Consider the following 72,089-nt stretch of genomic DNA (forward strand, 5'->3'; position numbering starts at 1 on the left):
CAGTATTGCTTCAAAATATATAAGTTAACTGGGAAAAAATGATACCTGGTCCCAAGGAAGTCATTGTACTACAAAATAATGGCTTAATTCTTCAATAGTAATTCAGGCATATTGTGTTGATTTTTATATAGGTTCCATTGATGAAGAAACCGAAGTTAAGAGAAAAATACCCAGATCTTTTGTTCAGACAATCAATGACAAGACTGAGCATGGTTTGAATCTTAGAGTTAGTTTTGCAGAAAGTGATTTGAACAGTACTGAAAACAAAACACAGAACAGCAATCAAGCAATCCTATATCTTAGGAATACCACGAATCAATCTATCAATTTTGAATGCACAACGAAGAAAACTGAGGACAATGATAATTTTGCAGAGAACGCGTTGATCAGTCATGATAACGAATCACAGGACAGCGATCTACCATACTCGCCAATTCTTATAAAAAGCAAGTCTGAATCTTACAAAGATGAAAGCTTGGTAAAGAAACCTGAGGACGAGGAACGGCACATAGAAGAAGATCATACAACAGCTACCAGTCACGACGGACAAACATTATTAAAAGTAGGGGAACGAGAACTCGAGGCAATTGATGCAGCTGATGCAAACAGCCTAGAAGAAAGAGATAAAACAAGATTTTCAGTAGTTAAAGATGCAGAGAAAGAAAATGAAGAGGAGGAGTTTGGAATTAACACGGATGTTTCAGATGAAAACAGTGAAGAAAATTTTGGGATATCAATACCGGTTGTCGAGGAGAAAGTAGTAGAACAGAAGCCTGACGAATACGTATATAGAATTCTTCGATTTGACGAAACCTATCACAATGGACTGAGACCTAAAAACATTTTCTCGAGAATAAGTATTCAACAGCATGTAGAAAGGGGAAGTAAAGGTCAGGAATCGAGGTTTATTTCTTGCTGCAAATCGCTTTCTGGAATACGGAGGCTAGGAGGTCTGACGAATGAGTATCAGAGAGTTAGAGAGGTAGTAAGGATAAATATCACGAAGCTAGATAATACAGCCGAAGTCATAGATTTGACGAGAGAGGAAATTAGAGAACGTCATATTACGCGTGGATCCAATGCATGGGATTATGCAGAAAAATTTGAGGAAGTGATCATAGACCCCACGTCACATGTTCCTTCAGAATGTGTAGAAAAAATTGGTATAGTTCATCGAAGAAGTTTTAGTCACACATAAGCTGTTGCTCGAGCCCTACTTATGTATCAAAGAGACAATGTTTATACTTTACACGGTAATCACCGGAACCGAACACAAATTTATGCTGATGATCTTTTATATGAACATTTATCTTACTATAGTCGGAATTGTCCCATTTTTTTAAATTCACGCTTAGAAAAAAAGAGAAAGAGAATTATTAATTAGCATATCCATCATTTTAGTGTGTGTATTTCAGATTTTATGTAAATGTAACGTTTTTGAAGAACCCGAAAATAGAGGTGTAAATAAAATTAAATTGTAAACGTAACAATAGAGAAGAAAAAAATGTTGTATATATTGTGTATGCACCCCTTTATATGCAGCATGTTTTGAGTTTTTAATAAGAAGAAATTATTCAAAAAAATCTACGTGAAAAGGTTGTCTTTTTTTCGTGTAGGCAGTTTATAGCAAAGTTATCAAAGTTGTACATAGGAATGTTGAAAAAGATCTTCTCATGAGAACAAAGCCATGGTTATTTATATTTGAATGTAGATTTATAGATTCAAGTTTGATTAATTCATGACCCAGGGAGGGAGAATTTATACATAGGAATATACAGGAAAAATTATTATAAACAGTCTTCTCAAGAACAGCAAAACCTAGATTAAGCACATTAATCCAAAAACATCCTCAGGTAATGAAGATTGAAGTGTGTTCAAATCATATCTCTCTCCACTTTTATATCTAAAACTGATTTCTGCTACAATGCTCAATTAAGCAATGGGCCTCTTGTCTTTCAATTCGATGTGTATGTATAAACAGTGCAGAAATATGTATATCACATATGTAGACAAATTCTATATAAAATGTAAAAGGTGAAGATAACGAACAGTGATCGATTAAAAAATACCAATATATGAAGAGGGCATAAAACGCGGACCCCCGGGAATTCCAGAGGTGGGAGCAGGTGCCTAAGGAGTAAGTATCCCCTGTTAACATAACAAATATCAATACAATTATTTGTGTGTTTATTATTTTTTAATGCAAGCATTTGTATTTTCACTTCGAACTTGTATGCCCAAGTTCAATTCTCAGACATTGCTGTCATTAAACCTCAGTATATTTGACGTGTTGCTTCCTGAGCTTTTATTTAGGAAGAATGTTTTGTAGTATAAAAAACCGCATATGTTATAAATCCAACGTTCGTTCAAACAAATCAAAAGCAGCATTACCCTTACAGAGTGTAGTGTCTCAAAGTGCTGTTATATTTAAAACTCACAGTTCCAATATACCGTTCACGGTAGCTCAGTCGGTAGAGCGCTCACTCTGTGATCGGGAGGTCGTGAGCTCGAATCTCGGCCGTGACTAACCTAAGTCGACAAAAAATGGGTAGCAACTGTTCCTTCGCCATGCGCTCGGCACTTTGAAGTGAAAGTTGCGGGTCCTTCGGATGAGACCTTAAAAACCGAGACCCCGCGTCACGGCAGGCGTTGGCACGATAAAGATCCCTCGCTGCTCAATGGCGTGCCGAGTAAAGGTCAAAATTTGAAGCCCTTCACCGGTATATGGTGACGTCTCTATATAAAACAACATACAATCAATCAATCCAATATTCGTGGGTGAAATGCAGACAATTATATACATACATAAAGCATCCATTTATAGGACCTTTAAATCTAGCTAAAGATGTGGTATATAACTTCTTATCAGGTAGGTATATAACTTCTTATCATGTTTACAGAACTCTCCTTTCACATTTAGTTCTTGGAAATTTTTTTAGCGATTAAAAATAAAAATAAACTTTTTTTCAATCAATTCAATCACAACTGAAATAAAATTCAAGAAAACGAAAGGGAGAATATATCAGTATTTTAACTAAAGACTCCCATGGGTTCTACTTTTATTGGGATTGAGCTAAGATCATTACAATTAGTAGGTCGATCTTAAGAAAGTTATTTGGTATATTTTTTGGCTTGTTTGATTATTAAAATACAAAGAATGAACAATGATTAATTGTGACATAAATGCCGATGTCATAATTTGAATATTTTTCGAAATGGTCTTAACTTATCAGTATCTAAATAGTAAAGCGTTTTTTCAATACATGTCGCCAATATACTCAATCAGAAGTTGATTCAGAAGTTGATGAAGGAAATATTTTTAAAGAATGGAAGCTTTCTAGGATGTTTATCAGAGGGCTAATAACAAGGTAAAAAGACAGGGACGGGCAATATGCGATAAATGACACAATACTCCGGAAAGCCTTCGACTTCAAGAACCGAAGATTTAATTGGTGAAGTGGAGACTCTTAGATAGTTTAGCTAACGCCTGAGAAAAGTGTCAGATGGATTTTTTTTTTCTTTTTTAGAAATTTATGCTGGCAATATCAGCATTTCTAGCATATATTGAAATTTGAAATATGATATGAAGTTATCAGCATACAAATTTTCAATAATGCAATACCCCAAGGAAAGGTTTTGACCTCTGCATTCACCAATTTCAATCTTTAGGCCTTTTTCTGTAGGGGTTCTTTGGGAACAGGGTCTACAATCCTAGACAACAGTTTACTGAATGAACTCAAAAAAACATAAACCTTCAAATGAGGAGTTTCTAAGCAATAATGTGTGACAAGGTCAAACAAATTTCAGGAAGCAACTTTCATTTGTAGTGGAGATCATTTAGAACATGAAATATAGGTTTTTGACTGTGAAATTCAACGTAACAAAAATGACGTAATTTAGTTTCGTGAATTTTCATTAATGTTTGAGATTTTGTCCAGTGTTTAATATTTTAGTTGGTAATTGTACATAATGAATCTTATGGATACATGCAACAAATTGATAGAAACCCTTGTCTGTATCTTTTTTTTTGTGTTTGTCAAATTGAAGATTCAAAATGTAACATATATTATGAAACACCCTGTACATGCATGTAAATAAAATAAAAGGCATAACAAAACATTTATTGTCTGTGTTCTCGGGCAAAATTCGTTATGTCGACCCTCGAACCAAACTGTTTGCCTTCGGCCTAACGGCCTCAGGCAACAGTTTGGTTCTTGGGTCCGACAAAACGCATGTTGCCCTCGAACCCAGTCAATAAATGCATATTATTCCATTAAAGCTATATATGCCGTATCTTAGCTAAAACGATTAATTGATTGATTTATTGTGTGTTGTTATACGTCCTTTTCGAGAATTTTTCACTAATATAGAGACGTCACCATATAAAGGTGAAGGGCTTCAAATTTTAACCTTTACTCGGCACTCAGGGCCATTGAGCAGTGAGGGATCTTTATCGTGCCAACGCCTGCCGTGACATGGGGCCTCGATTTTTGAGGTTTCATCCGAAGACCCCGGAACTTTCACTTCAAAGTGCCGAGCGCATGGCGAAGGAACAGTTGTTCCCCATTTTTAATCGACTTAGGTCAGTCGCGGCCGAGATTCGAACTCACGACCTCCCGATCACGGAGCGAGCGCTCTACCGCCTGAGCTACCGTGATCGATCGGTGAGCTAAAAATGTAAATGAAATATATGGAGATAACGAACAGTATTCAAGCTCAAAAGTCCATTATACAATACAAAATAAGAGCAGAGCAAACATGGACCTCCAAACATCAGAGGTGGGATCAGGCGCCATGGAGGAGTGAGCATCCCCTGCCGACCGGTCACACCCGCCGTGTGCTCCTTGTCATGATCGGGAAATAACGGAAAAATCCGTCGACAATTCAGTGTGTAAATAATGGCCTAACAATTATTATGTAAAACGTCAGTCAGCATTTGACTCAATGATAAATTGTATTTGCTGACAAGGTCATTGTATCGACCATAGAACTTACGAAATGATGACTTTAAACGAGACAGCTGATATTCTTGTTTCATCAACTTATTTGTCAATAATTTACCTCGTTTTAGAAATTGTACATACGTAGAGCATGCTCTTGCGTATCGAATCAACTGAGAGATATAAACTCCGTATGCAGGTGATGAAGGTATATTGTTGCATAAGTAAGGGAAGTTGACGATTGAAAAGTTAAAGTCATCACGTTTATCATAAAGCTTGGTTGTTAGATTACCATTAACGTCTTTTTCAAGTAAAATATCCAAATATGAAACAGATGTGTCAGACTCTGTGGTATCTTTTATCTCAAGTTCACCAGGATATATCGTATCGACATAAGAATGAAAATAGCCATTGTTAATTGATTATACGTCGTCGATATATCCAAATGTCGAGTTGAACGCCATAGCAAGTGTTTTCTTCTTTTCACGTACAAGATTTTGGACAAATTCTGCTTCATATGAATACAAAAAAGGTCTGCTAATAACGGGGCGCAATTGGTACCCATAGAAATTCCAATAGATTGTTGGAAGACCTGGTCTCCAAAAACCACATAGATATTGTCAATCAGAAACTCAAGCATCTTTTTAATGTCAACTTCAGAGTATATGAGATTGAGTGTAGATGAACATGATATTTGTTAACGCGAATTACGTTCAAGTTAAAATTTTCACCGATTTTGAACTTGAAATATATAGTTAAATTAACTTTTAACTGTGTGTGATATATAAAATCAGTTATTGCTTTAAATTTCTAATGTCAATGATATGCGATTGATTTAAATTGTGTAATTTACAGGATAGTCCTATCTGTGTATAAAGTAAAAAAACAAATAGAAAGGTCTTTTTAATTTTAGTTATTCTGAAAAAATACGCCATATATGACTTTAAAAGTTATAATTATTTATGGGTCATGCTATTCACGCATAGGTACACGTTATAAACTAATCTGCATGTTAGCAATGATCAAGCCTGTTACGTATTTGAAAGAGTCGGTCAAGAAAAGACTGAAAACTGAAAAGAAAGCTTGAACAAGCTAACTTCTTGACCAGAATATATGAGTGATCATTGGATAAGGAAGAAAAGAGAGCTCAGCAAGACTCATGGAGGGCTCATAATTAGCTTTGTCATTGTACTTGAATAAATATATATCATGAGAATCTTTGGAGTATCTGTCCTTAAGTATAATCTTATATTCTTGTCACCGTCAAGAGTTTGAAAATTGTCAAAAATAAAGTAATTCAATGAATAAAGGGTATATTGAAATTAGAATGAAGGAAACCTATGCAAATGACTGATATTGATATACATGTATTTTATTTCATGTATGTTTCCCAATGTTTTAATTTAAGCATATTGCACTTTTTTCAAGCGACTATTGACATTTTAAACATCATGTAACACTGTTTTTCAAAAATCAATTGTTTACAATGCACATGGGATTTGCACAACGCATCGAGCATTTAAATGATTGCATTCATTTTCTGACATAAGCTCTGTTTAATCAACTGCTTTGGATAAATATTTCTGAAAATATCCTATTCTTTATAAAAAGGATTTTTTCTTTCCAATTTGTTTCTTGGAATCTCGACATATAAATAAGCTGTTTAGTCAATACAATTCCTAATCTTATGAAATGAAAAAGAACAAAAAAGTATATATATGTGTTTATCGCTTGTGTGTCTTACGGCGGTTACTGGGATTGAGGTAAGTCTAGGACTATCGTGTAGGCCGTTTATAACACGTACCATTTTTTCCCTTATCTGTCTCGTCCTTAAGAAAGTACGTGTTTCGTGTTGTTTAAGCTCAATGAGTCTAATACTAAAATAATTTTATTCTAATCAAATTGTGTGACTTTCGTTGTCATTGTTGTCGTTATAAAGTTTACAACTTTTACATGTTTTCAATATCTATTTGGCGAATAAAAATTGCATAAGAATACATTGGAATAAATCCTTTAAAACAGAACCTTCTTCTCAATAACACTAGAGTCCTGATTAGTTTTATTTATATGGAAATATCCTCAGATAGTCGAGACTCAAATGTGTTAAAAAATCATTACCCCAGGGTAGGCTTTGATCACATAGATGTATTACAAAATATTTTTTCTTCTCATGAGCAGCGGAGCAATGATAAGTCATTTTAATTCTAACACTCAGGTACTGTACATTGAAGCTTGTTCAAATCCTCAACCTCATGTGTAAGGGGGGGGGGGGGCACCAGAGGTGAATTTTTGTCTTTGGAATATATTAGAATATATCTTTTAACATATTAAAAACGGAAGATTTTATGAACGGCAAATTCATGATGTCTTATTTATGTGGAAGCATTCTCAGATAGTGTAGATGTACGTTTGTTGTAATCATAACATCCAGGGGTAATTTGGGCTACTACAGTAGATTAAAGTTTTAGAGAAGATAATACTGAAATCGTTTGAGTAATACAGTATCTAAATTTCTTTTAAAGCAATATGAGCTACAACGTTGATGTCAGAATTTGTTTGTTGCTGTTAAATTGTTATTAACTATTTCAATGAAAGAAAAAATATAACGTTTACAAACTTCTGTTGTTCATATTTGCGATGGAAGAACTATTTATAAGCTTTGATTGAAGCAAAAGTACATTATTGCCGTCCTGTACAATATTACTTTCTTATATAACACTATATATTTGATTGTACAGAATCATTGATTCTGAAACAATTTTCATACTTTATTTCTGTCTAATTGATTGAAAAGGTTTAAATTACAAAAAAATTTATCATGATAAAACATTTTTACATCAAAATAAAATTCTCAAAAATGAAGCTCATATAACTTTAAAACATGAATAAAAAAAACATAATTCAAATTTGAAAGAAACAAATTATCGAAGATAAATTGAATAAAATTGTGTGAAAATGGCAATTATTAATTAAATGAATATAATTAAATGAAATATTTAAAAAAAGAAGTAATTAAATAAAATAATGTAAGAAAATAAAATAAAAAAATGTAAGAAAAAAAGAGAAATTAAAGAATAGGAATATACTTATTTACACCATTTTTGGAAGTTGACTTTTTACAGCATCTTAATTTTTAAGATACCAAAACCATTTAAAGTGCTCGATGTAATGAAGGTTTTGGGAAATAGATGATTATAAAATTCATTTTACAAAAGGTATGGAAGAAAAGCAAACTCCGCTTTCGTGTATAAGCTCAGGAGTTTATTGAAGTTTACTGTATGTTCATTGCAAGCCAGGCACAAAGGACACACAGAGGCTTGAGTATACAGAAAAATCTTTGTTTTATTTTCAGACAATTGATTAGACACCATGGAATCTAGTCAGGCTAAGCTGAACATAAATTTAGGATCCAAACGAAAGGGTTTGTAACTATAAGGGTTTGTAACTATGTATAAAGAATCATTTCATGTGTACATAAATGCTCCTTTAACATTCATTACGTTCATTCTTTCTTTAAGTGGTGTGTGATTAAATCATTTTTACACATGGCTTGAAATTTCCACCCAACTATTACATAAACTTCGAGAGAACTTTCTAGTATGTTGAACCTTTTATTTAAAATATCAAAAGAAGGTTTTCAATATTGCTTCAATATATATATGTTAACTGGAAAAAATTATACCTGGTCCCAAGCAAGTCATTGTACTACAAAATTATGGCTTAATTCTTCAATATTACCGTAATTCAGTCATATTGTGTTGATTTTTATGTAGGTTCCATTGATGAAGAAACAGAAGTTAAGAGAAAAATACCTAGATCTTTTGTTCAGACAATCGATGACGAGACAGAGGATGGTTTGAATCTTAGAGTTAGCTCTGCAGAAAATTATTTGATCAGTACTGAAAACAAAACACAGAACAGCAATCAGTCATGCGTGCTATATCTTAGGAATACCACGAATGAATCGATCAATTTTGAATGCACAACAAAGAAAACTGAGGACGATGATACTTTTGCAGAGAACGAGCTGATCAGTAAAGATAACGAATCACGGGACAGCGATCTACCATACACGCCAGCTCTTACAGGCAATTTATGCTGCCGATGAAAACAGCTTAGAAGAAAGAGATGCAACAAGGGCTACAGTTGCTGAAGGTGCAGAAAAAGTAAATGAACAGGAGGAGTTTAGAATTAACACGGATATTTCACATGAAAACAGTGAAGAAAATTTTGGGATATCAATACCGGTTGTCGATGAGGAAGTAGTCGTAGAACAGACACCCGATAAATACGTATATAGAATTCTTCGATTTGACGAAACTTATCATGATGGACTGAGACCAAAGAACATCTTCTCGTGAATAAGTATTCAACAGCATGTAGAACGGGGAAGTAAAGGTCAGGAATCGAGGTTTATTTCTTGCTGCAAATCGCTTTCTGGAATACGGAGGCTAGGAGGTCTGACGAATGAGTACCAAAGAGTTAGAGAGGTAGTAAGGATAAATATCACCAAGCTAGATAGTACAGCCGATGTCATAGATCTGACGAGAGAGGAAATTAAAGAACGTCACATTTCACGTGGGTCAACAGCATGGGGATATGCAGAAAAATTTGAGGAAGTGATCATTAATCCAACGTCACACGTGCCTTCAGAATGTGTAGAAAAAATTGGTGTAGTTCACAGAAGAAGTTTTAGTCACACATAAGCTGTTGTTCCAGCCCTGCTACTGTTTTAATTAGACAGAATTCATACTTAACATGGTAATCGTCAATAGCAAACACAAAGAGCCATAGTTGCCTTGTTCAGGACATGGTCGACTCAACAATGAAAAAGAAAATCACCTGTTCATTTAGATTCATCATTTCAATTTGATTGAAGTTTTGTTACCTTGCTTTGATTGTAGTGGAATGGGGGGGGATTTCAAATATGGACAATTTTTTTTATGGTTTTACACACAATTATATGCTAAAACTACATGAAAAACAACTAAAATGATAAATCAAAACTATCATTCTGAGAATATTGCATTAGCAGTACTAGTTCCCTACTGGCAAATGAATTGATTGATTGTTTGTTATTTAACGTCCCTCTCGAGAATTTTTCACTCATTTGGAGACGCCACCATTTGCCGGTTGAGGGCTGCAAATTCTGACCTTTACTCGGCACTTAAGGCCATTGAGCAGTGAGGGATCTTTTTCGTGCCAGCACCTACTGCAACACGGAACCTCGGTTTATACGGTCTCATCCGAAGGACCGGTCTCCACGTCCCGGAGTGGGATTGAACACCAGAGAATGAGTCTACACGGGGTGTTTGTTGGCCCCCCTCGTACTCTGACTTTGCTTTACTGAATATTTCTGATATACCAGCGTCTTCTCCGTCAATAAATGCTTGTAGGATGTGACATTCGGAGGCGCTCTTACTAGTACATGAGCTCTTGTTTGTTCTACGGTTAATTAACCTTTCCTTGGGACACCTCTCAATGGACCTCGCTCCACCCAGTAAAATATTTCTGTATGCTAGGATACATTCCTCGTTATTTTTTGTGATTCTAATCAAAGTATCTATGTATATGTCCCTTGGTAGTGAACTTAGTTGTTTGTTAATGCATTCTACCCAATTACCATTGTGACCGTCCGGGTCGTTATAACCATATTAAACCAGCCGTGTTGTTCTCTGAGTGACTACTCACAATCTCAAAGTTTGCGTCTTCTCCTGTTAATACACTGACTAATTCTGAATTTTGTGGTTCACACTCACTACCCTGTATGAGGTTCTCAAATCCATGACTCTCATGCTCACGTTGTGCATTCACATGTGCGAAATTTCGATTTCCTCTACCAAGGGGACGCCAAGGTGGTTGACCCGTGGACGCCATTTTTTTTTTCGGAAGAAGGGATATTTCCATTCCTCATTTTAAAATGAAAAGTGGGTGTAGCCTTCATTGAAGTGAAAAGGGGACATATCAAAACACAAAAATAGGACTTTAAATTACATCAATTATAAGTCGCAGTAGGTTTACATAATATCAAGAAATGATTGTTGTATTGTATATGTTTCTCAAAATTAAATGCACCTTACATTATGAAAGAATTTTCTCTCCAATCGTTATTTTGTCTAACACAAAACGTTGGGGAGTAAAAAGACAATAAAATTACAAATTTTAATTATGTAGGAATTTACAAAAGTATTTAAGCTTATTGGTTGCATTTAATGACTCGTAGAATTCTATTTTACAGAGTCAACCTACTGCACACATAGTTAAGTTATCAACAAAATTGGTAAATAAATATTTTCAAGGAGAAAGTTTACATACGTTTACTATAGCTTGCATTTTTTAACTCGAAAATTAAAATAAAGTAAGACAAAGGTTTTAAATATCTACTTAGAAGTTCACAGTATCTCAAAATAAATTATGTTACAACTGAAAGTGTTTTTAATCAAAACATTTATTTATTAAAAAACAAGAATTGATAGAAATGCCAGAATGAGTGAGCTTTCAACACCACGCACAATCAAGACCTACCAGGAATGCAAGAATAGTGGAATATTTTAGCGCAATTTGACGTGATTTTAACTATGACGTTCTTGTATTCAATTGCGACGGCAATCAAGGGTACTGTGACGCATCTGAAACAATGCTGCTGCTGATTTGACCTCGTTAATTATCGATTGATTGTATGTTTTACGTCCCATTTGAGAATTTTTCACTCACATAGAGACGTCACCAGGGCTTTAAAGGGCTAAACGGTTTTAAATTTTTGACCTTTACTCGACACTCAGGGCCATTGAGCAGTGAGGGATTTTTATCGTTCCAACGCCTGCCGTGACACGCCGCCTCGATTTTTAAGGTCTCATCCAAAGGACCCGCAACTTTCACTTCAAAGTGCCGAGCGCTTGGCGAAGGAACAGTTGCTATCCATTTTATATCGACTTAGGTCAGTCGCGGCCGAGATTCGAACTCACGACCTCCCGATCACGGAGCAACCGCTCTACCGACTGAGCTACCGTGAACGGTTGTTAATTATCGAGACCTTTAAATGGTCAATTCTTTGATGGAAACATTACCTTCTATTTCTTTGCCTATACTTTTCAAATTGTCTTATTATATTTGATACATTTAATGTTGTTTTGTGTCCTGTTCGAAAATATTTCACTCATATAGAGACGTCACAATACACCGGCGAAGGGCTTCAAATTTAGACTTTTACTCGGCACTCAGGGCCATTCTTTATCGTGCCATTTAATAAATGGTTTAATGTATTACAGTGTACTACCAAATATAGAATTTTTATTAGTGTTACTTTTTTTTTCTTCCAGTAAAAAATATTTATAAGAAAGATAACTCTTGCAAACAGATGTTTTCTTACAGCCACATAAAACTCTGTGATATTCTGACGTAGGAAGCAGCACTTTATTATGTTTTCTAATACGAAATTAATAAGTATGACACTTAATATTATTTTCATATACACCATATATTTTAAATTTTATGCTGTGATAATAAATTATAACTCTTCCTATTCTCTGCGTTAAAATTTCTTTATATTATGATCTGACATAGAAATAAAAAAATAAGCAGCGCTTTATATCTCAAACTATTAATGCTATGGCTCTTAATGAAAATCATGTTGGGAAGTTTAAAAAAAAAACTTCGTGAAATTTAAAGCAGAGGACACGGGCACTTGTTTCGGTAATAAAATTTTAACCCATAGTATAATAATAATACAAGGTATCCAACTTCGAATTACATGGAGTACCCCCTCCCCAGAATCGCACTCATTTACACTTTCAGAGGAAATGCACTGGTAAACTGTTTATTACCACTGTCTTCTACGATTATTTATCTACACAACCATATATGGCATACTTGTCTTTATTTTCTTTATCTCCGGAAACAGCGTCAAAACTCTGCTTGCCGAGTGGAAAAGTCGACTTACACTATGAAATGGTATGTGCTAATCCCGGGCAGAGAGCAAAATTAAAAAAAAGAGTTGATTTAAAAATTCAATTCCAGTGTTTAAATATTGCAGTAAATCAATAAAATTTGTTTACGTCTCGTTTTCCATAAAAACACTACGGTATTTTTTCCGAAGTAATTTTAGAAACAGATTTTTAGCTAATCAAAATCTCTGCCCGGTTGATTATGTTTTCTTTTGTGAAAGTCTGCGATTTAGCTAACACTGTTCTCTCAAGATTGATTTCAATACAACTATTTTGATTCAAATGACATGAGGATTTTTTCCTGCACTTTGAATTGTGCGGGTATTACGGGACTTTGATTTGATTTAATTGTTTACGACGCATTCCGTGTATATAATGAATAATAAAATTAAATAAAAATAGCATCATTCTGTCGCCCCTCTCTTCTCCTGAGGGGTCATGAATTCAACAGACTTGATTCTACACTACCTAAGGATGCTTCCATATAAATATGACTAATCACGAATTAATTGTTCTTGAGAAGATTTTTCCTGTGTATACCTAGATACAAAACTTTCGTTTTCAACTACTTTCTTTAAATAGGAAATGCATATGCTAGCTCGGAAATTAAAAAAAATAGAAAGGATGAGGAAAAGAGGGGGAATTGTAAATCATTAATAACAACAGCTACTTGTCATGTAAGAATACCTTACATTAGTTCTTGCTAGGTATCATACAAAGATTATCACATTCATTTAAGCTCACCTTTTATGATCAAAATTTGTCCGTTGTTTCTCGTCGTAACTTTCCACATTTTTATCTTTATCTAAAGAAGCACTGGATAAATTTCAACCAAACATGGCACAGAGAATGTTTGAGTGAAAGGAATTTACTTTTTTTTCCCAAATGAAGGGCCTTGTCCTCTTACAAGTGGAGATAATATAGATGTAATGAAGATTGGGTGGGGTCATTTAAAATTTTCTTCTCGAGAACAACTGGGCCAGAAAAGATGTAACCTATAAGAAAGCTTCTTGACATAGAGTAGATTCAAGTCAGTTCAAATCATAACCCCGTGGATAGGATGGGGCCACTTTTTAGTGATCAAATTTAGGGAATATCCTTTTAAAAAATTCAAGAACAGTAAAACCATGATCATTCTTATTTATATGGAAGCATTCGCAGGTAGTGTAAATCATGTTTGTTCAAATCGTAGCCCCTTGGGGTAGGGTGGATCACAAAGGGCATGCAAAGTTTAACCTATATAATAGAACAATATTTAAAAATCTTTTTCTCATAACAGGTAAGGAATGATAAGAAATATTGATATGGAAGTATCCTAGGTAGTGTAGATTAAAGTTTGTTCACATTATGACTCGCAGGGTTTGGATAGGGCCACGATAGGTATTATCCGTAATAATTTTCTGATGTCAAATACAATTCTAATAGTTTTACAGAGACCTTAAATGCGGCCAGTATATTAACAGGCCTCTCAATTTAAGCATCTGATAAAAAAGGGATGAAAACCTTAACCAAGCAGACATTATAAAAACGTTTTAAGGATATATAACACAAACAAACATTTTTTTTTTCCTTTCAAAATTCAGATATCTTTGCTAAATTATGTTCCTCTTTCACTTTAGAAGTCAACTTTATTTAGTTATTCAGCTAAATGTTTGACCAAGCCACATACTTTGTTGAAAAGTGCAAAAATGCAACTTTACAGTTCCATGTATTTTTGGAAAAGTTTCAAAAATTTAAGAGGTTTTCTCGCTGCAAAGTTTCTTGCGACATTTTCAAGACTTTATTTTCTTTTTTACACAATTAAAATTTCTTAATTACATTTCCATTGAAAGAAATAATGAAAAAATACCAGTGTAACTCTTCTGTGTTGGAAATAAGAAAAGGATGACTGCACTTAAGGATATGCGAAATTTGCGACAAAATAAACTTACAAAACAAGCATTTTTCATTTAATTACAGGAATGGTCAACATGTACTCTACAACTTTACGTAATTATATTAAATAAAAGTATGTATTTACGAAGTACGAAGCTATTTTCAAAGGTAGGGGCATCACAATATCTTGCATCTCCGTACGATAATGAAGACGCCCACTTTTTCACTGACTTTGTACAAAGTCAGCGCATGTTTGTCTATTCTCCGTTTAACAGTAGTTGTATATTTGCATTAATAATATTGTGTCAAAAGGAGATTAATAGACAAACGTGCGCTCATGGTTTAAAAGAGAAAAAAACCGCTTCTTCTTACATTCGCTCTCTCTGTTGTAACGGAGGGCTACGGCATGTTGAATATGATAATTCACCACGTGATGTCCTACCTCAGGTAATTCTGTGAGTACTAAATTCCGTCACGTGACTTGTATAATAGCATGTTTTTACTAAATAGGAAACTCTTCTTGAACACGTTGAATTGTCGGGCATCGATTCAAAATATTCTTCACTTACATGTACGTGCTCATATTGTCAATTTCGTTCTGAAACCTTTGGAAATACTATAGTAGTGCACATGTGCTTGTGCCATACATGATAAAGAGAGAGATGGGAAAGAGTGATCACGTATTTTAATACATGTCATTGTTATTCATCTAGTCTAATTTTAGAGCCATTCTTACAATGTTAGCTCCACCTCTCATGCATACCTAATGTTTAATCAAGGGCAGGTAAGTGTACAATCTCTATATTTGGAAAGGAGTAGGGACAAAAATCATAGAAATATTCTATTGTATCACAGTCTAAAATCATTTTAACATTTAAATTTGTTGCCAAATTGATAGCATTCCATAGTAAATATACAAAAGTGAAATAAGGTTAAGATATAAAAGCAGCAGAAGCGACGCAAAAAGTCCCAAAACCCAGTGTTAAGTGCAGTTATCCTTTGTTTGTGGTATGTATCTGTATATTTATAACGAAGTCGTTCCTGAGTATTTAGAGGGCGTAATTTCTAAAAAGGTTATAAGCATTATCATTTATAATACCCAGGCTAATGGTTTGGTTGTTTGTTAGTTTGTATGTTGTTTAACGTCCCTCTCGAAAATTTTTCACTCATATGGAGACGCCACCACTTGCCGGTGAGAGCTGCATATTTTGTCCTATACTCGGCACTTACGGCCATTGAGCATTGAGGGATCTTTTTCGTGCCAACTCCTACTGCGACACGGGACCTTGGTTTATACGGTCTCATCCGAAGGACCGGTCTCCACGTCCCACAGTGGGATTCGAACCCGCAACGTGGTCCGCCGGTGGTGTTTTTTTTTCCTTCGAAGTTCTTTTCTCTCTCTCTTATAACTAATCGCCTCTGGCACCGGTCCGCCGGTGTCGGGGCTTTTTATTAATGGTATTTATATATATTATACATTGCCAAATTATTGACAAAAAAATTATTAAAAAACGTTAGTTACAAGTGGCACAAAGTTGCTTCTTTTCACCTTGTCTCTAAGCAAGAACGACAACTTTTGGGAAAAAGGAAGTTATTAAACCTTACAATTATGTTTCATGTGGTATAATGCACTAAAACTCTGTGTTCTCAAACCTAATTAAGGTACACTTGTCCTCAGAATTACATTTTCTGAAATTGCCAAGGTATTTAAAACCCACTGTTCCAATCGATGGGTGTTATATAGACGTACATATATTTATAGTGTGTATGCAGGACCTTTAACTCTTGCGTAAATACCTGTGTCCACATACTTGAATGAAATGTTACCGTCGCACTCTATATTTAGAAATTTTCTTCTTTCACATTTATTTCCTGGAAACTCAATGTATAAAATGGCTAAAAATAAGCTTTTGATTCAATACGATCTTCAAAAGGAAACATTTACCAACGGTGACTGTAGCTGCAATTGAGGTAATTAACTCATATATCATCCCAATAGTCAATAACAGAAACATACATTAATATTTTTTGGTCTTTTTACTGACCTTTGAACACCTTTACCGCATGATGTATTTCCTATCTGTTTTAATTTTGATTTTTGCAGTTGTTATATTTGTTTCTTTATTGTCCATTATAAACTGCTTGATTTTATGATTAGTGAATTGCTTTATACTAAGGAACAGTCACCTGCGTGGCGCAGTGGTAAGAACGTCTGCTCTAGATCGCGGAGTAAGGAGTTATTTTTAGTTTTTGTGAATCTTTCTGCTTGATATACACTAGACTGCTACAGAAATTTGATATTATGCACGTTTTAAGAATGACATATCCCAACTGTCTACTAAAAAGAAACTAGGCTTGCAACTGCATTCATCCCTTTCCGTTCCCCCGACATGTTACATGTAGTAAAAAAAACCCAGTTCTTCCATTAATCCTGTTCATATAAACTTGCCACATTGTTTAATATATTCTCAATAATGATTAATATCATTAACCCCCCCCCCCTTTCAAATCTTCTCCCAGTCAATAGCTTCCTTGGTTGAGGATGCAAATAAGAAAATTATGTAGTCAGTGATAAGGAAGGACGTTTTAGACACTTTCAATTTGCCTTATACTCTTACCCTTGCGTCTTTCAAGAACTGCCAAAAAAATTCTAGTCGCCTGTTTTGGGTTTTGGATGTTAGTATTCGGGGACTTCCGTGATTAGAGAATTAAACGAGCGCGATTGAAAGAATATTAATTATTTAAAAATAATAAAATGAATGAAAAGTTGTTATTACCGGAGGATTTTTATCATTATTTAAGAATTATCTGGAAAGAAGAGGGTTCTCAATTCAGCTGGTAAGCATTGCATATAACTTTCAAAAGGAAAAACATCGTGTCGGGGGCACGGATAGAAGAAATGCAGTTACAAGCCTTGTTTCGTTTTAGTATAAAGTTGGGTAATGTCATTGTTAAAACGTGCATAATATCAAATTTCTGTGGCAGCCTATTGATATCAAGCAGAAAGATTCACAAAAACTAAAAAATAACCACTGTGCGCTTAAAAAGATATTAGGAATGTTAAGAATATGGTTCGAATTTCCTCGACAATACAGTATATAGTAAATATACATTATCCTTGACCCAAGCGCCTATGCTTACAGTCCCTGAAACGTTCTACTTTCCCACTTGAACGGTGAGCGAACGCTGAACGAACGCAGAGCGAACGGTGAGGGAACGCAGAGTGAACGGTAAGTGAACGATGTGTGAACGCTGAAGGCAACTTGGTGAACGGTAGATGAACGCTGAACGGTGAGCGAACGCAGAACGCGAACGGAGCGCGAACGCGAGCGCAAAGTGAACGGTGAACGCAAGATGAATGATTTATTCGGAATGCCTCTGATTTTTTCCATGCATTGTATCTATTCTATTGTATTCTGTAAGGTGGAAAATAAATAAATATTCAAAAATTGTCCTAAGAAAGAAGAAACATGCATATTTAGTAAAACTATTAATTAAGTTTCTTACAATATTTTCTGCACATATGTATGATGTTTAAATTCAGCTGTTTAGTCACACGATTTTTATCGCTGTAAAACATTGTCATTGATACCAAACGTTGTAGTTTAAAAAATAAAATCATTCTAGTTGTAAAGTAAATATGTTTATTCTTATTTGATATATAAAATCATTATTTGCAAATAATGATTTTCGAAGAGTACATTACTGACTTATAGAATGAATTATCAACGGTTGTAACAACCATACATGTATTTCTGTGTCAAGCAATTCCGTGTAAAATAATGAGAAAAAAATAAAAAAAAATATTTTGCTAGTCTGTGGACGTATTGCATGTATACCCTCACATTAAAAAAAAATTAATGCAATAATATATTTATGTGTCTTTTCATGATGATTTATTCAGCAGACTTCTACATGTATCTATAAACAATTCCCCGTGATTATACTCGGACAAGGTGATACAAAGAAGCATTCATATTATTTGTTATAGATTGAAATTTCAGAACTTGTTATTTAAGTAATACGTGTTATAGTTTTGATTAAACGGACAAATGAGAGAGAAAGAGGGAGATATTATGTTTTAGCCCCCCCCCCCTTTTCACAAATGCATGTACATGTACCTGTATAAACAAAAACTCTGAATTTTTATCTAAATATTTCAGGCAGTGAATGTAACTTTTTTTTTATTGATCAACAAATTTACTTTGTTTGACAGTCATAATAGGTTTTTAATTTCCTGCTTCAAGTTCACACGAAGTCCACGTGCTCGTCCTGTCAATCAAAATCATTCGACACTGTGCAGGTGTCATACCAAAGGCGAAGTGCTACACTGTAGTATTTCCAAGAAGTTTTACATGTTTTATCATTTCTAGATCTGATTCCAATTTTTCCAATAAATAAATAAATAAAATACATTTGGCATAAACACTTCGAATGAATTTGAAACATACTCCCTGGCGAATATAAAATACCACCGTTAGCGCGTGTATATTTTGAACTACTATTGTTTAATGACTTTTTTAGATGCATGTTTGTTCTGAGACTGAAATTTTTGTGCTACAAAACACGTTAACTTCTTTTTAAATATTAATTTAAAATAAACTGGAAATACTGACTAAGTGACCGATCTACGTGGAAAAGGGGGGGGGGGGTCTTAATCATATTGTTTTTGTTTGTATGTTGTTTAACGTCCCTCTCGAGAATTTTTCACTAAAACAAAAGCCGCCGTTCTGATAAAAAACGAATTTTAATGAAATTGGGTTTTATAGAGTTGATAAACAATAAAAATAAATATTTGAATAATCTTATTAAAAAAACTTTTCAGTCGGCACGATTTAAGTGGGTCGGTCGCGTTAGGGGAAACAAACCTATTTTTTATTTTGGCCTAAACAATACAAATCTTTGAAAAGGGCATCCAACAAGGACCCCTGAAAAATCAGGAGATGGAATCAGGTGCAAAGAAGGAGTAAGCATCCCCAGTCGACATGTCGCACCCGCGGTGAGCTCTATGTATTGATCAGGTACTAGAATACATGGAATGACAATCTCTTATTTGTGAGGCAAAATGGATGATCAAAGTATATATTAAACAAGATGTGTTTGTGAAACACTGATGCCCCCGTATGGCAGCTTATGGTGAAGGTTAAAGTTTCTCAAATGCAAGTCAAAATCCAGGCCAAAAGATAAAAAATGTTAAATTTGAAAGCCCTATATTTAGCTGCAACTGTTCAAAAGTTATGGCGAAGGTTAAAGTTTTTTAAAAGAAAGTAAAACGTCAAGGTCAAAGTTGTTGGTATCCAAAGGAAGGTCTTGTCACAAGGATTACATATGTAAAGTATGAAAGCCCTAGCACCAACCATTCAAAAATTATGGCCAAGGTTAAAGTTTTTCAAAAGTGGGTCAAACTCCAAGGTCAAGGTCAAAAGGTCAAATATGATTGTACCTAAAGAAAGGTTCTTGTCACAAGGAATACACATGTAAAATATGGAAGTCATAGCTCCAACCAATCAAAAGTTATGGGCAAGGTTGAAGTTGACAACAGACAGGCAGACAAACAGATAAACAGACAAACAGACAGACAGGACAAAAACAATATACCCCCGGGATCTTTCGATCCGGGGGCATAAAAATATTTCAAGAATGTCTCAAGAACAAGAAAGACATGATGTCATGTCGACATGGAGGCATTTTCATGTTGTGAAGATTCAATTTTATTGAAATCATGACCCCGGGGGAGATAAGGCGGGGCCACAACGGACGACCAACGATTTAGATAGAGATATGTACGAAAATATCCTTCAAAATCTTTTTTCAAAAGACATACGAGTAAAACTATCCTCAGGTAGTGAAGATTCAAGTTTTTCTTTCAAATCATGACGTCAGAGGGTGAGACCTCAATGGACGAGCAACGTTTTACTTAGTAGGAATATCTAGCATGACCCTCAGGTGAAGTGTGGGATCACAATCCATGACTGAAATTTTACATAGGGATATACTGGTATAGTAGTAGAGGGATAAATCTGCTGAACAACAGCGCAGCACAGTTAAGGCTACAAAAAGGGGTCGGAACCTAACTTTTACGGGAAATATTAACTATGACATTAAAATCAACAGATCTTGAAAATACCATAAAATTGTTTTCTGTTTTAAACTGTAGGAGGCCATCAAACTACATCAAAACTTACTAAAATATGCTGTTTTGTCATTAGTTAAATTCCACATAGCAAGGTATAAACAAGTCACTGATCGCGATGCACTTGTCGATGTGACGTCATTTGGTGAAACTAGACGCAGTTTGTATGCAGTGAGAGGCAGATCTAGTAATATTTTCACAACGAATAATATATCCTATAATTAAATAAAATATTATTTGCATATATTTAATAGGCCATTAACTTGGATGCGGTGTTTTTTTTTTAATGATTTTATTCATATATTTTCAGTATATTTCCTATTTAATTGATACTGCCGTATATTAGTATGCAAGTACATTGGAAGGTAATGTAAGGGTCCTAATATATCGATCTAGTAAGGGCATTCACTCAATGGATCATAGTAGGATTTTACACATAAACTCAAGAAGTATGAAGATATTTGAAAAGTGCTGCGAACCTGTCTTGCAAATGAATTAATTATATATATATTTAATGCCGTTGACCAGCAGAAAATACAGCATGCGGTCATACAAATATGATTTTAACAATGAAATAGCAGAATCTATTTAGGATCACAGCACATTTCAGAAACTACAATGCGTGTTGAAAATATTTATAAACTAAACTTAGAATTTTAACTTGGTTATGCCCTTGCGCTAGTGAAATTTATAGGTGACCTCAATACTACAAGTATATGTGCTATATCACGTGACTGCCGCATCACGTGACAAGTCTAAATATAAAATCTTATCGTCCTCAATATGTAGTTATTAACCATAATTACATTTGTCTGATATAAATAAAATACTAAAAAGAATCGCCATCCTGATTAAGAATATAATTTTAGTCACAAAAATTGCCGATATTTCCATCGTGCAACTTAACTGTTCTGCGAGGGTCACAGTAACTCAAGTGAGCGTTGTGGCCAATGGGCCTCTTGTTGAAAGTGAGATATCCAAGACGCTGGATCAAAAGCAGTGTTTTTTTGCTCCTCGAAGTTCTTAAACACTCCAATTTCTTTTTCAGCAACAGTAACATAATAAGCCAGATATAAAAAAAAAACGGATTAATGCGCTCAATGGTAATTTCCTGGAGGAAAGAAGACAGCCTCAAAAAAATAAAACTGATATAAAATTCCAGGTTCATATAGTCAAGGGTGCAAAAAATATAGGATCTCCCATTTGTGGTTGAATGTGATTTTTATTCGAGTTGTGTTTTTCTGTTTATCCCTGAGCCTTTGCGAGGGGATAAAATACACACAACGAGCTGGATAAAATCATATTCAGCCACAAATCACGGGAGATTCTTTATATCCCATGTTTTGTACATCACTATCAATGTTTTACACAGTTTGTATACAGGATTTCACTTTACTTTTACTTATCATTTTCACGCAAAACCCATTGTGACATCTCAACTGTGGGATATAAAAAATATCCACTGAGTGATATCCACGAGATAAAGGGCTTAACATGGGATAAATCTAATTATTCAATAACGTCTGAAATTTATGAAAGAATTTTAAAAACTAAAACGATTTTTCTCTCGAATTAAGGTATTTTCCATCCTCGCAATTTTATGGGTTCAAATAGAAAAACTGCATTTATTTTCATTGAATGTAGTTAAGATAAATAAATAATCGAAAAAAAAAATATATAGGTTGCCATATTTTTTAAGATGTAAGACATAAATAAACAGAAGCACCTTTCAGCATTAAAAAACTCGTATATATTTAGTAAATATCATAGAAATAATGTATAAACTGGTTCAAGTACATAATTGTGATGTTGAAAATTCCAAAAATAATTGCCTCTTTATAAATATATTAAAATTGTACATATCAGGGAAACAATTTTACATTAGAAATTTTTGCAATATTTCAGACACATTGTAAGAAATCATGGAAAGGAGAACCTTGACAAAAGCTTTTGGACACAAACGAAAGGGTACGAATGAAACTAACTTTTAGTTTTTAAAAAAGTATTCCTTTGGTATGTATGTTGGTTTTTGGAAGTATGCTACACAACAGAAAATCTTACAATACTTTCTAATTTTAATTCTGTTGATATTCTTGGTGTCGAGTTAAATTACTCAATCGGGCATGTTGGGAAACTCAAACACCACTGTTTAAGATATCCCTTCTGATTTTTAAAAATTCTATTCTTTTTATTTAATCAGTCAAAAAGCATCTGTTTAATTTTTCCAGATATCAGAAAAATTTGGAATCATTTGCCTTTCACCTTTTTTAATGTGATTTTCTTCATTCCCTTTCAAAAGATTTCAGCATTATAAACTGACTTATACTTTTTGCAGCATGTATACAACTTCAGTAAAATTATGTTTGAATTATCTAAATATGTACCCAGACAGTAGTCCTGATTAAAATGTTTTCATTTTCAAACAGGATCTAGTACTGAGACTGAGGTAAGGCCCAGAAAAAATGCCAGAATTCCGGTCCAGATTCATCACAAAGAAAAATATAAGAACCTCAAAGATACGTCTGATAACGGGTTAGCTGAGAAATTTAGGGAACGCAAGATTGCTTCTGGTAATCCTAGAAGTTCAACAGCATCAAAACCTAGGGGACATGCAAAAGTAAATGTAGACGAACAGGAATCAGACGAAACTTCTTCTGATGAATCCGATACCTCGATACAGAGTGCCAATAACATAGAAAACGATTCTGATGATCAAAGCAGCGATGAACATTCCGATCCTTCGATACAGCTTGCGGAGGAAGCAGAGGAAACTGATTCTGATGATGAAAATAGCAATGAAAATTCCGATTCTTCAGTGCAGTCTTCGGATTATGAGATAGACGTAGAACGGAAGCCAGATGAATATATTTACCGACTTCTCCGAATTGATGAAAGCTATCAAAATGGACTGTACCCAAAAAACATCTTCTCCAGAATAACTATTGAACAACATGTAGAGCATGGAAGTAAAGGTCAAAAATCAAAGTTTATATCTTGCTGCAAATCACTTTATGGCATAGAAAGGCTTGGCAGATATACGAATATGTCGAATTTAGTCAAAGACGTGGTAAGGATCAATATCAGCAAATTGAATGAAACAGCCAAAGTCATCGATCTAACAAATGAGGAAGTACGAGAACAGTACATTGATCCGTTATCAAAGGCCTGGGGATATGCGGAGAGATTTGAAGAAGTCATTATAGAGCCAAAGTCCCATATTAGGTCAGAATTTGTAGAGAAAATTGGTGAAATTCATGAAGGATATTTTCAACCAATATAGCTGTAGATCCAGAAATATGGCTTTTGAATAATAAATGATCAGCTGTGGTCATTTAGTTTATTCCACCGTAGTTAAATTCTTTTTTAATTCTTCGATCATAACAGTATCTCAAAAAATGAAGAAGAAGAAGAGATATATTGTTTAAGCTTATTTACCACAACTCCTTTTATTAAGTAATTTGATCAGACTGTGTATTATACATGGATTATAATAATCAAGCCATTTTTTTAAAAATTGGATCCGACACCATCTCGAGGTGAGACAATGTATGGATTGGGATGCTATATACTATTACCATATCTTGATTCTTGTTTTCCATATACTTTAATGTTACAAAACTATGTTTCTAAAGAATAAATACTGGAATCTGTTCCAAATTTTCCCTATTTCCAAATATTTAAGAATTCTCCACACACCCCTAGCTTATGTTCTCACATTACTGAGCATTACTTTGAACAAGCATATCAACCTTTAAAAACTGACCAGGAATTCTAATATAATTTATACTGATGATTTAGATATTTAATGTTATAAGTTTTGTGATATTTTCCCCGTAAAGTTTTGATACATTTGACACAGCAAAGTTTGTTTTTTACTATCGTTTATTATCAAGCTCACAAAACAACCACAAAAACGTAATGTTATCACTCAATATATTTTTAATGAAATTAATTTATATTCTAAAATAATAAATAAATTTCATTTTATTTGAAGTGTATCTAGTAAAAATTAAGAAAGACCCTTGATAGCAAAGAAGAAACATTAATAGATTAAATAATAAGAAATTGAACTAAAATTGTATTCCTTGATGTAGAAAAAGTATTTTTAAAATATTTGGAATCGAAGTTACTATTTAAAGTTATTTTTCCTGTTGCCCGGGACTCAAAAACTTTGGTAAGTCTACGTATACGTCATCATACTAAAGTTACTCATTACTGGCTACTGAACTGGACAGGTAAAGATGAGCAAAACTAGAAATGCATACTATTTATCAATATTTATAGACACACAATGAGATAGGTATTATTGAAAAGCACAAACTAGTGTGCAAAAACATCAACTTTCACAATAAAGTTTGTTGACGATATGGGAATGGATTAATTAGCCTGAAAGTATAAAAACCTTAAACTTTTCTTGTACCGGTACCTGTTGTTTATGAATTATTATGCATTATAAACCTAAAAATCTGCTGTTCTTTTATTAAAGAGATCGACACCCTTCTCTTTCGGTCACACTGTGATCATGCCATATGTTTATGATTTGGGTGTCGCTCTCAGTTTATTGCATACTTTTCCCCTGACAAAACCTTTATCTCTAAAGAATTTCTAAGACCCTCTTATAGGCGGTGAAAGGCAAATCGCCAGTGCACAAACTATATAAAACTGGAAATAAAAGTATTTTCCTTGATATACGTCACAAGTTACGGGGTGTGGAGGACCCTTAAATCTCAAACTTTTGCCCATAGTATTCTTCATAGGAAATTTAAACTCAATAGACAGGATACGCCTACTGGTCAGTTTGGGCGTAGCAGGCAAAAGAAAAGGACACGTCGTCCTGTGCCAATATATTTTTACTCCTTTCCAACTATCTTTATATGCCAGGTACTTTTCTCACTTCTGAGGTAAGAGTATTTTATTTTAATGTTTATTTTAAAGTTACATTTCAGTTCAGTTGCAAATTCTGCCAAGTTACCTTGTTGAATTTTATTTTGTTGAATTTTGTTGTAAAGTTATTTTCAAGTTAATATATTGCTAAATTGTATGTATAATGTTAATTACTTGAAGTATATTCAAAGTAGTAACAATGCATCATTAGTATATATATATATATATATATATATATATATATATATATATATATATATATATATATATATATATATATATATATCATATGTTTATATAATTGGATATGTTCATTAAATTAGCAAACAAATATAATACGTTAATAAACATTCCATAGATCCTAAAAAAGTGGGAAGCTAGATGTAGAAGTTGCAAGTGAATATGCAGACGGAAGGGCCTATTTGCATACACATTATACAATTGGCCAAAAGTGACAGTCCCGAAAGGAAGTGCCACCATTTTGAGCCAAAGCGCCATCACGAACCATCGTGTTCCATTTCAAACCAGAGAGCCAAACCATAGGGATATGATATAGATTTTAGTTTTTAATTTTTATTTCAATTAACAATCTAAATATTTTGATAAAAAATTGTCAATGTAAAACCATATTAAATGTCTAAGTATATCAAAAGTATCTTATTTTTGACAACACCTAAAACAAATCTATGACACCTGCATATGGTGTTTATGTCTCCAAACATTCGATACACAAGAACATACTCTGATTTCGATCAATTTAAAACCAAGGCAAGCTACTGATAAAAAAAAAAAAACCTGATGTACAATCATTTCAACAACCCCGTTTTTCACATTCTGCGGTCCTTATAATGACTTATTTGAAAATAAACCAATTGGGTCATTTTTTTATATGACATGTTTGATAATATTTGTTTAGTCATTGCCTTTATGCAACGTTTGCCCACGGAGTCCTGCATGATCAATACCGGACAATAGGGATGCTTACTCATCCTAGGCACCTGAACCGACCTCTGGTGTTTCCAATGGTCTGTGCTTTTTCCCTGCCTACGATTCGTTTTGTTCACGTGATTTATGAGACTGATAATTGTACGATATCTTCAAATTTTACACTTTTAAAAACTACATTTTTTTTTTTTATCAAAACGGATTCAAAAACTGCCCCAGAATATCTGCTGCTATCCAAGCTTTAACAATGATGAACAGTAGATTTACGAAATAGAAAAACTAACGATTTTCCTGGAATGAGATTGTCAACCACAAGGACTACGCCCAAGAACCCATCTGTCCCGCCATTCCTCGGACATCGGGGGCTCCTAGCAACCATTTCACTCAAACGATAGTTCTATTGTTAGCCGTATTTGTTTTTCTCCCAAGTACTGAAGACTCATAAAGTCTGTTACAAAATACATGATCTGCACACTTGCTATATGAACAAAGGTTAAAAAATAGCTAAATCAAAATTCGATAATATTAGCTCTTCGTACTCGGGGATAAGTAATTTTGCTATTCCTTTAAAAAATTTTCCTATATAAATCTATACTTAAAAAGTCTAACATTTCCAATGTTTTACTGATAAAAAAAAATCGATGTTTGACCGTGGACTGAGATATTGGACCTGGCGATGAAATATTGGACCACTTTCGTCACACAATGGGCGGGATCATCTAAATCTCAATTGCATTCATTAGTGTTCGACAGTGACGGAATTGACCTTAAACCTCAGTGCTGGTAAAGGAAATTTACATTACCGAAGCCAGCACAAGATACATACATGTCAAAAACATAGGTAATCAGAGGTTACAGAGCTCACCTCAACGGATGTTGTCTACAAGTAAGGCAAAGTTCCACACTAAACTAATAATCTAGTAGTGTGTACCCCTAGATGCAACATTTATGCAATTTTGGTCTGATAGGGCTTTTAATTACATGTACTTGGGAATGGACTTATCTAAAAACTTTAAACTAGTAACTCATCAAGAAAATGTAGGTCGAATCCAGCATCCGAAGCAAGTTTGAAAGTGTTCATCCCTTGATGCATCATCCATGCACATTTGGTTCAGATAGGCTTATGGTTTCTTAGACCTGCTCCAAACACTTTAACCTGGTCACTCATCCAAAAAATGTAGGTCAGATCCAGCATCCGAAGTAAGTTCAGTAGTGTGAATCCTTAGATGTATCATCCTTGCAAGTTTGGTCAACATAGGACTTATAGTTACTCGGAAATGAGATCTGCTCCAAAAACTAACCTGGTAAATCATCCGGAAAATGTAGGTCAGATCCAGCATCCGAAGCAAGCCTTGCAGTGTGCATCCTTAGATGTATCATCCATGTTTGGTCAACATAGGACTTACAGTTACTTGGAAACAAGATCTGCTCCAAAACCTTTAACCTGCTCCATAAACATTATGGTCATTCTTTAGATGAAACTGCAGCATCTGAAACCTTGACTGGTACAATGAAACACACTAGAGGCATCCTCCATGCACCTCTGATTGATATAGGACATAGAAGTACTTGAAAAGAAAACTGCTCCAAAAACCTTAAACCTGGGACACCGATGCCGAGGGTATTACATAAGCTCCACCAACTTCGTTGAGGTGAGCTAAAAAAGTACGGTAAAAGGTATAACAAAAAATATACATTTATTGACTGGGTTCGAGGCAAACAGTTTGTTCGAAGGTCTACAAAACGCATTTTGCCCGAAACACAGTCAATAAATGTATAATATCATAGTAACTATATTTGAGCAGAAAATTTAGTGGTATTCATTTGGGTATTAAAGTACATACAAGATGTGCAGTGTAGTATAAATAGTGGTTAACAATATATCATTCAAGCAAACAAAAGCGTAACAGAAGTTAAAATTTACAGTTTTGGGTATGAATCACTATATATGAATAGTCCAAGAATTTAATTTAGACAGTATACAAAAGGAAATTTTCGTAAAATAACGTGAATGCGCCATCTCTATGAATTTGCTAGTGAATATGGCCATTCTGGTTATAACTTACGATCCAAACAGGGGTTTGAAATGGTAAAATTTTGAACATTTTAGATACTACGTGTGAAATAGTGCCTATATAACAATTAACAACTTCAAAGTTTGCAGATATCGATTTGAGGTTATTTATGATTAGATAAAAATGTCAATATTGTTGTTTTATATTCTAATTAGATGTTAATGCTCATTCAGGGCACAAATATGTATATCATGTGAAGATATTGACAATCTATGAAAATACTAACACATATTGATAGAATGGATTGTATATTTATTCATTAATATCTAACACAAACATATTTTCACTTCCTAACTACTATGCTCAAGTTTCTATCGCCAAACGTTGCTGTCAAGCAAACTACTTTTTTGACTTGTAGCCTCCTAGCTTATTTTGCAATGTTCTCGTGGTGTACATGGTGCAAATATGTGTGCTGTGACAAAATTAGTAGCAGTTTCATCTGTATACAGTTCCTTTCTGTAAATTTACATTAAGATTCATATGTTTCATTACACATGTATATCCATCAACTTAGTGTTTGTATTATCAGTTTTATTTAAATGTAAAGTTTTTGAAAAAAACCCCAATAAATAGAAGTTTAAATAGAATCAATAGGTAATAATCGGTGGAGAAGATTTTTTTTGTATTTGTAATTTGGCGCCCCTTTATATGCAGACATGTTTTGTATCTTTATGAAGCAGAAGTTATTAAAGAACTTCTATGTGAAAAGGTTGTCGTTTTTGTTCTCCTCGTAACTTTTCATATTTTCATCTTCAACCCAAGAACAACTGGCCAGATTTTAAACCAAAATTGGCACAAAGTATTTTTCGGTGAAAGGAATTTATTATTTTTAATCAATATCCATGTTGCTGTCAATTGGGAGATAAATTAAGAATGAAATTTGGGTGGGGTAATTTAAAAATCTTCTCTAGAACCACTTGGCCAGAAAAGGTGTAACCTTTGTGAAAGCTTCTTGAGATAGATTAGATTCAATTTTGTTCAAATTATTACCACGTGGATAGGTTTGAGCCTTTTGAGCGATCAAAGATTTAAATAGGAAATATATATGGGCATATCCACCCCCTCCCCCAAAAATGAAAATCGAAAATTCTCAATATATCCTATCCCTCCCTCGAGCATCTATCAAAGCCTTAATTCTCCTCCTCTGCATGCAGTTCATAAGTGCATTTATCTTTCTCATAGGGATATTATTCAACCCTTTTGACAAGGCAGCGCTTAGTTGGTTGCACATTTAAACCCTGCTGTTCACTTAGTCCATCAGATGTTCAACTGGAGATAGAAGATGGATTGTACGGACACCAGTCGAGTAGATTAATGTGAAAATTTGCAAGAAAATCTTGACAAACTCTGGCTACATTTGGACATTGGTCAATATGCTGAAAAATTAGGCATAGTGCGCACACTGACGTAAAGTTGACAAGCTCACAAACCAAAATCACGCTATGGGTTTCTTTCAGTTTTTGGGTGAATGTAACGATTATGATTGCTCACTAATTGTATTAATAGTGGTTTCAGTGGTCGTAAGTGGCGATTACACAGATGACAGGGTTTATAGCCCAATCTTGACGTGACGTTGTTACGCGCCAACGTCTCAATTGATTGTAAGCCTTTCCAGTCCCCCTCTGACGACGGAAAAGACGTTCTATGGTGAAAAGAATTCACAAAAAACAACACATCAACCTGTTCTTTCATTTACTTAGGCAATGCAATAGCCAGACCCCATGAAATTTCCGTCAATCATACCATGATACCAAAAAATTCAAATTGTCTTTTAAAATCGAAAAAACAATGTGTATATCTTACGTTCATCAAGTGGCATAACAAGATGTGTTGACAAACATGTCGTCACCAATATGCACGTTATGTTTGCTTTTTACCATTGTTCCTACGTGACGTCATACATTTCACGGTTGAGTAATTCTGAACACCGATTTGAGTACATATTTACCAAGATACCCTTTGACCAGTTTTTGTAAATTTCGGCCATACAGTCAAAGACATTTTGCATATTATGTTACCCTGCGTTTTTTTTTTTTTGTTTTAGTATATATATAAGACATATTTGCCGACAAACCTTGAATATTTTATTTAGAAAACAGACAAGAACCTCTCCTTAAATTAAAAAAAGATCTGGACATTCCTATAAGCAATCACCTAATCAAAAAAAAAAATTATTCACATTAAAGAGATTATTGAGAAACTACAATATCAAACTAAATTCCCATTTTAATAATATAAATATAATTTTAGTTTTTATTTTCATGATATTAAAAATGTATTCGTTGCATCTGCCCTTTTTATAAACTGAAATCCCTGTCATAACCAGTTTTTGCAAAAGTGGTCAAGAGATTAAATATTGTTTAAAAAAAAAAATAAAGAAATGCTTCCAAATATCAAATTTAAAAATAATTAAAAAAACCCATAAAAACATGGCAACCGCTACAATTAATCGTCGTGGCCAGAAGAGCCATAATAAAAAAGTATAATAACATACATGTAGATCTTGTTTTATAGGGAATGTAAGATAAATATATAAATTAAAGATACATTGAATACCCCCCCCCCCAAAAGTATGCAAATGTTCGAACATGTTTACATTTATTGTCTTGTATATGCCCTAAGTTATAGAGAATACTGAATATAGATTAAAAAATATTTTTCTCGAGACGACATTTTAAACGCACCATGTAACACAATGGTTCGGGAATTAAATTGCTATCTGTGCACATGGAATCATAAGATGTATTGATTATTTAATTGACGGCATTTATTCGCCCTTCATAATATTAACTCCCTTTGGTAAATCTTGCGTTCCATTTACAAAAAATCCCCTTTCGCTTTTGCTTCCTGGAAACTCGATCTTTTTAAATGGAAAAAAAAAATGGATTGTTTAATCAATATAATCTTCAATATTTTGACCGTAAAAGCCCCGGCCAAAAGAAGGAAAAAGTAGAAGAAGCAAGCAAACAGGACCGTATATGGTTGAAGCCAATTAAAAGAAAAAGCGCATCAATTTCCTCTGTCTTTCCACTGTCCATAAAAAGTGTGTATTTGTTTTGTTTTTTGTATTTGATTTGTTAGCCTTTTCTTTGTTTATAAAAGAGTATCGTTTGAATAATCTAGTTTTCAGATTATATTTTAATTGGGTGACTTACGGTGTTAATATGATGTTAAAATCGTCTTTGTTTTGGAAAAAATGGACATGATTAATTTCTTGTTTTGATTGAGAAATACATAAAGAAAACATAATTTGATACACACAGAAACGAAACATAATAGAAAAATATATATATATATAAATGAATTAAATAAAAATAATACAATAAGTAATTGTTTTTTTTAAAAAAGGGAAAAAACATCATTTTTTTTATAAGTTGCCTTATTACAGAAGCTTTTTCTAAAAAGATTCTTTGAACATTCAAAGCCGCACGAATAATTGTAATTTTCAGAAATCGATTATTGAACAGTTAGTGTTTACACAAGGTATGGATTATATCAAAAGAAAAGAACGATTGTCCCTAACGTTCCTGAGCTTTGCAGTTTACTTACGCAATTTCCTTTGGACAAAATACACATTAAGCAACTAATAACATTTTTTTCGTTTTAGAGAACTAACAAGACACCATGGGAGCTCGTCAAGCTAAAATGAAGAAAAATTTAGGATCCAAGCGAAAAGGTATGCATAAAGAGTAATTTCTAGTTTAGATTCTTAGCTCTTGTTTGTTGCGGCACTGCGGAAAATTGCAACTGCTGCATATGTCACTTGAAATTTTCTTGTATTTTGAACCTTATATTAAAGTATTATGGGTTTCAAAATGGGCAACATGAAAACATGCTTTTTTCTTTCCTTTTGAAGTCTTTGTAGTGAATAATATAGAAAATATACCTGTTCTCTTAGCATATCCATGTCTGTAAGACAACATGGTAGATTTTTCTCCTCAAATATCAATTAAAATTATTATATGTTGATATTAATACAGGATCAAGTGGTGAAGAAACTAAATTGAAGAGAAAAATATTCAAATGTTTCTTCACTGATAAAGCTGAGGACGATTCGGAAGAAAGGGATATTTCTGTACAAAATGATTTGATCCGTACTGATAATGAAAAAGAGAACAACGGTCTAGCTGATTTAAATGATTTGATCCGTACTGATAATGAAATAGAGATCAACGATCTAGCTGATATAAATGATTTGATCCGTACTGATAATGAAAAAGAGAACAACGATCTAGCTGATATAAATGATTTGATCCGTACTGATAATGAAATAGAGAACAACGATCTAGCTGATATAAATGATTTGATCCGTACTGATAATGAAATAGAGATCAACGATCTAGCTGATATAAATGATTTGATCCGTACTGATAATGAAAAAGAGAACAACGATCTAGCTGACTCACCAGAACATAGTTATAGCAAGACTGAATCTTACAAAGATGAAGACTCAAGAAATAAATCAGGGGACGAAGAAAAGCATGTAGAAAGACGATATGATACAAAAGCTACCGGTGTTGAGGGACATACTTCATTGAAAATAGAGGAAGAGGAATTCGAGGCAATTTACACTGATGACGAAAGCAGCGAAAAAAATTCTGATACATCGATACAGATTCTCGATGATGAAATAGACGAAGAACAGAAACCTGATGAATATGTATATAGAATCCTACGATTTAACGAAACCTATCATAATGGACTGAGACCAAAAAACATTTTCTCAGGAATAAGCCTTCAACAATATGTAGAAAGGGGAAGCAAAGGTCAGCAATCGAGGTTTATTTCTTGCTGCAAATCGCTTTATGGCATACAGGCGCTTGGAGGCCTTACGAATGAGTATCAAAGAGTTAGAGAGGTAGTTAGGATAAATATCACGAAGCTTAAAAACAGAGCTCAAGTGATAGATCTGACAAAGGAGGAAATACGAGAACGTCACATTTCACGTTGGTCAGCAGCATGGGGATATGCAGAAAGATTTGAGGAAGTGATAATAGACCCAACGTCACATGTTCCTTCTGAATGTGTGGAAAAAATTGGTGTAATTCATATGAGGAGTTTTAGTAAAATATAAGGTGTTGCTCCACTATCGTCTTGAAAAGACATGATACATACTTTACACACTGACAAAGCAAACACAAATGCATAACTGGCATGTTAAGTTGTTTATCCTTTTACACAGAAAGGCCCAAGTATACTATACATTAAAAAAGTTCCTATGAACATTGCGCATTTATTTGCATATGTAACATTAATTTGTATTCACTTCTTAAATTATTTGAATATTAATGTTTGTAAAATAAAAACATAAATTAAATAAATATAAAAGAGATAAACAGTTATATCGTAGCATAAATTAAAAAAGGTCAAAGGATCTACAGGTAAGCTAATTAATATGTGTACAGGTTGACAGTTCAAGCAGTTCTAGTGATCGACAGAAAGGTAATTATAAGTGTATAGCAAATTGACATGTTAACATGTAACAAATTAACACATCGACAGGTCAGCAGGTAAACTTATTAATATGTTATTAGGTAGACGGGTTAGCAGGTCAACTGGTCAGCAAATAAACATGTGTACAGGCAGATAATTCACCAGCTCGACGGGTAAGCAAATGAACTGGTCGATGTAATATGGAGATAACGAACAGAATTCAAGCTCTAGTTCCATCCAACAACACAAATCCTATGCAAAGAAAACAGGTCAGCAGGTTGAATAATCAGCAATTAAGTTAACTAATGTGTAAACAGGTCAGCAGGTAAGCAAATTAATATTTGAACAAGTAGAAAGGTTGAAACTTCTGCAGTTAAGGTAATTTATATGATTACAGGCCACCTATTTTTATTTTTGAAAGCACAAGTTATGGACCCTTCCTTCCTCAAGGAATCTCACTGTTCTATCAACATTTTGCTACCTGGTTTTACGATAAAACTGTAAAATTTAGGATCCAAACCATAGAGTCACTTATTTCAGTTGCATAGTGTAATTGTAAGGGGAATAGTTCTCATTAACATTAAACACGCTTTTATTGATTTACTTTTACTCTTCATGTAGATTGAAAGAAAATGCATTGCATTTCATTCCTTGGCTTGAGTTGTACAATTTTTCCTACACATTTTTTATGCAGACACCTTATTTGAATTGAATAAAGAGTAAAATTTTCACAAAGGGTAAACAATTGCTAAGAAAAAATATTACATTTGTAGCCAAGTGATAAGACTTGTGTGAGTTCACTACATTTATTGTAAACCAAAGGCAGCAGTGATCTAAAAAGAACAAATTACAAATAGTAAACAACAATTATAAAGTATGTACAAAGTGTATATAGAATGATGGTTCATGATGTTAACTTTAATTAATAAACGAGTAGTTCACCTAAATAATGTGTGTGCACAACTCTTGAACAAACTACTCAACGCTGAAGTCATATGTAAGCATATGTAGTGAGACCTACACTAGATATAACACATGATACTATTATGTACTCACGAGAAAGTGTAAACACTAATATGTTCAAACTGGTCAACTTAATATGACACAGGTACTGACTTTTATGATATACAATTATCCTAAGGCCTAGCTTGACTGCTTCAAGTAATAATATACATAGTTGCTACCAATAAGCAGACCTCTACATGTATTCAGTCAAGAAAGGCAATAGACTTATCCATTAATCATATTTACCATCAAACTGATATATCATATCTGGGTCACAAGTCAAAGTTTACAAAGACAAGTTATTCCCTCATTATAATGAACAGAAATTACATTAAAAATGCAAGGAAATCATGAATATTTACTACATCATGAAATCTTATTCATACAATCTATTCTACATGTTCAATTTACCTTGAATCACTATTTTATGCATGCAAATGAAAACAACTTTTCGGTAAACAAACAAACAGGAAACATATATCGCCTACTAAAATCAGAACCTCGACCTAGTTCCGAACTGAGGAAACGATAGTTCCGGAATACTACATAAAAATGTCACAAGATCGGGTCTATTAGTGAGTATTACACTATAACTAGAAATAAAGTTGTGAAAACCTCATTATTATGCATAACTATATTCAAGAAGTGTATTACATAATTACCTACTTAATAATTCAATTGACTTGTATGAACTACTGAAACAACGCACATGTTGCATTGGCGGGAAATAAGTTCACCGAATACACAACTCACGTACAAATCATGAAATGCACAGAAATACACAATTATAATGATTTACATAAATGCCAACTAGATAACAAGTTGCAAATATACATAATACACACCTGTATGACAGCAAGGGATTTGATCTCAAAAAATGAAGTGCAGCAAAGGACTGCAGTGTACTCCAGGCTGCAGCGTAATAACTTATGACGTCAGCCTTGGCTGTCCGAAAAATACTTAAAATCACATTCTGATAAATTTGGAAAATTGATATAAAAATATTCAATTTGCACTTGTCTACACATTCCACTTTTTTATTCTGTGACATTAATGAACAAAAGAGATGACATTTCAGACTTTCTGGAAGCCAAACTTGTATTTTTATTAATGACTCTGTAGCCTCATTGTGACGTCACTTTAACGCTAGTTTCTCCGTGGATATATCTACGACTGATTCCACACGCAAATTGCATTCAAATCAATTTCAAAGTATATTAAGTAGAAATAAACAGCAATTGTAAACTCTACAAGCAGGAATGGCTGTGGAAGATGGCAGATGCGATGAGCTCTCGTCCGAGTTTTTCCATGTTTTTACATCCCTTGATGTCCAGATTTGAATGGAAACGATAAGAATTCCTTAATTCTTTCTTAGACACACTATTATTATAGCTGATTTTACCTAGTTTAATGACTTACAAATGACAAAAGATGTAAAGTTTCCCACGACCACGTGTAAACAAAAGCAGCTGAAGAGGTGCACACAGCACACTGTCTGTAGTTTCCCATTAAATTTGAACGAACAGTTCCTATGTTGCTGAGTTAGAAAAGGCGTGTTACCACTTTTATAAGTACGTTTATATTTTATTTTGTTGTAGAATTTATGCAAGTTACTTTGCAGGTAACAAATTGCTTAATATTGTAGTGCACCTGTAACGGCCTATATTGTAGGGTTATGAAGTTTATCAGAAAATAATATAGATATATAGGGGTATTTATTTCAACATTTTCAGGAGTGTATAGGTGGTCGGTTAACTTTGTTTATGCCAACTTAACTTTTGAGAGAAAAAGATAATTAGCAGTTCTAGGCAAAGACTATATTCTACCTACATAGCTATTAATAGCTTCCTAGGTATAACCTACTTGAAGTAGCTACTTCTACCTACTTTTACATATCTTTGAAAATAAAACAAAATGATAATTAAAGCACATCTTTAAAAAAGGACAAAGTTGTTTGTCATCTTGTGCACTTGCACGACAAAATTCAGGGTATTAAAGTTAAAGCTTTTACCAGAGTGGAGAATCGAGAAGAAATGCATAAAAAATCACCCCAAAACATTTTATCTAAGAATGCATGAAGATAAACATCTTAGACTTAGTTTTCATCCTTCTCTACCGGTAAATGGTATTTGTATTTTTTTTTAATGCAAAATTGATAAGTTAGAAAGTAATCTTTTGTTGATCAAATTATCTGGTGTATTCATCGTCAGTGTGACTGTCTCAAGAAATTTGGAACCCCCCATATTGCACCATTCCAGTCTTTGGCCATGAAATGCAAATAAACCAAAAAGTAACTATAGGTAAAAACATGAAATAGCTACCTGGAGAAGGTTTAGATATCTAGAAATTAATAAGTAGCTAGCTTAACTTTGCAACAAATCTTCCAGTTCAACCTAAAGTTGTGATTTTTGACTTACATTAAAACAAGTATTTGCTACTCTTTTTGACCCCTGATTAAAAATTTTATATATAAAGCTTCAATCTTATCATTTTTCAAGGATTGGATTTCATATTTTATTTAGGTAATATCATTAGAAAAGAGGAATAGGAATTGTATTTTTCATGAACAGACATACAGTTGAACGTTAGTATCTCAATCACTGAACTTGAGTACAATGGACATGTCGAAGTGATTTGGAAGTCAAAAACATATATAAATATAAACTTAGTATTTTAGCCTGGATATCTCAAATCATTGGATATTTCAAAGTATTTCCTGGGTTTCTTTGATCTAGAGATAATGAGGTTTGACTGTATTTGGAGGTGAAATTAATTTTTTTTTGCATATTTCATTAATCAAAATCTATTTTATATTTACCTGCATTTATGTCACAAGCTTAGAGGAACAACAAAATATTTATAATTGAGGACTTTTTAAACCAAAAATAGAAAAACAAGTTAGAAATAAATTCTGGACCACAGAATCTCCTTTTTATTACAATAATTGATAAAAATTCAAGCAAATTTATTCATGTACATTATACATAGAACCCCTGTTTCAGCTGTTTATGGTGTACTAAAAGTAATACATTCCCCAGTGTCGCATATCTTCTGCTGCATCAATTAATGGAGTGTCATCACTTTTAATGACTTCTGCATGCTTTTTGCTCACTGCTGTTTGAAGTTTTGCAAGGGCAACTTCATAGGACTGGATTAAAATCCTGTCATATGGCCTTGCTCTCAAGAGTCGCTTATATTTGAAGTAAGCATCAACAGTTGGGGCGTTTGGGAGAAGCCTGGTAATCTTGTTTGATGTTGATTGTTTTTTAAAGGAAATATTTTTTTTCTGTTTAAGAATATGAACTGAATATTGAAAAGAATGAAATACATTTTAACAATTTGATAGCTACCTTGTTTTCATGATTTTTTTTTAATCATGTTTATATGTACTAATAAGATTCTGTTCAGTGTCTTAAAGGAATATGTGTCATATAGTACTTGCAGAATAATATTTCAGAATTATATGAATACTAGTCTTATTGAATAATGAAAAAAATCTTTGATATAATAAAATTATAGACCTTCTGTTTTATTTTCAGTTTGAAGAGGCTTCCCTTGTTTGCTGCTTTTATTATATTCAGACTTGGAATGATGATTCCTGGACTTTTCTGTTAAGTAACAGGTATACAATTAATGCAAAAATAATAATTTGATACTGACAAAACATTTAAAATAATGCAGGTAATATGAGAGGAAAACAAAACCATTACCGTTAACTTCTTGTATAAAATTTACAACCTTAAGTGAGATGTTTTGGTCTAGACTAACGCAGGGGTTTTCTGCACTCATTTTTGGGTCCGGTCACCTGACCCCTGCCCAATCCAAAAGTAGCCATATTTTTTGCAATTTTAAGTCTTTTTTCCCAATTAAGTGCCCATAAAATAATTTTAAAAAGTGCAAATTTGAAAATAAAGATATTTGCATCAATAATATCAACATATGTCAATGTGTAACCCTATCATATTGCTATAAAAATAAACGATGCAGCACATTTGGGATATCACCGATGGTGTTTAGTCCATAATAAAAATTTTTTCTAGATTCCTAGATTCTCATCCCCGCCTGCCCTAATTTTATTTTACTCTGCCTCGATTTTTTTTAATTTCTGTTTTCCTTTGTCGTAATTCTGATCGGGATCAGTATTCAAATTACTAATCAACTTTCGTTTTATATCCCACGAATGTCAGCATGATTACATTGATTTTCACAGCTGACAAGATGGTTATTGCTGTGATATGTATTAAACACGGATCATTGATTGTGAAAGATCGGAGATGATGAATAGTAAGAGATATACATAATTAAATTGACCTCTAACTATGACTTTTATTCAGATATATTAGAAAAAATATATAAAAATAAAAGGGGCCAGCCCGTCTCGATTTTTCCAAAAATTGGACGAGAATCTAGTAATTATTATAGCTTTGGTGTTTAGTTATTAAATCACTATTGGGCCATTTAAGACACCTAAATGCTAGTGATCATAAAAAAATAATTACAGTGATCATGAATGTTGTTAGTGTGCATGCTGTACATTTACATGCATCATATAAAAATAGTAAAGGTTGGACTACTATGGATAAACACACAAAATCTGTCATCCCACATTTTTCAATCTTTTTTCATAATCTCCCAATAACACAGGCCTATTCAAGGAAATATTTTCATTTATTTATTTTTAATGTTACTAAACAATAACATCTTTAATAGAAAACAGTTATTTTCAAAAATATGTCTATTAATTTTTTTTGACACCAGTCACGAATGTAATAAAACTAAACATTGTTTTTCTCGTGATTTTTCATTAACCAGTAAGGAATATAATATGCACTTGATCTTTCTTTTTTTTTTTTACAACAGTCATAAATATAATAAAATCTAAACATTTTGAATTTCAGCATTTTTTTAATTACCAGTATCCAATAATTTATCACTGTGTTGTGATAAATATGTCTATACATTTGTTCACTTTATTGTAACCAGACATTGTTATGTCCTTTATTTTCATTTCATCGTTAAAATAACTATTAGTCCTTCAAACTTTTTCCCAATTTCAATAAATTATGGATTAATTTTCCTAATTTTCTAGGACCATGGACCAAGTTTATAAATTGAAGGAAAACCCCTGTAATATATATTGTTTTTTTTAAATACCATTTTGCTGAGTGAATAATTTTCTTTTGCAGGATGCAACTGCTTCTTCTTTGTGCATGTTGTGGTTGCCTTCTGTATCTACAACAATTTTCTATAAGAGGAGGAGACATTAGACCAAAGATAACTGTATGTAACAAAACAAAAATGCGGAAAGTGGTAAAATTAATATTATAATTCAGTTTTTTTAATGAAATATGAAGATAACGAACAGTATTCAATGTAGAAATTCCAATGAAACAATACATATTTGAAGCAGAGCAACAAGGACCTCAAAATTTAGAGGTGGTTTCAGGTGCCATGGAGTAGAGAGCATCCCCTGCCGACCGGTCACACCCGCCGTGTGCTCCTTGTCATGATCGAGTAATAATGATCGAGAAATCCGTAGACAGTTCAGTGTATAAATAATGGCCTAACAATTAGTATGAGAAACGTCAGTCAGCATTTGACTCAATGATAGGTTGTTGGTCATTGTATCGACCGTAAAACTTGCGAAAAGGTGACTTCATGTGGATCTGTAATTTTTTTTTTTAACTCAAAACATTTTAGGCATAGAATCTGTAAGCTCTAGGATACAAAAATATAATATAGTTACCTATCTGCACAAAATTTGTGAGAAAATCCTCATCAAGTAACGGAGACTCACTTGTAATATCTGGAAAAAATGATTATTTATTCCTTTTTTATGTTTTTTAAATGTATTATTGAATAATATTTTGTTCCATATTGAATGTTAAGAAATCATATTGTAGGTGTGTATTTACCATCTGTTTTAGGATATGAAAGGCTGCCTGCATCTTCTGACAGACATTTCTGCTGCCGTCTATCTTGTAGACCGACCTGAGTATATTTTATTTTTTAAATGTTATGTTAAATGTTAATATCTACAAAAGTTTCATGAACTTAAAAAATTTCAAGATTTTATGTTATTTATGATAATTATCTTCACACCATATGTCTGAGAAATGGCATTGGTTTAAGGTGCTCTATTTGAGTGTCCTAAAATAAATATGAATATTTCTTTTTAGGTATATGGCATTTGCATTTAAATTAGTTAAAATTGTCAAACATGCATAATAAAATGATTGAAGACAAAATGTATTTTATATTTTAGGTCATTACCAGTGATTTCTTTGATTTGAGAAGGTCTCATGGTCATCTCTCTTGTGCCTTCGGCCTCTGACAACAAGGAACCATCCCCCCACTCCAATTTTCTTTCCTTGTGAACCTGTGTATGTTTAATTTTTTAAAGTTTTCTATTTTAAAATAATTAATGTAATTTTACAATAGACAATACATACCTATTTGCACATTATCAGTCAGTTTTTTGTCTTTGAATGAAGGAGGTCCTTTCTGAGGTCCTGAAATACCTGAACAAAAATGTGTAGATTTCTTAATATCTTGTAAATGGTTTTATATTATCACTTTGATACTGTATTTTATGTGTAATTTACCAGTGATCGTCATGCATTGATGATTTCCATAGGCCAACTTACTGGTCGTGTCAACCTCGGTCAACAAGAGACCACCTTCCCCTCTCTTCTGCTCTTCATGTGGATTTCAAGATTTTATGTTATTACGGATACCTATTTTCACTCCATATGTCTGAAAAATGGCATTGGTTGAAGGTGTGCTTTTTGAGTGCTCTAAAAAAGTAAATATATTCAAAATATTTTTAGCTATTTGGCATTTGCAATCAAACTTACTAAAATTGTCATACATGCATATACGAATGATGGAAAATAAATTGATATTTCAATTTTATATTGTAGGTCATTACCAGCGATTTGGAGATTTTTAAAGAACAGCTCCCTTGGACAATCAGCCTTTGAATTTAAGGAAATTGTATTTTCATCTCCACGGTCTTCTTCCAGTATATCTGTTTTATTTTGGTATGATTAATTTGGTAGATATTATTTATTTAAAAAATACAAAGATACAAATGGTCTTAAATTTAATGAAGTTAATTACCTTTCTGCAAAACATCAGTTAAATCAGAAATGTTAGTCCTCTCAAAGTCCCTGGAATAAAGTTACATGAAGAGAATTATGTTATAAGAACATCTGCAATTTTTTGGTTTGTTTTATATTTCATGATGAATGCTCAACATAATAATATTGATTGTAGATGAATACCATTGTTTCTAACTGGAAACGATTCCTCAGAAAAAGTCTCTCCTGTGTGGTGGACCAGGTCATTATCAATAACTTCATCTGGAGCTTGATCCTGTATGTCTTCAGTGATGGAGTTGGTAGGAAGTGGAGGAACTTGCAGAAGATCTTAAAGAAATTGAAGTGTCCTTAATACATTTAGTTATTTTTAGTTCATTTAATCCAAATGCTTGAAGTGCCTTTAATGCATTTAGTTATTTTTAACTCGTTTGATCGGAAGTCTTCATTGAGCTCTTCTGAACAAAATTTGTTTGTTGTCTTTCACAAGCATTTTCATGTAAACATTTTACAAATTCATGTTCTTCTCCAAAACCACTGGTCAATTTAAGCCAAATTGGCAATAAGTCTTTTTGATAAAAGGGGATTTAAATTTATACATATGAAAAGCTACATTCTTCATCTTAGGGGAGATAACTAAGAAATGGTGAAAATTGGTGGGGTCATTGAAAAACCTTCTTCTGAGGATCAGCCGGGCCTGAAAACTTCCAAAATAGTGTAGATTCAGATTTGTTCAGGTGAAGATCCCTGGGGGTGGGGATGGGTGCACAAAGGGTGATGAGACTTTTTCCAAAGAATTTGTTGGATCTTCAATTTTATATTCCTCAAGAACAGCAAAGCCATTAATAGTCTTATTTACACAAAAGCATCTTCAGTATTATGGATTCAATTTGTTGATAAAAGCATCTTCAGTATTATGGTTTCAATTTGTTCAATGACTCCTTGTGCGTAGGGTGAGGACACAATGGACAATGAAGTTTAACATAGAAATAAATCGACAGAAAATATATGCTGATAGAAAATAGAAGGGACATAATAACTCGGGTGAGCATTGAAGCCCATGGATCTTGTTTTTAATTTCATGATATTTAGTAATTTTAAAATCCATAAGTAATGGTATTTACCTTTGTTCAATCGTGGTCTTGGAACCTTTAAACATGTTTAGTTTCAGTAAAGGAAGTTGAATTTGTTTCCTGCCAAAACTGTCAAGGCATTTATTCCAGGTGGTTTTGAGCATTTCTCTGATGTCTTCAGTTGAATTTTTTCTAAAGTGCTGAGTGAAATCTGAAGATCGCTCAGGATGTCCGGGACCATCTTGGAACACAATGCTGTCCTTGCCTAAAGACCACCAGCAGTTTTTGCCTTCCACCAGAAAGTCAGCAATTCGCTCACTATGGGTCTGCATAAGATAGGGTCTGCTTTTTAATACTTCAAGAGGTATTTCTGAATCTCCAGCTACTGGCAGTAAATGTAGATTCTTGCTTTCTGTAGCTATCAGTTTTGTGCACATGGTTTTGTGCGTTGTATCGAAGGATGGTATTATCAATAACCTTGCCACACTGTCTGTTGGAAGTATTGAGTGAAATGTGTCTCAGATCTCCAAATGCTCTTTCTTCCTCTTCAGGTACTGTCAAGCTACTCATCATTTGTGAGGTATACTGCACTGGGTGAAATAAGCAGTTTCCCATCATGGGAAACTATATGGAAACCACATGGAAACCTCATGTTTACATCATGTTTCCTAGTGGTTTCCGCAGCGGATGCCAGGTTATTCCGTCAAGTTTCCATACCACGGAAACTACTACGCTCCGATTCCATTAGGTATCCCAAACCACGGAAACCTCAGGAAACCTGAAGTTTCCCGAGCCTCCATGTAGTTTCCCGTAATGGGAAACCTGAAGATTCCACTGGTTTCCATAATTAGGAAACTATGTGGAATCGGAGCGTAGTGGTTTCCATGGAATGGAAACTCGATGGAATCCTCAGATTTCCCATGAACGGAAACTAGAGGAAACCTCATGATTCCTCAAGTTTCCATGACTCAGGAAACTACATGGAATCGGAGTGTAGCGGTTTCCATGTGATGGAAACTTGGTGGAATTATCTGGTGTCTCATAAAAGGAAATTACAGGGAAACTTCAAGATTCCCTTATTTTTCTGAGACGGGAAGCAATGTGTAATTGTGGTGTAATAGTTTCCATACCATGGAAACTACAGTGTAGGTTGAGCATTTCAATTTTGAAAAATGATTGACAAGCAACTGAAAGCTCAAGGATCCCTGTATTTTCCATGGTAAATCTTTCTCGTATAGAATGTGAAAAGAGAACAGCAGGTTTAAATCAAAATATATATTATTAATTTCCTTGGTAAACTGTGTTTTCTTTTCAAAATCTATCAAGAAAATGTATAAAAAGGAAAAAGCATTATCAAATCATATGTTTAATAATTCATTTGATGTGCAAAAACATTATTTGAAAATGATATCAAAATAAATAAAATCCTATATCTTGGTAAACAATGAAGTAGTCTTTCACATCTAAGTCCATTCATAAACTTCATTAAATACTCTATACTTCTTTCAGCATCAGCCTCCTTTGTATTTTCTTCACATCATCTGCGATCTGCAATATATATTCATATAAAATTATTATCTGATGTAAGAATTGTATGCTTGAATATTATTTAGAAATTTTACAAGATCACTCATTGACTCAGTGTCCTTTAATGTACCAATATCAGTAATTATAATTAGTTTTAGTCTTTAAATTTAATGACCATGAAATCCGAATAATGAACATTACATAGTAAGGTTTTAAGCCAGATTAATATTAAAGCAGGTATGATTGAGAATATGACCATCTCGTACATGTAGAACACTGCTTTTAGTTGAGTGAATTAGAAAGAAATGTGCTCTGGACAAGGATATTACGATTCTTTTTTTCTTATTGACATTTGACCTTGAAATTTTGTTAAAGATCACTAAAAACCCTTAATCCCATGGCACACAAGCCAGATCATACCAAGGGAGAAAAATTATGCTCTGGACAAGGACTTTAAATAAAGATATATAGTGTGTTTTGATACTGACCTTTGACCTTGATAATTGGTCCAAGGTCACTTTTTACCCTCCGTCCACAGGCACTCTATGAGTTAAATTTGAGTGAGATTGGGCTAAGAGGAGAGAAAATATACTCAGGACAAGTGATATCAGATGGACAGACAGATCATCTCATGGCATCTGCAGAACAGGACCCTAAAAAAACAATGCACATACATGTTAAGCTATATCCATACAAGTCAATATGAATTCATCATATGTTGCATTGCATACACATGCTTTAATCATGTTTAATACCTTATGAATAATTTCATATTGCATGTACACTCAGTTTACATACAAATAATCTAAATTTCATCTAAAACGACCAACATATCAGCCATTCAAGATTTAGCTAATCAACATTCAGTACAAGTTCTATATGCTATATCATATGCACAGACACATACTAGTATTATTTACCTACATTTTAAATCTTGTTTTATGTCACTGAAAATTAAGGCGATAGCCATTACCGGTAACCAATTTTACCCCCAATTTACATACATGCATGTTGCAATGTTTTTTCAAAACTTCTCATTTATAAATTTTATCTTATAGTATATTTAATTAACATATACCTACATTTAAAGCTTCAAAGAGTTTCACTGAATATTTTAGAAATTACAGTCATCAAAATACTGACCACCTAGAAATCAGTAAATTTTTATTTTTCATTATTGTCTTGTTTCATTTAACATGTTTCATTGTTAGAAAGTTTTAGCAAGTTATAATATTTACTACTTTAGCATAGCCATACAGTTGAACTTTGGCATCTCGAATACCATAGATATGTCAAAGTAATTTGGAATTATTCTTTAAATATTTTACTACTGATATCTCGAATCCTCAAATACATGTATCACAAAATAATTTTAATTGAACTTTGAACCTTGATAAAAGGACTCTTAAACAAGTATTCATTATTCTTAAAATAAAGTCTACAGGTTACAAAATTATTAGATGCTCAACAATGATCATATCAATAATATCTGAAAGAGTTGATAATTTCCCCTTGGGGTGAAGGGGGTGGGGGGGTGTCTTCCTCTGTACAATTTAAAATATCCTTACTTTGTGTCAACCTTGGTTAAAATTAGTGGTTCTTGAGAAGAAGTTGAAAACGTGAAAAGCTCACTGATGGATAGACAGTTTGATGGACAAAAGACAAAACAAAAGGTGATCAGAAAAGTTCACTTGAGTTTTTAGCTCGGGTGAACTAAAATCCTCACTGCATGGTGTATATTAGGCTAGATATCATCCAGACAGAAAATTTTATAGAGAAGTGAAAAAGACTCCAAGCCATACAATTTCATAAGGCCAAACAAAAAAATATGTTTGTTTACTGTTACATGCTGAAATAAAATAGGGTTGGTAGGTAGGATTTTTTTTTTATTTTATTGAATTTTTTTATATACAAATTCACATGAATTAGTTGAAATACAAAACAGTTTTACCATTGTGTGGTGCTTTACTTTTGTTTGGGCTTGCCATATAGGCGATAGACAATATCTTTCTTGCCAACTGCCTTACAGCTACCACACAATGTAAAAACTGTCTTGTATTTCTTCTTTAATTCCATGTTGCACTAACTATTTCTAGTACTTTCGATTCAAATGCTTGACTGATTAAGATGCATGTAAAAGTTAAACCGATGAATGAGTGACTTATGGATTTTTACAACGAAAAAAAATTTGGGTTGGCTATTAGATATAGGGTCGCTCGGGTAACCGTGAACAAACATATTTTTTTTATTATGCCTAGCCTGTTGTAGTTTGCAGCTGGTAGTTCAAATTTCAAATTAAAATTGGAATCAAGTTCTTTTCTTTTAATGCAATTGTCATACATGCCTATGTATGATTGAATTAATTACAACTTACCACATGATCAAATCTTGATTCATCATACATCTTTAGTTACTGGTTCTCCTTTAATGTCAGTTTTCTTCTCTCTGAAAGAATATATTATGTACAGTTACTACACTTTATTGCATTCTGATTTCACTTATAAGACCAACAATAAACAAGAGTCTTAGGGGCCACATTGCTCACCTGAGCACTTTGGGTAGGAAAAAGCATAAGTCAGTTCAGTAATTAAAAGTTTAAATATAAAAGTAGTTCAGAAGGGGGGGGGGGTATGAATTCTACACTTTCTAAGGATGCTTTTAAATTAATATGACACATACATGTACTAGCATTGCTGTTCTTAAGAAGAATTTTTTTATTGATATATCCTTTTTCTTCCTTTTTACAGTAAAACTCGGTTATAATGAAGTCACTGGGACCTGTGAAATTACTTCGCTATATCCTTAATTTGTTATATCCGTATAAGGAATTAGTAAAATTTATTTAGCTGGGGATCCAAGAAAACATCACTATATCCGTGAATTCGCAATATCCTTGTTCGTACTAAATGAGTTTTACTGTATAACTATTATTCTCCTGTGGAGGCAGGGGGGAGTGTCATGATTTGAATAAACTGAATCTACATTACTTCAGGATGCTTTAATATTACTATGATCAATTTTGACGATATTGGTCTTGAGAAGAATTTTAAAGATCTTTCCTATGTATCAGTATTGTTAGTAAAACGTTCAGAAAAGCTCTTTTGAACCATTGGCTCAGGTGAGCTTTGAATGGTTTGTTTGATGTACTCCAAAAGATCCATCAAAATCACCCCTACCCAATCATTTTTTTAAGTATTTTAATTTTACTTAATTTTTTTTTTTTGGTTTCAGGGAAATAAAGTTTGTTTCATTATAAAGTTGAGGTTTATAATTTCTCCAAGACACTTGTTTTATTGAGGGCAATAAATATTACATCTGTCTAGCTGTCCAGTGTGTAATGAAACATCAATAAATTTCTAATTCTGTGTTTTTGTATGATAAAAAATCAATTTGTTAGATACTGCCAAAAAAAAAATCTACCTACCTACCCATTTTACAAAATTTGGGTCGAAGTACACAGGGTTGTCCCTATAAGAACTGAAATAGAAGGGGACATTTAAAAAGTAGAAGGGGAACTGGGGTTCCTCCCTTTCTGGGGAGTTGAGAAGGACTACCGAAATAACCGGGGGATTACATCATTATAGGTGGGGAAATTCCTTGGCCCCCGGGTCTTAGAGACAACCCTGAGTACATCTGATCAAACAAAAGTATTTTTAATAATGGCCAAAACTTCAACAACTACCAGGGAAGAATAAAATAAACAAACAAAAATTTATCGTTATCATACAACATATATCAAGCAAAATTTCAAACAAATGAGGATTCACTTATTTTTACCATTAGACTTCTATGATGTTGCGACCACCATCAATAACTGATGATTGTTACTCAGATGATTCATTTCCATTACTTGAAATACTATCAGAAATGATCAATATTTGTACATCTTGTAGGCTTATTATTTTTAGCATTTTCAGTAAATCTCTCAGCAGGTCACACATGAGAAATTTTGTCTTTTGAACAGTAAACTATTTCAATTTACAATCTATCACTTGTTTGTTAAACAGTTGTTATATTATTATAGACAGTACTTTAAAACCAATACATTTTCCCTATACATATCATCATTATGCATATGAATAAGAGTTGTGCTATATGACTTTGTAAGATGTATATGTACTCTAGTTACAAACAATCTATTTAAATTGTTCTAATGATTCTTCATAATTTCTAATTTTATCTGCCAAATAATTGAAATAAAGGCGGCTTACAATAGTCAGAACTCTCTCTTTTAACTGTTTAAATTTCCATCGATGATGATGTCCTTCGTGAATAATCTGATAAGTTGAGATTGCGGACACTTTTTGTTTAAATATTGATGACTTAATCGTAATTTAGTAGGAGATATAATTCATTTTTACCTTGTCGTTACATCATAAAAAGTTCCAGAAGTCCAAAAGTACAAGTTGCATTCCGAGAACACATGTATTCAAACCGGATATATGTTTGTCTGTATTAACAAAGAAACCATATTCGGTACAAACATTATTATCCGGTTTAACAACGAAAAAAAAATTCATACACTTTTCATTTATTTATAGAGAGAGAGAGAACTATTATAGTAAGCATTCATTTTCATTTAAAAAAATCTACAAAGGCGAAACGTTAACATACAACATACAGCATGGAAAAAGACAAATGTGGTGCCATAGGGCATAACTATACAAAGTCTACTATCTATACATCTATGATTAAACGTAAAACACTAAATATTGTATAATTCAAGTTTCTTTTTCCGTTTTTGCAATGTGTAAACTAAAATATTTAAAACTTTGATATCAAACTTTTCAAAATGGCGTCAAAACGAATGTGGTCTTCGATGGGAAAGATTTGTTCTGCCCAATATTAGTATTATTTACCGTAAAAAGTATATAAAAATATACGTACACTAATCCTTGGTTGTTGATCATTGCATTTTTCATAGTTTTAAAGACACTGGGTGGCGAAAACATCGTTAACTTTTCACATTTGCACCTTACACCCGAGTTCTTCTCCGTCTTGCTCAACTCCAAAAATGGCGCCTCGTGAAAATTGACCAATGAAATTAAAGCCTCTGCAGAGCGATGCATTATGGGAAACGGAACCTGTTTACGTTAATTATGTTAGAGGGTAATAAAAGTTTTTATATATAATATAGTTTCCCTGTAACGGTGATTATGAGTTCATATCCTTAGTGAAGTTCTTCACTGTTCATAGAAAGGGGGTGCTCCTCAATAAATTTGCTGATAATTAGTATACTAAAGAAAACAAAGCGTTTTTATGAGGGTGACCAGAGATATTTTATGTTTCTGGTGTGACCCCTCAAATTATTTGACTTGGGGGGGGAGGCTTGGTACGTAGCCCCCCCCCCCACTGCTTTTTTATTAAATTATTCATTATTCTGATTAATGTATAATGTCACAACAAAAGATGTTAAACCTTTATACATGTATACATGTTTTAAAATTTGAAGCGTCAGAAAATGTAGTTGAGGACCGTAGAAAATAAGGAGGGGCATAGTGGACATGCCATACGTCCCTAAACATATTTTTTGCAGTATAGAAAACAAAGCTTATTTCCTGTTGCGCCCCTCAAAATAAACGTATGATGACTCTTTATCAGCTGTTTATTATTTTTTGACAAGAATGTTGTCCTTTGAAGTCTGCCGTAAATTTCGACTGCATTTGGCATGCAAATGAACTACATATGACATGTATACAGAACAGTATTTTATTTTTAGTGATGATGGAAAAGTTCGGTGTCAAAAATTCCTAGTTAGTAGAAGGAATCAGGGTATGTTAGACTATAGTATACACTTGGGAAAATCAAGACAAAATAATTTAATTACCAGCAAGGACGGTTCAAGAAAAATAAAGATTTGATGATTTTTTCTCTTGTTCGGCTTTAGATACTTTATTGAACCCCTTCCTTTTTTGGTTATATCTATAATAATCAGTGGACGAAATTGCTGGACGTTTTTTCTATTTGCTATATTTTACTTCAAACATCTTTGCCTTTAGTTAACATAATTCTCACCGTTATAATGTATCAGAATTTTTCACATTAAATTTGAAAATTGATTTATAAAAAAAGGAGAGTAAACACAAGGTGAAAAAAAACGAACCAATATCTAAGCAAATGTAGGGAAAACAGTATTTTAATTTGGAAAACACCGGCCCGTAGAATGCGGGGGTGGGGTGGGGGGGTGGGGGGGGGGGTGAAAGTAAATGGTTATTCTCTTCTTTTTTTTTTCTTTTTTTTTTGGCTTGTCAGATTTTTACCAGACTGGTAACAATTTTTCAATATTTGATCATCTGACTTGTTGGAAAATAATGCCCAGTGTATACTCGTTGATGTGCAGGGCTGTATATATATATATATACGTGGCTTTAGCCGTTCAGCCAGTACCGCCCTGTATCTTTCTTATATAACTGTATCTTTCTTATATAACTTTTTTCTGGTAATTTCTGGTAAGGTTTGCTAGTTAAGAACTTTCTGGTGAAGTTTGTGCCCCAAACTGAAATTATACAGGCCTGTGGTTTGAGTAGACAGTTTTAAGTGCAGTTTTTTTTTTAAATAAGTAATGGTACATGTAGGGGTATAAAAATCAAGAAATGGACGGCATATATAAAGAAATATTTGTACATGTAGTAGTATTGACAATCACCACATCAGTAAATTATACCTAAATATCGAAAGAAACTATTTTCTCTCCATTTTTTAAGGAGGGGAGGGGGCTTAAATTTGAAAGGGATAACCTTCTGTTTAACACAATACACGATTTAAAAAAATTAAGTTTTGGCTAAGCATCTACGTGTAAAACAATTAATAAATTACTGTTTTTTTCTTCAAAGAATTGCCTTAGCAAGAAGACGTTGTTCTTAAGGAAAAGAAAATCATGTTATATAAATATCATAGACTTTTCTTTATTTAGAGCCAGCATTGGTCTTTGTGTACAAAATGGCTAAATTAAATATACGTGCATGTATGCATTTAAGACCAACATTATTGTAATTTCCTGCGAAAAATGAAGACATTTACTACATCAGGGTCTGTGTACAGATATAAATAAAAAAATAAGTTATTTAGTTAACACTCAAATCAATGACCAGCAATTATCACCTAAATTTAAGGTCAGACGATACGTTCCTCAAATATCTGTTTCGTATATCTTCGTATTGTGTGGAAAATATTCAAAATTTTAATTAATCTGATTTCTAAAATGGTTTCTACTTGTCTTTAAAAAACTGAAACACTAAAAAATGTGTTATTGGCTAATTAAGTTTTTTCCAAAAGGATTTTATAGGAAAAACATCGTCTGGTATCTTGCATAAATGCCTGGTAAGGTACCTCAATTTTTTGCGAGTTAACATGTTCAAGTAGCAATATTTCAATGACAAAATCTTAGAAAAAATTATGTATTATTGAGGAACGTATCATCTGTCCTTAAACTGAGTTTGTGGAGACTATGTGTATGTACATGCTTGACCACAGCCCATTGTTCCCCTTAGGTAGAAAACCTATCAAATCACACAGAATATACAAAAAATACACAGTCACAGGTGTCTTCGCGACACGTGTCTCCACCTGTGGCACGTGAGAACAGGTGCCCGCGATTACAAGGGTTAGCGCAATGATTGAATTTTATCTGAACAGTTTACATTGATTTTTCTAAAGGTTGTGTTAAATCTTCTCTTACTTCTAATTCCAATTCACGTGTCTTTATGAGTTTTACCGAGACTAAAATGTTAAAAAATTATTTAATTTGTCATAGAATGTTCAATTTTATTACACAGAATTACACAAACAGTTTTTTAAAATTATTCTTTTGATACACGTTTCCAAAATGTCTATTTTCGGAAAAATAGGTGTAAACCACAGCATACGTGTTTTCCATGTCTGGGAAACATGCAGGAAACTGATTGCTTCCATAACGGGAATCTACGTGGAAACCACTACTGCATGTTTCCGCGGTTTCCCATATTGGGAAACTTACGGGAAACCACAGGTTGATTGTTTCCATATCGGGAATCTACGTGGAAACCACCACTGCATGTTTCCACGGTTTCCCATATTGGGAAACTTACGGGAAACCACAGGTTGATTGTTTCCACATCGGGAATCTACGTGGAAACCACTATGTGGTTTCCATAAAATGGAAACTATATGGAAACTACTGATGTCACGATTCCCATATGTTTCCATCGGGTTTCCAAATTTGGGAAACCTGGCTTTTCATCCTGTGCTGCTTGATCATAAAGTGATGATATCATAAAACACACATAACTGTAGTTTAAAATGTCAGAATGGTCATGCCAAAGCTTTAAATTTCTAGACCACTCAACTGTTTTAATCTTCTCTATTGCTTCAGATAGATAGACTTCCATGTGGAAGTCTTCCAGTTTCTGGGTCACTGTGTCTCTGCTCATCTGATCATAAACTTCTCTGGATCCCCTGAAGAGCTCCGACTGATCTTTGTTCATTTGATGCCAAAGATCATCAAGAGGAATTTTCCTTCCATACACGGTGACCTCAGTATCTTGGAGTTGACCTGAAGCTGTAGTTTTGTTCCTCTTGATGACCTTTGGAGCGATCTTCTCTCCCACATACAGCTCTCTATTGTTCAGACGTCTTCTAATTTCTCTATGGAGATGTCGTGTAGGGCGAGGAGTTGGTACGGAGGCTGCTTTGTACAGAATTCGAAGCTTGTGCCTGGCCCGTCTGACTCGCTGCCTGTAGTCTCTCCCACTTACCCTTATGCTTGTGTAAAACTGGTCAGTGTTAACTTCTCATGTCTTGGCAGCTTATAGTAGCACCTGGCCTGCATTTCTTGGACAAAGTCCTTTCTTACTTATGACATTAAATTTAATTGCCATTGCTCTCCAGCTGATTTTAGCATCTTTTGGTACTGCTGTTATGAATTTTTTAAAACCCGCTTTGTCATATTCGTAAGAGTTTTCCTATGTGTTTCTTTTCTTTTCTCTTGCCTGATTTTACCTCTTAAGCAATAGTTTCCGATCTTAACTTTGCTGCTTTTGGAGTTTCATAAAATGTAGACATTTTATCTCTCTCTCTGTGATTATATGAAAGTTCTGATGCTAAGAAGGAGTCTATTACATTTTCGTCATTTGAGATCAAGTTTGTTATGTTTTGGTGCTCTCCCTTGGACTCTGCAACTTTTTCTTTTGTTTTTCATTGGTTGATATTTTGTTCATCAGATTGTAATGACTTGTTACTGTGTTCTTAAGACAAGTGTGAAAAGTGTTTTCAACTACAGGTTCAAGTATTTTCATAGGTTGTTTAGAGCCCTCTGACAGCCTCTGTGACTGTAGATTTTTTTTTAAATTCAGTTTAATTTGTTTTGACAATTATATTTTCAGTCGTTTCATTAACGGAAACATGTGTAGAAGATACGTTTGGGTCATTTGATTCACATTTTATACAGTCTTGTAACCGATGCATGTTTTTTCATGTACTGGTAGAAAATACCAATTTTCGAGAAAAAAACCTTTTCATGAATTGACTTCACTCCGCATGCTTGTTGCCATTTTTCCGATTTTTACTTTGTGTTATATAATTTTGAAGTTTTGGTAAGTTTGATGAAAAGGACTTTGCTGAAATGTACATTTTTGGATATCTCTGCATCACCTTTGTGTAAAATTCGTACCTTTGAGAGACTGGTGTAAGATTACTGAAATTTGACAATGTTGGTTGGGTTGTTTTTTCTTTGTCTGTAGATTGTTACCATTCTAAAGACTTTGGAAGACCTAACTATAATTATGTTTGCAAAATTACAAAATTCATGATGGGAGACAAATTCCTTGTTCAACAGTTTTACATGCAAGTGCTGCTATTCCTGTTATTACTTTCACGGGTATACAATCATCATTTCAGTTATCATTTTTCTTTTCCACATTAGGTTATTTTGGTGTGAAGTTGAGTTAGATTTTGATTTCACCTTGACATCAGATATTTTACAATTCACAAATATTCATTATACCTTGCTCTTATCCACTTTCATTTTTTTTCTTTTCTGGTACATTTTCAATGTTATATTAAAGCAGCCATTGACTCTCAATTATTATCCAAAAAATACAAATTGGTGTTTATTCAATTAATGAATATTTAAGAATTGTAATTTTCCATTTTTTCAGTGAAATAATAATTTTTTTATTACAAAGTTAATTTTTGACCTTGTTTTCAATGTCAGGGAATTTACAATGGCTATTTTCATTCTTATGTCGATACGATATATCCTGGTGAGCTTGAGATAAAAGATACCACAGAGTCTGACACATCTGTTTCATATTTGGATATTTTACTTGGAAAAGACGTTAATGGTAACCTAACAACCAAGCTTTATGATAAACGTGATGACTTTAACTTTTCAATCGTCAACTTCCCTTACTTATGCAGCAATATACCTTCATCACCGGCATACGGAGTATATATCTCTCAGTTGATTCGATACGCAAGAGCATGCTCTACGTATGAACAATTTCTAAAACGAGGTAAATTATTGACGAACAAGTTGATGAAACAAGAATATCAGCTGTCTCGTTTAAACTCATCATTTCGTAAGTTCTATGGTCGATACAATGACCTTGTCAGCAAATACAATTTATCATTGAGTCAAATGCTGACTGACGTTTTTCATACTAATTGTTAGGCCATTATTTACACACTGAATTGTCGACGGATTTTTCCGTTATTTCCCGATCATGACAAGGAGCACACGGCAGGTGTGACCGGTCGGCAGGGGATGCTCACTCCTCCATGGCACCTGATCCCACCTCTGATGTTTAGAGGTCCGTGTTTGCTCTGCTCCTATTTTGTATTGTTTAATGGACTTTTGAGCTTGAATACTTTTCGTTATCTCCATATATTTCATTAGATAAGCTGTTTTAATGATATTTTCATTAAATAATTTAATAGAATTTCATTAAAATATTGTTTAGAAGAATTTCTGATTCTATGTCCATGTGATAATTTATATTCACCTTTTTAACTCAATATCTTGGTGACACTGCATTTGGCACAGAGACTATAGTTTACTTTTAACTGCATGTATAATATTGATTAGAGATGTTAAAATTCATAACTTGTAAACTTTCTTTGCAGACGTTGATATTTTTCTCTTGTTATTCATTTCTCATGAATTTTTTTTATCAATATTGGAAAAAAAAAAGAATGGGGGGTGTCTACCCTTCTCCCTTGTTTTATTTATTATTATTGCTGGACAACAATGCATTTTATAAAACACAGTATTTTGTTTTTTGTACAACTTAATAATAAAAGTTTCATGATTACAAATACATTTGCTTTCTTTTTGTTTCTAGACCAGGTCTACACTGTTAACATTAACTGCATAAACAAATTATCTTACAATGTCTTCAGCATTTAGATCGTAAAATCCAGTCTTGATGAGCCTTAAAGTATATAACATATAAAAATTAAAAAAGTTTCAATCATGTAATAAGTTTGGAAATTATTAATGTTTCGGAGGAGCAAGTTCCGTATTTTAAATCATTCCATATTCATATTTCCCGCATATTTAATGAATTGTTGGGTGATCTCCCCTTGCGAAGAGTCGGAATCGGCCTGCTTTGTGATGAAATTGGAAAGCACATTTTCAACGCATTATCATAATGGCATACCTTTCGTGTTTGAATTTGATATTTTTGGGTAGCTAATTGGGTAGCTTGGACTGTTGAAATATATGGGGTTGTGAAGATAAAGTTCATCGAAATCAGGGTAGCCTATTGTCTGTAAGTACATACCGTGCTTCGATCTGTTTTTTTTTCCTGTTTAAAGTGGAAATATATTAAAGCAGCACCATTTTCTAAGTTAAGAAAGTTCGTTTGTTTGTATCCGTGTAGGGAATTTCTGTGGATAATAAGAATATGCCCTTGCGATATTGAATTTTCTGTAAACTAGAGTCAAATTGTTATAAATAACTTAGTCACGTGATCAGAAAGCCATGCCTCTGTGATGGGAGATAATGTCGATAAAAAAATTATAGCATCACATGTCTGTTTTTCATTGATTAAAAAAATACCAGGCGTCTGAAAATGACATGTAATATTTTCAGACAACTTCCTTTATTATTTCTTGTATGTAACCTTAACAGTGCTGCGTATAAAGGCGTTAAATGCATATTTTAGCTTGTCTAATAATTGTTATTGTTATTATAGGGTCTACTCTACTGTTACTATTATTTAATAAAATTCCAGTATGAACCTAGAATCAAAGTGGTTTTTATTTAACGAACCCTAGTACATTTTGACGCTCACGTTGATGTTTACACAAGTCCTGGGGGATCAGCTGATTTAGATCGGGATCGGAATTCACACCCAACTCAGTAAAGTGTGAGTTAGTGTAAATCATCACAAAGATTTGACAAGTTCAGCGCTGGAATAATTCTTTTCCTCGTTGATATTCATCTCCGGAGGGATCAAGACATTAAAATGTTCTACTTCTGGTAAATATACTCAGCTGTAGTGCGATATTTACATGTACAATAGATCTCTGCGTACGCATTTTCTGAACAAAACAGAATTCATCGTCGTCAAAGTGCACTTATGTCAACGAATTGTGTTTACATTAGTAATCTAGGCCTATACATAAGTTACTTTATGCATACAATTACTCGCTATTCTGTAGAAACATTACTGTGTGTTTAATGTGTATATTTGACTCTATAGACAACATGGTAGTTTGTTGTGTATTTTTTTTACATGCATAGTCATACTCAACGTTTTGGTGTAATCTGAATTAAGCCAAGGTCAAGGTCACAGTACCGGAAGTGTGTCTGTTTACATTTTTTTCTTTCTTTCTCCCTTCTTTTTTGTATATAGATAAGCCATTTATCTATTAATTTATTTTTGAAAACAAAACATTTATTAAATGAAATGAATAGGGGTACAAGTCATCAGGGATTTCAGATAGGCTGAGAGATAGTGAGGTTTGAAAGGAAACCCACACACATCCTGTTGTATTTTGTTTGAAGTTGTGATTTGAAGTTCAGTGATTTGTTGTCCAAGGAGTTGTGTTGTATTTGGTTCTGTTTGGTGTAAGTAGGTTAGATTTCTGATCAACTGAGTCTGTCATCAATTATCTGCATTAAAGAACAAGGTACAGTTTCAATACAATTCTTGCCCTGTGTTTTTCTAAAAAATGAAAGTGATGTGAAAAATTAAAATTCATGCTTTCTGAATCATTGAAATTCCATGCAGAAAGATCATACAAATCATTTTTCTCTCATGACCTTCTAAATGCTAATTGTGACGTCATAAACTTGTGCACTTTCCCGTATTTTCTTAAAAAGTTGCAGAAGACACCAATTTTCAATGGAATTTTCTTTCAGATAATATTGTCCACAGCCATCGCCCACAAAGATTTTGAGATATGTGATTTTTCAAAGAATTTTACACAACATATACAAAAATTAAAGTGGGCGACCGCTGTGGACACTATTTTCTTAAGGAAAATAACCCTTGAAATGAATCATTTTGAGGCATTTTCTGTTGAAAATAGAGAAATGAATAAAATTGATGACGTCATATTTCTAGAATGGTACTCCTTCATGTCATATTCTTTCCTAATTTATCACAGTCATATACTCAACTAATATTTAAACCAGTTTCAAAACTTTTTGAAAACATTAGATTTTTAGGGCACAAATAAAGCTAAAACCGTACCTTCTTCTTTTCATAGTATCATTTACATTGAAATATAATTAGTTATTTAACTTGATAAGACGTTTAATCAAATTTGTATTTCAGGTTCAATATTTTTTTTTTCCAGCACATAATTAGTTAACGTTATTAAGTCTATTTATTTAGTTTATTTAAATTTATTTAGAATTTAATTAACACTTATAATTTTATTTTTTATTTCGCGTGACTTCGTCGTGATATTGCTCAAGTGTACATGTAAAACGCCTTTTCGTATTCTCTTTTCCGCACATTCCAACTACAATACTTCAAGGCAACTGGAAAAGATAAAACAAGCGATGAAATTGGGGGTATTGAGGAAGAGAGTCTTGAACTAAGTGAATCACCAGAGAAAGAATCCCAGGAGGATGAATACGTAATTTGTTAAATACCCTTAAAGAATTGAAAGATATGCCAAAAGTTAGCAATCTAGATAATTTGAAAGCATGGATGCAGGAATACCTGATGAAATCAGGAGAAATGATAACAGGTGGTAAAAGGGCAGATGCCCATCCAGGAGAGAAAGTGAAACATTTCACTCTATCACCATTGTCAATTAAGAAGGAACCAGAGAGTAGCATTGACAAACATCTTTGAGCAGGAAAGAAATCACCACGTCTCGTTCCACCTCCATTAGTTAAACCAAAGAAATTTAAGATGAAAGGGGATAGCGGTACTACGCAATAGTAGTCCATTCCCTGTCAACTACAGAGACAGTCACTACAAGTATTCCATAGGAACCACCAAAGATTTCTATATTCTCAGGAGGTATCAATAAGAACTAAACATCATATGACCTTTGGAAATATGAGGTCAGTTGTTTATTGAGGAAGGAGATATATCCACGTCCATTGATACTTCAGTCGATTAGACGATCCCTGAAAGGAGAAGCAGGATAGCCCTAAAGCTTCTATTGAGGATATACTGCAGAAAATGGACAGTGTTTTTGGAGATATAGAAAAGAAAGAATTTACCCTCGCTCCTTTTTATGGAGCTAGAGAAAAGGAAGATGAAAGGTTACTGCGTGGAGTTTCGCCCAGAAGACATTTTAGGCAAGACTGTTATTCAAGGAATGCTATGGATAGTATGCTACGATCAATGTTATGGACAGGGGTCACAAGTATGATGCGATAGAAGATATTGGTGGTTTACGATGAGCACTTAGACACAATTGAGATGGACCAAGTTTCGAGAGTATCCGCCATAGGAAATGAGCAAATTGCCGAATCATCTGTTTCCAATGAATCCGATATGGAGGAAATCAAAGGGATGATACAACAACTTACGGTCAGGATGGACAATTATGAATGAAAGAAACAGCCCGGAAGACAGGAAGGTCCAAATTCATCAAAACAGCAATATGCAAGACCAGATCATCAATTTAGACAAAGATTTCTACAAAGTAATCAATACCAACAAAGATATTTCTACAAAAAGAACAGCAGATTAAACATTTTAGGCCATTTCAACCTCAATTTAACCAGAGGAGACCACCAACACCGAGAACGCATGGCATGGATGACGTACAATGCATTCGCTGTGGACAGTATGGAAACATTAAATTAGACTGTAGAGTGAAAATAGAAGGAGTTTAAACATGAGGAAGGCTATTGAACAGGGCTGCAGATAGGCTTAAATTTTTCCAATGGTCCTACAAACAGAGTAAACAAAGTGTCAGCAGGATTAAATGGTGAGCCTACAGAAGCAGAAATATTTATCAATCATCAGCCCGTTAAATGTTTGCTAGATACTGGATCAAGTCTCCACAGTCTCAGAAAATTACTACAGAAAAAAATTAAAAGATACAAGATTTGACGCATATCTTAGATATTGAATCTAGGGTGGAGAAAAGCTTCCTTATTTAGGCTACATTGAACTTGAAATTCAAATTCCAGATTTACAGGAAAATTTTCCAATACTTCTACTCGTGACACCAACTAGCTATAGCAACTACAGTTCTGAGTTTCCCATTTTACTAGGTACTAATATTCTTCTACCCATTATGGATAAACTCAAAGAACAACATGGCAACAAATATCTACAAAATTCGTAATTGAGAACATAATGGTATTAAGCTTTTAGATGCATCACAATTGGGGAAAAGAAACTCAACAGGAATAACAACACTTTGGCTTTGATCAGAAATGCTTCTCAGCGTCCCATAATTATTCAGCCAAATTCCGTCATAATAATTTCAGGAGAAATATACAAAGAGATTCCTTACTTCAATACAATATGTATTCTACAATCATCAAAAAACTCGTACTGCTATCAGGATTTAGATGTGGAATCACAGCTGATAGATTATGACTATAATGCCAAGCAAATCATCAATGTCTGCGTTTCAAATGTGACAACGAGAACAATTAACATTCCACCTAGAGCAGTCATCTGCGAGGTACAACCTGTCACAGTAGAGGAAATGCCACAGAAAATTGAGACAGCAGATATAGATGTCATGAAGAAAATAACCATTATGAAGTCATTTTATCAGAGGAAGAATATCAGAGAGGAAAACAACTCATAAAGTCATTCAGAGGTATATTTTCCATCAGTGACAGTGATATAGGAAACACAGATCAGGTCAAACATAGAATCGATTTACTGGACGAAAAACCATTTAATCAACGATACCGGAGTATACCACCACCTATGTACAATGAAGTCAAGAAACATATGCAACAAGTTTTAACAACTGGCATGATTAGACCTTCCTATAGCCCTTGGGCCTCAAATGTTGTTCTGATTGAGAAAGAAAGGGCTATGTGTGGACTACAGACAACTCAATAAGATGACTAAGAAGGACAGTTATGCTTTGACAAGAATGAAGGAAAGTTTTATTTGTTTAGAGGGCAGCAAATTCTTCAGAATAATAAACATGAAAAGTGGAGATCAAAGAAAGCCATAAAGAAAGGACAGCATTCACATTTAGTGCTTTAGGATTTTTCGAGTACGAGAGAATGCCGTTTGGACTAACAAATGCTCCGACAACTTACCAACGCATGATGGAGAACTTTTTGCACGATTACCATCTAAACATTTGATGCATATTCATTGACGACATCATCATATTTGGAAGAACATTCGAGGAACATATAGAAAACTTGAAAAAGTACTTACTAGGATTTCAACAGCCCACTCTGAAGTTATCACCAGAAAAGAGCAGTTTCTTCAAAGACATGGTAGGGCCAATATAAAAAATACCTTTGTTTCCCCTAACGCGACCGACCCAATTAAATCGCGCCGACTGAAAAGATTTTATAGTAAGATTATTCAGATGTTTTTTTTTTTTTAACGTTTATCAACTTTTATAAAATACAATTTCATCAAAATCTGTTCTTATCAGAACGGACGATTTTGTTCTTCTGTGATTTTCAACCATTTGTTGAAACAAAATGGCACTCACAACATGTGGTCACAGGGGTTAGTTCGTGTTATAAAACAACGGCGACGTATCAACCTTACACTTTAGCTTATTCGAATCCTACACTCTTGAAATATTTTGTTAATTAAACATACCATGTCTTATTAAGAGTGTTTTGGTGGAATTTATTTACAAATCTGTCTTTTAAAATTAAGGTACGCAGGAAGCATGGTGGACGGCCCGCCTCATGAGCAGACGAGGGGCCCACCTTGAGAACACATCAATGAATTTCGCTGCATTTTATTTAATTTGAATTTTGATCTAATAAACAGTTCCTATGTTACTATATGGGACCAGAGGAGTTGATGCAGATATGTCTGCATATTTCCTCCTGGTGAATATAATTCAGACGTCTTTTCTTCATGACTTTTATTCATGGGTTAAACTTGGTGACATTGATATTGTCTATGACATTTTTAGATATGGTTCAATTAATTAAATATTGTTTACATACTCTCTCCAAATAGTTTTGAAATCATGATACAGGTTCCTGGGACGTCCAGTGTATTTTTCTATAATTAGGCCCTTGAAGATTGTTTCTTTTCTTTGCTTTAAATCCTTTTAAGAATTGTTTGGACATTTAGCCCGGTGAAAGGCTTCAAATTTAGACTTTTACTTGGCACTTGAGTGAGCAGTGAGGGATCCTTTTCGTGCTAGCATCTACTGCGACACTGGACCTAAGTTTTTATCTCATTCGAAGGACCGGTCTCAACGTCCTGCACTGGGATTTGAACCTGCGACTTAGAATTAGCTCTTTAATTCGGGACTCCAAAACGAAATGGTCTAGAACCACTACAAATTTCGAGGCCCTTGAAAAGGTGAATTGCATGTGTAAGCACTGTAAGCCAAAGTAGGTTTGGTCTTTGCGTACCTGAGAATCTTGTCTTTTTAAATATTCGTTTTCAATAAATTTATACTGGCGTGTTCAACTGAATAAAACTTGTGAATTAATTAACCTTAAATTTTGCTTTTAAACGGCATTTGTATGATATTCTGTTTACAGATCGCTTTCTTTTGTACTTTTCATATTTATAAAGGTATTATTCCAATAAATTTAAGAATGTATTTTCAAAGCTGCTGTCAGAAAAAAAAATTATTTACCTACCTACCTACCCAACTTCAGATTTTAGGGTCGGGTTAGGGGAAACAAAGATATTTTTAATGATGGCCTAAGGTATATAGGACATATTGTTTCATACGAGGGTATTGAAATCGATCCAGAAAAGAACGACAAAGTCAACAAGTGGCCAACACAGAAAAATCCAGAGGAGGTAAGAAAGTTCATCGGTTTTGTAGGATACTACAGAAGACTTATCAAAGATTTTAGCAAGGTAAGTTAGCCGCTAACAGATCTTATGCCAACTCCACAGAGGCAGAAAACTAAGAAACTAAACAGTAAGAAATGGGAATGGGGAGAAAAACAGGAAGAAGCCTTTAGAACTTTGAAACTTCATTTATCATCCGCACTAATTCTGTCATATGTCGACAGCAATTCTCAGTTTGAACTTCATGCCGATGCACCCGGAGTAGGAGTTGGAGCAGTTTTATATCAGTAACAGGATGAAATGAAGAGAGTAGTGGCATATGCGAGCAGAGGATTAACAGGACATCGATGGCTTGCCACATCTTATATAGACCAGGAAAGGAGGAAAATGATGCTGGACTTAGTAGAATCTCACCACCTGTAAACATGGAGTCTATTTCCTTAGATTCAGTCAAGGCTATCTGTAACTCAAGGATTTGTGGACCTTACATTGAAAACTTGTCAACATCAGTAAATTTAAAAGTGGAAGGAACAGTTACAATGGACAAAGAGATAAAAGACTTAACAAAAGTACAGAAGGTAGACCCAGAATTACACAAGATAATTTATTTTGTTAAGTTAGGCAGAAAACCAACAGTTGCAGAAATCGGACCATCACCTTACATCAGACAATTTCATCATCTTAAATTGCAGAATGATATTTTGTACAGAGAAGTTATCTACAATGAAGAAAACAAGAAACAGCTAGCTCTACCATCAATATTGAAAGCACTACACAACGATATAGGCCAGCCTGGAAAAGATAGAACATTATCATTATCATTATACATGGTAGATTAAAGGATTAAAAGGATTACCATTAATACGAGAGAGATTTCACTGGCCAGGATTAGCAGAGATGTAGGGGATTGGATACAGTAACGTGCAAGATGTATTAAGAGAAAATCACCAGTAAACCAAAGAGCTCCATTGATAAGCATTGAAACATGTTTTCCTTAACAACTTGTATGTATGGATTTCCTGAGCCTGGAAAAATCCAAAGGAGGACAAGAGGACATACTTATCATAATTGACCATTTTACTCGCTATGCACAAGCCATTCTAACTCACAATCAAACAGCTAAAACAACAGCAAGAACTTCATTTGAGAACTTTATAGTACATTATGGGATACCAGAAAGAATACACTCGGATCAAGGAACAAACTTTGAAGTGCCATTATTAAAGAACTCTGCATATGAACAGGACTGAAGAAATCTAGATCGACCAGTTGCCATCCCATGGGAAACGGCATGTGCGAAAGATTCAACAAAACATTTTAAAAATGTTAGGAACATTGGAAGGAAAAAGAGAAGATGAATGACAGGAAATCATATGTATCATCACTTGTTCATGCCTACAACTGCACAAAACATGAAACAACAGGAGTACAACCTTACTTTTTAATGTTCGGGAGGAATCCAAGATTGCCAATAGACATTGTCTTTAAGAAAAGAAGAGAAAATCAAGAATGTAAGACCAAGTACATAAGTGAATTGAGGGAAAGACTTGCTAACGCATATCAATTGGCAGAGAAAAATGCAAATGCAAAGGAGGCACAGATGAGACAAAAGACAACATGCGACAGTAAGGCAAGAAGAATATCTTTACAAAAAGGAGACAGGGTTTTGGTAAAATTTTTGGCATTCGAGGGAAAACATAAAATTTCAGACAAGTGAGGGGATACCCCTTATATAATATTTGATCAAACAAACAAAGACATTCCAGTTTACACAGTTATAAGAAAAGATGGATTATAAAAGAAAAGAAATTTACATAGGAATTTACTTTTACCTATTGGTTATTTATCAGAATCCACAAATTTTCCAACGCAGGACAAACCCATCCCTAAGCCACGAACCAGGCTGACAAGGAAGAAAGAGATCACAGATAGAGAGAATTCAGTGACTTATTCCCAGTCAGTTTACCAATCCTCTTCTGAAGATGAAACATACGAGGTTAAAACAGTTAAGACGAGAAGAATTTTAAAGCCAGATGAGAAGGATAGTGCTGATCAGCAGAATACACCATGGAAACAACAGGTTACACCAGAGAAACCACAAGTTACAGAAGAGAAACCACAAGTTACACCAGAGAAACCACAGATTATACAAGAAAAATCATAGGATATACAGGAGAACGAAGAGATTATACAGGAAAATGAAGAAATTATACAAGAAAACAAACAATCAAGAAGATGCTCAAGAACCTAAAGAGACGGACATTGAAGAGGTTACCTTACCTGAATCATCCGTACAATTACGAAGATCGCAAAGGGTAAGAAAATAACCAGTGTGGTATTCTTCAGGCAAGTATATAACAAAGTCAGTAGTGCAGTCACCATGGGAAGAAAAAAAAGTCTTGCTTCTAACACCAATTTATTTTCAGGGATGGAGAAAGATGTCGCAGCAACTATACTAAACATAATTGACCATGGTTAGAATGACGAGGACGCAAATTGCCACCTTCGGGGAATATGTGGTAAAGTTTAAATATTTGAAAAGTGTATATATTTTTAGTATTTTAGGATTTTGTGTTTATTTGACATGTTTAGTATTATTATCTACAAAATAATTTTGATATTATTATTTGAAGTTAAATTTATTTAATTTAACTTATTTATATTTCAGCAGTTAATTATTTATTTAAGATTTATTATACTTTAGAAGCTATATAATTATATAATTATTAAGAAATTACTTTAGTATGAATAAATAGAAGTTTCTATTATAATAATTAACTTTGAGAGGCCAGTGACCTATGAAGTGACCCGTCAGTGAGATTTCATTAGTCGAGGTTTTGGAGAGAAATCTCTTTGTGGGCAGTGTATTTTTGGACAGAACTGGTCATACCAGTCTTTGTGTGTCTCGTTGAGAGGATGTCCTGGGTGATTTCCTGATTTCACTAATTTTGGGTGTAGCAGTTTACTGCATTTTCTTTGAGTGTTGAATTCCAAGGATTTTAGGTCTGTTCTTGTATATTTTTTTCATGTATGATGGTGATTTTGATTGTGTGTGAAAGTGAGTGAAAAAGGTTTTTGAATGGTGAATGTAATCTTGAGAGATTGTGTAAATGAGCAATATAAATATTTAATCAGACATACCACTCTAATTCATGGATTAAATTATGTATATGTAGGACTGAGTGAAATAAATAAATAAGTTTAAAGTTGTAAAACTATATTTTTATAAATAGTTTGTATATCTGTAATGTATTACTAGTAGAATTAGGAATTTTATCTTTTGTTTCATATAATTTGAACAATTCTTTCAAATTAAAAGCTTAGGTAATTTTCATTAAATCAAGCAGTTATTATTATTAAAGATTTTTTATATCAGCTAAGAGAGATTATTCATTGTTGTGCATTCTTTATAGGACTCACAGCTACTGTACAGGTATTAGGTAATCCAGGCCTTTTGACCACATTAAAGGTAATTTATGTGTTTTATGTGTATGTGTTGTTCCATTATATGTATGTGTTGACAGAACTTATTTTTTAGTATTTGTCATGCATGTCTATATTTTGTGTTGAATTGAATTTTATGTGAATTCTGTACAATGCATGAAATTGTATTTGTGTTAATGTTCAATATGAAATCACATAAGAGTATTTAATTCAGAATTATTTAATATTAGATAATGATTATGATAATTATTATGAAAAATTATGATTTTCTTTTATTTTAAATGACTAAATTAACAAGAAATAATTTTTATGATAAACTGATCTGTGAGATAAAGAAGTGGTAATTATTTTTATATCAATTTAATTCAAAGAGAATATAAATCATAAAGTATGAGATTTATTATTATGATGACATACTATAATGGAGTTAAATGTATATTTTTAGCTTGTCTAATAATTGCTATTGTTATTACAGGGTCTACTCTACTGTTACTATAATTATTTAATAAAATATCAGTATGAACCAAAAATCAAAGTGGTTTTTATTCAACGAACCCTAGTACAATCTTAAACAGTAAACTGACATACATCTATCAGGCCGTATTATATTCTTGACTATATGCGTACTGTAGATCTCGGCTGTGTACATATTTAACAGCTTTTTACAGACAATATCCACACCATATAAACGAAGAAAAAAGTTAACAAAAATTTCAATGTTTTTGCATTTAAAAAGAACATTCTGTTAACCATGAAATATAGAAAACTTAATAATAATTGCTTTAAAAATTTAAAGTGTTACTTTTATTTATTTATTTTTTTTTTTAATTTTATTTTGTTCGTTTTGTCAATTTTTTTTTAAGATTGAAAATTTTGAAAAGTTGGTAAGTCGTAAGAAAATAAGATCACCAGAAAATTATCTGCCTTGGGTTAAACAGGATTTCAACCAATGGAATAACTTTCACATCATGGATTTTCAACCAATCACAGAAGAGAGGATTGATTTATTGATTGTATGTTGTTTTACGTTCCGTTCGAGAATTCTTCACTCATATAGAGACGTCACCATATACCGGTGAAGGGCTTCAAATTAGGACCTTTACTCGGCACTCAGGGCCATTAAGCCGTGAGGGTTCTTTATCGTGCCAACGCCTACCGTGACACGGGGCCTCGGTTTTCAAGGTGTCGTCCGAAGGACCCATTTCAAAATACCGAGCGCTTGGCGAGGGAACAGTTGCTATCTCTTTTTTTATCGACTTAGGTCAGTCACGGCCGTGATTCGAACACACGACCTTCCGACGGAGTGAGCGCTCTACCCACTGAGCTACCGTGACGGTCAGAAGAGAGGAAGTACACAGTCCGACAACTGTAAAATACTTCAACTCCGTATTACGCCTTCCAAGGAAGACGGTAATAAGGGTCTCTTTTATTTCACTGTCACCAGTAACTGGATACTGAGGACAAGCAAAAATCTTAAACATCAATAAACACTTTGATAGTTTATCGTCATACGAGTGTCCCTTATTTAAGTGTCATATACTTCATGTGACAAACTTAGTGAGGTTTTACTATCATGAGAGTCTCCCTTATTTCAGTGCCACCAGTAACTGGATACCAACGACATGTAATAGTTTTGAAGTCAATAAACACACTCAGTGAGGTTTTATCATCATGAAGGTCTCTGTCATTTCATTGCCATCCTCAAGTGTAGAGCGCCAAGGACCAAACCATGACCCCGGGGACCAGATCCGTTGAGGAAGGTTCTATGACAGGAGTTGCCCTCCTTTATTGATACCGGCACATTAAATCTATACCGGTCCCTGTCTCTGTCTTTGGTACTGGAGGACATCCCGGAGTGATACGTCTTACTGCCACCTAGGTATATACTTGTACAAATATTTAAAAAAAAATTTTTTCTTTGTTAATGCAGAATTAAAGAGTGTTGCTATAATATTGGAGAAAAATTCATAACCAGCATTATCTAATTTCTTCTGCAATGGGGGTAAACGCTATTCCCGCATTTATATTTAAGAGATTTTCTTTGCTTATATCTGTATGAATAAATTTTTTAAAGAAGGGTAGATATATAAAATATTGTATCATATTTACCTCCACTGAATATCATCTCATCCATTTCATATGAAAACGGTAATTTTTTTTTTAAATTCCTAAACGCCTCCAAGCCACCGGAAAAGATTTCTAGTGGAGTGTACCTTTCAAGCTATGAAACATACAGTGACGTACATATCAATAGTACATTATTTCATGTATGAAGCCTGCATAATATGATTATTTATTCGTACCTAAACACCGAGTATAATATTTTTTCCTTTGTTAAAACGTGAATTAAGCATTGCAGCTTTCGCGAAAGCTTACCAACTTATACGTGTTATGCATTTTTCTGCAAGCTACTACGTTAATTCCCGTTCTATAAAAGAAAGCATTTCATTGTTTAAATTATAGATCTGTATGTCATCGTATGTTTGGTTGATTGAAGAAGACACAACTTACGAAACCGAATTGCTGAATTTTGTGTATAATGTATATTACTCGAAGTAAATGATGAAAAAATGATGTACAAAGATTTCAACATATCAATTTTCGCAAATTCTGCTGTCCTTATAATGACTTCACATTTTACACTTATAATAACTGATTTTTTTTTCAAAACAGTTTCAAAAACTGTCCCAGAATATCTGCTGTTGTACAAGGCTTTAACAATAATCAACAGTGGATTTAGGAATAGAAAAACTAACGATTTTCTTGGAATGAGATTGTCAACCAACAAAACTACGCAAAAGAACACATCTACCCGCCATCCCTCAGAACTGGGGGGGGGGGGGGTCTGAACAACCATAAATCTCAAACAATAGTTCTACTATTAGCCGTAATTGTTTTACTCCTAAGTATTGAAGACTTATAAAGTCTTTTTTCAAAATACATGATCTACACACTTGCTATATGAACAGAGGTGAACAAAAAGCTAAATTAAAAGTCGACAATATCAGCTCTACGTGCCAGGGGATATTCAGATATATCATCATACAGTGTAACTATCATTTGAGCAGAAAATTTAGTGGTTGTTTCCATTTGGGAATTAACGTACATACAAGATATGCAGTGTAGTATAAAAAGTGGTGAAGAATAAATCTTTCAAGCGAACAAAAGCGTACAAAAAAGGAAAGAGCAAGAGCCACGAACCATCAAAAATGGCCCTGTCTCAAAAAGTAACGGGGTTTTGTCAATTGATAGTGTAGACTTTTAGCTTTTCTTTGCCGTTTTTCTTTTTTCGATATCGATTATATTTTTTGAAAAAGAGAGTTTGAAGTATGACGGTGTTTTAAAAGAAAAATGCTAGTAGAACGTCATTTTTTGAAACGTAACGTCGTAGGGCGGAAAAATTACCTTGAGCGATTTTACATATGTGACTTTGAATTAAAACTAGTATTAATTGGGATAGATATTTATTATCTTACTAATAAACTTCATAATTAATTTAAGACAATTAAGGACAGTTGGAAATTGATTTCACATCGCAGTCTTGATGGCAACTGCGTGTTTAACTGATTGAAATTTATAGATACATGTACAGTAAAAATAATCTGTGTTACTGTCTCGGAAAGTTTTCACTCTACCTGGTCCCTATGCTAATATAATTTTTAAGAAGGAACATTGTATTTCTATCCCTTGAACACATTTTTGTGCGATGCATCGCTCCTAATTACATGTAAGTATTGAGTATTGAACATCATTAAAAAAAACATACGACTTGCTTCAAATGACGATAGCCTGTCCAACTTAGTTTTCCGGACTTTTTCCTACACGCCTGCAAATATTAGCTGATCTTTGGAATGCACGTCCAGGCACGAAGTTTGTTTTTCAAAGTGGGGAAGAGGGCAGTCCGAAAAAAAAAAACGAGATACCTGAAATGATCTTAAAACGAATGTTTCTAAACTGAAGAACTACAATGTAATTCAATAAATGGATAGAAGTAATTGCAAAAAAATTTGTTTAAATGGAAATAGACTTTTAATGCGAAATTCTTAGATCCTTAACTTGCGAGTATTTTAACATATAAAAGTTCTAAATGATTTGGAAAAAGGGAGGAAGTAAAAAGTTGGAAAGACTTGTTTCTAATCCCTTTATATTCATTTGTAACAATATTTTGAACGTCGTTTTCGAAACAGAGACATAGATTAATTGAAAAGGGGTGTCGCAACTTATCAGAATGGTTTATTAAGCAAACAAAACTCATCAAAACATTGTCGCCCTAAATGTGAGTTTCTTTGGAATAATATGGAATACATTTCCAAAAAAATATTCTTAAAAAAAAGATAAACCTGTTAAAAATCACTAATTTAAGGCTAAAGCAGAAAATAAATCAGCCCTGTTCATTATTTTATATTTATCGATATTTGCTAGAACCCCCCCCCCCCCCCCTTCTCTTGCAAAATATTTGAATATTTCTCTCCCAAATATCTTAATTGCAAGGAATTTGTAAAGATAGAAATCTGCGAAAATTATGTGATTATTTTTCATGTAAATGTACATAATAATTATTCGTTTTTAGCATACGTAACTATAGTGTAAAATTCCTACTTTCGATTTCATTGCACATAATGGTTTTTATGGTTTATAAAAAGAGTAGAGCTGCATTTATATTGCTGATATGTGCAGGCCCGTAGGAAGCAAATTCATTTGGGGGGGGGGGGGGCTCAGCCATACATTTTCAGTTGACAGTTGAGGAGGCACTACCAAAAATTTCCTGACAAGCAAAAAAAAAAAAAAAAAGGTCATCAGACGTTTTTATTGAGGGGCACAAGCATATAGTATCTATGTTTATGATAGTAATCTATATATCGGCAAAATTATCACCCCCCTTCCGGTTCCTACGGCCATGATGTGGGTCACAGTCATAAGTGAAAGACATGTACGGGTGTTCATTTATCCTTGTCTTATTGTCCTGCAATCAGCGCAAGATTGATTTTATTCAACAAAATCTTGCTTAAAAAGGTAACACCCTCAGAAACAATAAGAGCTGTCCCTATATTTTCTTTTCAGTTTTCTTTATGAAATAGTTTTTGTACACAGTGGTGGCGCCGCACCAGGCACCCCTCCCCTTCTCACTGAGAAAAAAAAATGAGAGGAGTAGGAAAGTATAAAGCAATTTTCAATTTCTAGATTGATTTCAATTAATAAACAATAAAGAAATTTAAATTCAAGACAACTTATGGGATTAAACTTTAAATAATTACATTAATTGCAAGTTTTGCTGTCATTAGTTTGTGACCCCCCCTTTTTTTTCAACCTCAACTGGAAGTCTTGGATC

Source organism: Saccostrea echinata, unplaced genomic scaffold (genome assembly GCF_033153115.1).
Source record: "Saccostrea echinata isolate AGI-Se365-2 ecotype Australia unplaced genomic scaffold, CSIRO_AGI_Sech_v1 ptg000033l, whole genome shotgun sequence".
Taxonomy (NCBI): domain Eukaryota; kingdom Metazoa; phylum Mollusca; class Bivalvia; order Ostreida; family Ostreidae; genus Saccostrea; species Saccostrea echinata.